At 37.4% G+C, this 72,089-nt stretch overlaps 1 protein-coding gene across 3 annotated transcripts; it reads left to right on the forward strand.

Moving 5' to 3' along the window:
- The first annotated feature begins 2,133 nt into the window (after positions 1-2,133).
- On the forward strand, positions 2,134-41,915 carry LOC146000073 (guanine nucleotide exchange protein smcr8a-like). Of its 3 annotated transcripts, none has more exons than XM_083137401.1 (11): positions 2,134-2,199; positions 3,867-3,992; positions 5,982-6,151; positions 8,875-9,073; positions 10,069-10,176; positions 16,972-17,097; positions 19,218-19,730; positions 23,749-24,022; positions 32,123-32,309; positions 35,035-35,143; positions 41,513-41,915. In XM_083137401.1, exons 2-11 carry the CDS (start codon positions 3,867-3,869, stop codon positions 41,843-41,845), a joined length of 2,145 nt encoding a protein of 714 aa, XP_082993527.1. In that variant the 5' UTR covers positions 2,134-2,199; the 3' UTR covers positions 41,846-41,915. The 3 variants fall into 3 exon arrangements, with proteins under 3 accessions (XP_082993527.1, XP_082993528.1, XP_082993529.1); XM_083137402.1 differs by lacking the exon at positions 2,134-2,199 and adding an exon at positions 2,248-2,271; XM_083137403.1 differs by lacking the exon at positions 2,134-2,199 and adding an exon at positions 2,344-2,401.
- The last annotated feature ends 30,174 nt before the right edge of the window (positions 41,916-72,089 follow it).

Here is a 72,089-nt window from a genome sequence, read left to right on the forward strand (position 1 = left end):
TGATTTTTAAAAAATGTAACCAACAACCAAACCAGTCAAAATTGTGCAGTCAAATATTTACCGGATTTCTATAAAATTAAACATTTATTCAAATTACACACGGGAATTAAGTTTCCAAAGCTGTTTATCTTGCATACATAACTTGGACCGTAAGTTTTTATTCCACAGCAATTCAATAGTAATTTTATACTAACGATGATAATTCTTCACGAACTTACAGTAGTTCCAAATGTAGTTTAAACTTTTATCTCTATCGCCTTTTTTCCATTGCTAAAGATTGGATTTTACTTTTATCAATATTATTTACGCGTTATCTAAAGTGGCGGCCATTGGGTTCCACAACTAGGGCGGCAAGGTGGCAAAACGGGGGGGAATGGCAAGGACAGTTTACTTTCCCTTGGTAGATAAGGTTTAGCATAGTGCAGGGGGTAAAGTGGCAAAAAATGAGGGGTAACTGCCCCCTCGCCTCTCCGCCACTGCTGCAGTGGCGGAGATTGACTTCGAAGACTGCGGAAGGGCAAGGTGCCAAAACTAGGGACAGTTACTTTCCCTTGGTGATAAGGTTTTGCATAATGCGGAGGGCAACTGCCCCCCCCCACCCTAATCTCCGCCACTGGGTGAAGGCAACGTTCTGAACGAATAAGAGAGGACGATTCAGTCAGAAAACTAAATATTATACTCTTCTAATGTATTTTGTAAAGCCCGCATCACACGGAACTGGGTTTCCAGTAGGTATGCCCTAGTTGGTGCTGGACTGGCTACCAATTTGCTAGTTTTCGCCTCACACGATACTTATCGGCGTACTTGTCGATAGACTTTTGTTCCCATACGAGGGAAGTTGTAATGGCGGCCGCGTGAGATGCAAACAATGTATCACTTCACATTTTTAAAAGCCGATAACTATTCAACCGAGAGGAATAACATTTCGTATAAAACGTTATTATGTAGTTCAGCGCCAACTAGGGCATTCCTACTAGAAATCCAGTTCCGTGTGATAGGGGCTCTAAATGTTATAAAATGGACACTACTTCACTAATCCTGTGACGTAAGGAAGCTGGTGTGAGGCACCAAGTACAATGGGTTCCATGAGTATTAAGCCCCTATCACACGGAACTGGATTTCTAGTTGGAATGCTCTAGTTGACGCTGGACTGGCTACCCATTTGCTAGTTTTCGCCTCACACGGTACTTGTTATACCTTACTTGTCGATGTCTTTCCTTCCCATAATGGCGGCCGCGCGAGATGTAAACAACGTATCACTTCACACTTTTAAAATACGATAACTATCCAACCGAGAAAAATATCGCATCGCATTAAATGGTTTTAGGTAGAGAAGAACGGCGCTGATAAAATACATACTTTACAACGTTTACTATACACGTATGGGAAAATATTTTAGCTTTTTCAATTGTACACATGCCGTTCGTGTTGTATGCACTCGGAAGCCACAGACAAAAAAGGCTACTTTACAAACTCACAGATTATCTTCACATGGCCAAACTTTGCTCTGATTGGCTGTTCCACAGAATCTAGTCGAAAAAGTTAGTAGCAATTAGAACATGTCCTATTCCTCAAAACCAGTCAAGCAGTCAGCCAGGCGGCCATGATTACTACCCAGAAAGTCAGTTCATCGCCAACTAGGGCATTCCAACTAGAAATCCAGTTCCGTGTGATAGGGGCTTTATTGTGCAAATTGTCTGTGACTATTTTCATTAATTTTTTTCTTACATCCTACGTGTTTTTAAGCGATTGATTTGTATGTATGCTGGTGCAGAAGTTGTCAACAGCTTTTTTTGAGTTTGCTGTTAATTCTCGAAGCTCTTATTGGATCACGAACATGGGGATGGACAATTTGCTCGGTAATACTCATGGATCCCACTGTACACCCACCCACCTTACAACAAACACCAAAATTATAGGTCTTCCTAACCTAATAATTCCTGGCCTACAATTCCGCTTACGTTTAATAATGCATATGGGGTTACGTTTAGGAGGACCAGCTTTGAGATCTAGCATTTAATTTTAGCGTTTGTTGCAAGCTGCGTGTGTCCCGCACCAGATTCCTGAACGTGTAGCCACGCAGTGGAATCGAAATCACAACAAACGATTGTCGATAGGATATCTCGACTTTCTATTTCCTCCATCTGTATTTTGTAAACAAAATATGTAAACATTGATGCAAGGATCCTTGCAAATAAGGTTAGTACTACGATAAGTCCAATAGGTTAGAAAGCAGTGGATAGAATGTTCTGTTTTGCATGCAGTTATGGGGTAATGGAAGTACAAATAGATGTGAAAACATCTTGGCATCAGATGAGCGCACTTTGTACACTGAAATGCATCTACGTGAAACATATAAATCCCTCTATGCGCGAATCACTTGTCTGTGCGTGAACTCTATGTGCGTTACATTAAAAAAACCACCTTGGTAAATGTCTGTTATATCGGAGACACATTTCTTCACTTTTACAAAAGAAACTACTTACGGAAATGAGTTTCTGTAGTATTTTCAAAGTTCATGGAGGTATTTTCTCACCTTAGAATGCTGCACAACAAGAAATAAGCACTTTTGTTATAATAAATTTGCATTTTGTGCAAAGCGACAACATTATGCCATTGTTTCCATTATGTACCTGCAGATGGCGCGAGCATCGAAAGTCACGCGGTCTCACCAGTGTTTCCAAACGTGCCTTTGGTATAGGTACTTATTTACTATCCTTCGGACACATTTATTTATTTTTACGGAAGAAACAACTTACCGTGATAAGTTACTGTAGGATTGTCGAACATCGGGAAGGTGTTTTGTGTGATGTGGGAATGTTTCATAGCTGAAATTCATGTTGTTCGTTGAAAATTAATTCTCGGACGGAGAATAGCGTTTGGCGCGTACACCTTCATACGCCATCACCTTCGTACACCGTCGTGACTATCATGACGCGTCGTGATTGTGTTTTGTTCATGTTCATTGGGTATCCAGTGTTTCGAACTGTCTGCGTTTGCAACGAGAGTTAGAAGCATGATGTGTCCTGGATGCGAGGTGAAGTTTGTACCAGGTGTGGAGGATCCAGTGGGTTTTCTAATTGAACACGGGGTCGTGAAGAAAGGAAAGGAATGTCGTGTTAGTATCAGGATCTAGAAATTGGAAATAATTGCGAACCATTGACGCTAGCCCCACAAACCATTGGCACTAGCCCCACGAACCATTGGCGCATGGTTAGGTTAGGATACATAGTTAAAATTTGGTGTCGTGTTAGTATCAGGATCTAGAAATTGGAAATAATTGCGAACCATTGGCGCTAGCCCCACGCATACCCACTTTATATCAACAAAACACAAGCACGACGCGCGATATTGTATGTTCCGTAACGGAAGAAAGGGCCCAAAAGAATTACTCGTAATGTGAAAAATCGAAGTTTTTTCTCGTGCAAAAAGCATAATGGCACCTTCAACTATGTTCCGCAATACACAATTGGTAAGTACGAACCATTTAAAACTGAAAATATCCGATAGAAATGTGTCTCCGATATAACAGACATTTACCACAACCTTTAACAGGCATCTGAGTAGAAGAAAGACTTAAGGACGTTGCTGATAAAGCTTCAAATAAACACAGTACTTTCCACCTGTGTGCCGATAAATCTGACTGAAACGTGTGAAACTTAGCTAATGTAAATCGGGGGTAGATGTGTTATGGTACCAAGATCTTATAAATAAAATATTAAAACATGAATTAAGGAATGCAGTCATTATTCACGGTTCATTCTTGCTATTTTAAAACTATTAAGTCTTGTGCAGTGCACTATATTAATGTAGATACTTGAATCTGTTGACTTTGAATGGAACTAAATTGCAATTTTGAATTTCAGATGTCTACTGCATATGCCGATGCTGTTGCCTTTGGCTGCTCTTATGCTACACAAGAGGCAGAAGTACAGAAACAAATGTCACTCCTATCTATACAAGAAACTGCTGCTAGTGGAAGTGAACGAATGGTATGTACTTTACCAATGATGATTCGTTAAATTTTAAGGATTGGTTAATAAATTGGTAAATGTTCGATCTAGAACAAACAGATGATAAATTTCCCGTATCGGACAAACAGCTGAAATTTGCTACTTCATTTAATTTGAATATTTGTACTTACATATTCTGCATTGAGAAACATTGCTGAAGGTGGCATTTTGATTATTTCATGGAAATAAGCTCTATTTTAGACATATCGAGTAAGTTTTCTTTGTTTCTTTTCGCCTTCGGTAACACGCAAAATGGCGGTAACAGTTTCACTATCGTACTCGGCATGTAGTGTTTCCATGCACCCAAAAATACCTAACTAGTCCCACAAACCATTGACGCATAGCCACACAAACCATTCATACATAGCCCCACGAACCATTTCTGGTGAGGTTAGGTTAGGTAGTGTCACGTATAGGTTACAATAGTGAAAAATTGATTTAAAAAAAAATATGCGTAGCCCCACGGACCATTACACATAGCCCCACGAACCATTGACACATAGCCCCACAAACCATTTGCGGAAACGTACCTTCTTCAGTTACAAAAACATGTGTTTGGAAACACTGTCCGGGATTACGTCATCACACACAGGCTACATTCACCTGGAAGTAAATGGATGCAAGAGCTTTCGTGCATCGGTCACACATTTATATCGAAAAATAGATTATTTACCAGCCAAATTCAATGAATCATGCGAGAAAACACTTCCCTGAACTTCCACAAGTATAAAGAAACTGCATTCGGTAAGTAATTTCTTCTGTAAGTTTGAAGAAATTCGTTTGTCCGATACGAGAAATTTACCCAGATTTCTTCATTTGTACACAATAAACTACTAATGGAAATGACTTTATAGCCTATAGCATTGTACAAGTTCCTGAAGGTATTTTCTTTCATCGGGAAGCTATTTTAGCGGAAAATATTTATTTTTACTATGTTTGCCTAACCTAACCTAACACTACGTGAATGGTTTGTGGGGCTATCATGAATGGTCATTTTTTTTTTACTACGTTTTCCGAAACTAACCTAACACTACGTGAATGGTTTGTACATTATACACTTCCATAATGTCCCGCAATGCTATAGAATGCCCCACAAACCATTCTCGTAGTGTTAGGTTAGGCAAACATAGCAAAAAGAAATATTTTCCGCTAAAATAGCTTCCCGATGAAAGAAAATACCTTCAGGAACTTGTACAATGCTATATAAAGTCATTTCCGTTAGTAGTTTCTTGTGTACAAATGAAGAAATCTGTTTGTGCTAGATCGAACATTTACCAATTAAATTAAAATTTCATTTTGTGGAGTTTGACGAAAGTTGACTTACCTCGTTTTTTCCCCCTGACCCTACATTTGTTCTCATCACATGATTAGCAGATTAGATTAGAAAAGTGTTCATTGAGCAGACATGTTTTGGCCCCTCATACAACAAACTATTTTATCATGTACATGAAAATTAATAATTATAATACTGGTAATACAGTGAAAATATTCAATAAAGATATTAATAGAAAATCTAAAAGTGTATCTTAAAACAAAAAATAATTGTAAGCGTGAACTATTACACAAATTAAGGCATTCTTACATTAATATTTATCAAAATTGATAAAAGAAATTGGCAGTTAGTCATAGTAAAAATAATAGTTATAGTTACAGTTATGAACTATATGTCTCGAATAACTTTTACATTTTGCGACATCAAGTCTTATCATTGCTGTTATCTGACTTAGAAGACCAGAAGATGCTCCAATTGGGAATCAAATGTGCGACTGCTCATATTAAAGGTGCTAGCACAAGGGAGCATGATCTATCTATTACATTGATTTTAACAAATTACAAGACTGATGCATGATAAATTGTTGGCAGTTGGTCATCTATTTTATGCACTTACCAATTCTTTAAGAATTTAATGTGTAAATGTTGATTTAATTGTTTCAGAAGTTCATTTGTTATTCTCTTTCCTCCTTGCAGGAACCATGCTCATGCGAGGAAAGTGATTTCATAATTTTTTCTGAATTCTCCGAGGTGAAAGGTCCGATGACAATTTTTACAATTCCTCTGAATATAGAAGCTGTTGCTGGTATGGACATCAATGCTTTCATCATGAAGATTATGTCTGTTGATTACCAGGCAAATCCAAGGTAGTTTTGCTGAGGAAATTTCATTACTCTTATAAATGTTTTTTTTTGTAGCTCATCCTAGATTTTGATACAGGATTAATTTTTTAAAATAGAAAAACAACCGGAAATTTTTAAATATACAAACTTCACATATTGCAATAAATATCATGGTTGTGTTACCAGTGTAAATTTTTGACCCATACTTGTAATTACCAATGTAAAAGTTACACATACAAATGACCAATACTGCAGTACTGTATTTACTCACGTATAATGCACACTTTTTTCAAAATTTTTGTTTCCAATAAGTGTAGAATAATTCAGACCGCCAACATGAAAGTGAAATGGCAGTTTCCCATGATTTTTCACTTTGTTTTGGATCGTTTTGAGGCATCGAAAAAAAGTGGCACCATTCTTGTAGAATTTGAGCATGCACTCCCCATCACATGGGATGCGTATCAGTGGTATTTGTTGAGCAAGAGATAATATAAAATAAATTTCTGAGCTCTGCAAATCTATAACATAATTTTGATCTCTCTTTCTTCTAGTACAGAATAAATAAGGTGGTTATAGAAGTGAAAGGTTCGGGAAGCTAAACACAGTGGAGGGAGAGGGGGGAGGTGGCATGGGTTGCTGACTCATTGTATACACAAGACAATCTCCTTTTAATCCACATAGCAAAAGGTAACTCATCGAATAGGTATGATATTATTCACTCGTGACCAGCATAGCAACAGCTTTACTACCTGCAACTAAGATAGCCATTTCTTGAACCTGTATTATACTGCGCATTATATACAAGATGTACAGTAGAATAGGCAAGACAAGAAACTCACGCCCAAGCCATACGTAGGGGAGGAATGCACGGAAGCAGGGTTGGCAGTGCATACAGGCCAAACTGTTGTGCATTATGGTATGAGGCATTGTCAATAACCACCACACTGTTTGGTGTCAAATTTTGGATCAACTTCTCTCGTAGCCACTTCTAAAAATTTTGGGCATTAATATCATGGTGGTAATCGCCAGAAGATTTTCCAGTGCACCTGGAACAATACCCTCTTTGCCGCCAGCATGTACAACAATTACACGTTGCCATTTAGGCACCGGTGCTTTGATGCCAGCCGAGGTTCCATCCACCCAAGCTTCTTTCTTTGTTGTCGAGCTGTGAAAATAAGTCTCGTCAACGTAAACAATGGGTCGCCCTTGTGGACGAAAGATTTTTATGGCTTTGAGGTACGATGAATGTAAACTTCTTATTTCGTCCTTTTCTATAAGCAATTGTCTATCATTTTCTGCTTTTTTCCACTTAAACTCTAGGTCACGTATTATTACACCAGACACTGCCTTGGGACTCTTATTCTTTGATTCAAAACCCTTCGGATACCACGTTGGGCTTTCCCCATCCATAAGGTTAAATTCTTGCACAAAACGCCTAACAACACACGTGTCGAACTCGTCTATATCACTCTTGATTTTTTGGCGAGGTTGTATTTTATGGGGCGTATGAAAGTGTTTCTTCAATGTAGTGCATGCTTTACTTTCTCTTACAATTCTCCTCACACTCCTGAATGAAACACCACATGCGCGAGCCCCTCCTTTGCAGCTGTTTTTCGGACATACGAACTCCCACCTCATCTTTCATAAATGCATATACATTATATACAATTTCTTGCCCTTGGCTGTGGATTACTTTCCGTCAAACGAGTTTACTTGCTTTCTCTGAACTGCAAGCTTCCATGCTAGCAAGTACACTGCACACAAAATCACACACAAAACAAAAACACACTTTAAATGAAGACAAGGAAGTCTATCACGTTGTTTCTCGGTGCTCACACAACATTTCTGACATTCGGCAACCCTGCCTGTGTGCATGATAAGGGAAGTTCGCGCATGCGCTTGCCGCGTTTCCGACCCAGCACACTGGTGAGAGAGTTTCTTGTCTCACCTCTTGTACTGTACTTCTTCGTCTCTTTTGGTGACTCATTGGTCCACATAGAAACAGGTAACTCATCGAATAGGTATGATGTCATTCACTCGTGATCAGCATAGCAACACAACAGCTTTACTACCTACAACTAAGATAGCCATTTCTTGAACCTGTATTGTGCTGCGCATTATATACAAGATGTACTTGTTCGTCTTTTTTCCCCATCAAAAACCAGGGTGTGCATTATACATGCGTAAATATTGTATATACTTACATAAAAATGACAAATATTTTGCCAAGAAACGGAGTCATTCATTCATCATTTAAAATAATGTATACAAACACGATAGAAACTCTGTAATTAAAAATGTACATTGTGAAAAAAGGCTCCATGAGTTATGCATTTGCACTCATGAGAATAATAACAAAATGGAAGAATTCTATACACATTTACTGACTATTGGAATAATTATGAGAGTAGCAAAATTATCAACAAAGTTGCTATTAAAACCTAAACTCCTTGTTGCAACAATCCTCTGGGGACTAAGACCAACTGATAGCTTTCATTGAGTGATGTGTAGTCAGCACTTCATTTCTTGTTGCCTCCATTTTCCAGCTACAGTAAATATTACTGTTAAAGTGACATTTTCTCATGATGACATTTCATCCTGGTTCACCATATCTTTTTCAAGCTTATTTTACCAAATGTTTGTATATATGTATATGTATATATCTCTGCGTGCGTGCGTGGTTCTACGGCTTGTGATTAATGTGAGTGGATTAATAATTAATGGTTGTGTACTCTCTTTCATTGCAGCGGTCAGTTTACTATTTGTGAAGATGCACAGGTTTTGCAAACAGACATAATCAGAGGAATACATGCATATATTCATTATTTTACATTGAATGATGTATTTGCTCGTGGATTTGTGAGACCACTGTGTGTGTCTTACATAAGCAAGGATAAGTACAAGATCGAAAGGCTGTTCCCTGTTCTAAGGGAGCAATTCTCAAAGGTATGTACGCACATATTAATGAAAATGTTAGCTACAAATTGTTAAAGTTTCTTGACCAGTGTAATTTGCTTTGAATTTTTCGTGATGTAGTTTATAGTTTTGTTATTTTAGTAGATTTCTTTAGTAGTTGTAATTTAAAAAACACTATAAATGCAAAATGGCTATTTTCCATGATTTTTCACTTTGTAACAGAACGTTTTGCAACACGAAGAAATGCGGCACTGTTCTGGCAGAATTCGAGCATGCACCTCCCGTTACACGGAATGTGTATTAGTGTTATTTGTTGGGCATATTATTAATAGAAATAATAGAATATAACTTCCCAAGTGCTACAAATCCATAACATAATTTAGATCTCGCTTTCTTCTACTATTGAATAAAGAAGGTAGTTACAGAAGTGAAAGCTTTGGGATGCTAAACATAGTGGAGGGAGAGGGGTGAGGTAGCATGTTTGGTGAGTCATTGAATAGGTATGAAGTCATTCACGCTTGATCGGCATAGGACCTATAACTAAGAAAACCATTTTTTGTACCTGAATTGTAGTGTGCATTGTATGTGAGCTATAATTGTTTGTCACTTTTCCCCAACAAAAAACGTGCGCATTATACACGCACGCACATTATACACTCGTAAATACAGTATTTACCTCCTGACAGCAGAGGATTATATGAGTAAAAGACACTGCTGGTTAAAAGTTGAACACATTATTTCTTATCACAAATGGTGATATGTCACACATTTGTTGTTTGTATTTTAAGAACCAAATTACAAAATGGGCAGTTCATAGTACTGGTTTCTGCTTTCAATTCCACTGGAACTTATGATGCAAATGAGAAGTTTGTGAAAAATTACTACATTAGTGTTGTTTATGGTATTAAATAGAGAAGAAAGTGCATGTTCCAGCCCAAGGTCTTAAGACAGTGTCATATTTGCTAATGTTTATCTGTTCGAGAACAAGTTATAATTGTATAAATATTGCATTATTGTTTTTTTAGGCAACACGAATGATGAAGTACAGTAACAGGCTCTTGTTCTGTGATGAAGTGTCTCAAGTCCTTGCAGCCATTAAAGAAGCTCAATGCAAATATTTTTCTTTTATAAAGGTAACTTTACATGCATATGTTTAAATGTTTAAATTTAATGGTATTTGTATCACTTCACTAATGATTAATATCTTGCTTTTCTTTGTTCAGACAAAATTTGATGTTACTTGTTTTAAGTGAAGTTAAATTTTTCATGAATCATGTGATAAAATGTTCACTGAGGTATGCTTTTTTATAAACTTAAAATAGCCATGCAGTAACATTGTAATTTCTATTGTTTTAGTGTAATAGTTATTTTGAAATGATGATTTATGGAATGAAATATGGAGATAATCACAGTATTTCATTCATAACTACAGATCTAATTTTTTTAATGTAATTATTTTCTATAATGAATATTATCTTTCAGGTTTGTAGTGTTATAGCTAGGCACACATATGTATGGTGAATATAAAGATTTTGGTGTAAAAACTGGGCACATTTCAGGATCAGAATTAGTATATAAAATGGCATTTTCATGTTAAAATGGTGAATATAATCCTAAATTTGATTTCAAAACTACATTTACTACACAAAATAAGCATTTTTCTTCTAATAGCACATATATGTAGTTATTAGAGTATTAAGTTTATTCCTTTGTAAAGGAGTGCATTTTTGCTTTTCAAATTTATCCAGTAGAATTACTGTATATCTCTGAATGCAAGATGACTCCGAATCCAAGATGACCCCCTATTTTTCAACAAGGGATTACAGAAGAACTATTTTCAAAACTTGCAAATGGTTACCTTATTACAAGTAACTGAAGGAGACAATAAAAGTACCGGTACACAAAAAATAAAATCAGATCCAGACATCCCTTAGTCAGATAAGGATCTCACTTAGTCCTCCTCACTGGAATGGTTCACAGAATCTGCAGTGTCACTATCATTGTGATCTTGCTTTTCTTCCTATAGTAGATCGTCTTCACTCCCATCTAATGCATTTGTTACACAGCACTTCTTAAAGCCGTTCACAATTGATGCACTGGATATGCGTGTCCAAGCAGTCTGGATCCATTCCGCAATTAGAGATACTGAAGGCTTCTTCAACTTCCCGGTAGGGGTCAGGGCTTGACCACCTTGAAGCAACCGATTGCTGTACAGCTGCTTCAGATGGTATTTAAATGGCTTATTCACCACCACATCTAACACTTGTAGTTGCGAAGACATGACGACAAGATCTGTCTTTAATTTCAGGATTTCTTCCTTCACTGCTGGTGTCAGATGCCCCTTGAAAGCATCAAGGATCAACATCCCACCTTTCTTTAGAAGAGCACCTGGCCTCCTGTTTCAGACTGTGTGGAGTCAATTTATAACCAGTTCATTGGTCATCCACCCTTTTCCATTGCAACGAAATATGACACCAGGTGGCAGCTTTTCCTTTGGCATAGTTTTACGATTGAGGAAGATGTAGGGTCACACTTTGTTCCATCGCCAAGCACACACAACATCATGGTGATTCCCAATTTCTCGTTGCCTGTTGTGCAAACCAATGCACTTTTGGCGCCTTTCTCTTCAACTGTTGTACTGGATGGCATGTCAAAGTAAACAGGAGTCTCGTCAGCATTTCCGATTTGCCGTAAGAGGTAATCATGTTCCTTTCTCAGTCTTATAACGTGTCGCTGATACTCAATCAACTTCTCCGCATATGATGCTGGAAGACGCTTAGCAAGAGATGTTCGATGTCACAGCACAAGTCCAGTGCATTGCATCATCCTTGTACACCACCCAGAGCTGGCTTTAAATTGGACACAGTGTTCCTGTGCCAATTCACGTGCTCTAATTCGTATTACATTGCGGAAAACTGCCAGTCTTTCTTTACGTTTCTCACGCACAAATGCCACTACTTCCATTTCAATATTTTCGAAACATCCACTCTGTGGGCTACTGAAAGATTTTCTAGTCGACTGAGCATTTTTCAGACGTTCTTTCTCCTTTCGTCAGCTCCGAACATTACCTTCTCTGACTCCATACTTTCTCGATGCAACACAATTGTTTGTTGCTTCTGCATGTCGAACAACCATGATTTTGAAATTTGCATCATAGTAATGCATGCACCCTGTTGCAAAGTTCGATGTTGAACCACGTTGTTCAACACTACAACCCATTACAGATGGGTGTTATCGTAAAATAAAGTCAAGAAGATAGCGTATATGTACCACCTTTGTTTAGTACGGTATATCACACTTTACTACGAAGTTTAAAAGTGGAATCTACGTCTCACAACAATTGATAAAAAAATGTTTACCACAACATTACTATGTGCTATCTCACAACAATGCTCAAAGTGTATGCGTACGTTCTAGGCTAAAGCGGTAGGCATGGCAGAGGGTAGAGTTAGAGCCTAATGAAAGCTCGTGATTCTGTTCAGTAAAGAAAAAAAAACCTCCACATCATATGCCGTGAAAGCAAGATGACCCCATACTTCTGGGCACGAAATTACGGCAAAAAACCTCATCTTGGATTCTGAAATATACGGTAATTATATTTTCCGTCATTTGCATAACTGACAGGATAATAAAGACTTCAGAAAATGTTGTGTCAGTTAATAAACTCTATATTTCATGTTTGAGGGTTTATTTTGCATTTTGCAGTTCATTTTGCATCTTTTCATTAAAAAACATGTTAGGAAGATGCACCTCACACCATTAAAAAACATGAAAAATTACATTACAGTGCATTATCTCACATTTTTTCATGTTTCTGTCAAAAGTTAAATATGCATGCTATACGGCACTTGACTTGCTAGCATATTGACAAACTTTATAATGTCAGTATATTACAGTTAACAAAAAATTACAACAAAAAACAGTGTAAAAAATTTGAAAATTCTTACATCTCTTAATTAAATATAACTAAGCAATTTAAATAAATGATTTATTTTTCATCATGAAATGAACATAAGTTTCCATGCTGTGGTATTTAAAATTAATTACATAATTACTCTAGTCAATACTTTTTAATAGGATGGATGGTCGTTGCCAACTTTATCATTAGGAACGAAAATTTATGGTAAATGGAAGTCCACAAAAGTGGAAAAAATGCTAGATTAGCAATGTACAGGGTGATTCAAGAAGAATATACATATTTCAAACCAGTATGCTGTCGAAACTACTGATCACTGAACAGCACGGTGCTCCTTGGCGGAAGATAACATTGTCTAGTTTCAATCAATTGCCGCTAGATCGCTCATGCAGTGCTGTTTGTCTTTACGATCCCACTACTTCAGTCAGATTGAAAATGGTGACTCGGCAGCAGAAGGCGTTTTGTGTCCTCGAGTTTGCTAAGTGTAACTTGGTGATTGCAATGCAAAATCGTTTCCGTGTGAAATACCAAATCGATCCTCCTAACGAATGGAACATTGGCAGATGGTATAGACAGTTCGTAGACATGGGTTGTTTATGTATATGAAAAAGCCCTGGGAGGCCACATGTGTGTGAAAAAAAATGTTGCAAGATTCCAAGCTGCCAGAGTTTGGAATGAATTTGAGTACCGCTGCAATGTTGTTCGTGCCGCTGGTAGAGGACACATTGAACATTTTTAGATATTCGTAAGTAAGTGTCAAAACTTTCAGAGTTGTACTACTTCTATTTTTTCAAATATATATGTTTGAAATACGTATATTCTTTTTGAATCACCCTGTATAATGGTGATGAAAAAATATCTTATTCTTCTGCATGATAAATGGTAACAACATACAAAAACAGCTATAAATTGGTAAACTTCTTGAATTGTGTGTCAAGGGCATTCTGGGAAAGGGGAAGTTCAAATTCCCAATCAAGTTTTTGCACATTATTAAATAATCTCATTTTGGACAATTTTCAATTCACTCACACTCAATAATTCTTAGAATCTCAGCTTCTATGGAAATTCAGTGAGAAATAGTATCAAGATTAGAACTGTTCTGTAGAGGAAATATTTTTTTGTTCAATCATCCAACATGCTACATCACACTACATGGTATGTTTCAGAACACACAGAAATGTTATTTCATCCACTCTTAATCCCATTCCGCTCACCCTGTGTTTTTTCATATGATGACGTATAAGGTATTTTGAAAATAGCTTGTATGGAGTTGGGGACTCACTCGAACCATGGAATAGTTTGCGGGTGCTGATTCAAAAATAATGACCACAAAAAAGTTTCCTACAAAAGTTTGGGATTAAAGAGATCCATGAAATGAGGTGCCACTTGGTCCCTTCACCGATTGTGCGAATTAAACTTTTTTGCTTTTGGGGGGATGCCCACTCCAAGCCCCAGGATTTTTTCTCAGGTGGGGCAAGTAAGATTTCATATCTTGCCCTTCAGTCATAGAAACTTGCATTGTTATTGTTATTATTATTGCTATTACTACTACTATTACTACTTTACAAATCATAAATTTCAAATTGAATTTAAAATACTTTGAAGCTATATACAAGTTCAGACTCCAGTCTGCTAACTAGGTAGAAACTGGATTCGCTTTACTTCCTTTCCATAAACATCTATCACTTTGTTGATGGACAGTTCTTTGTCTTTTCGTACTTTTTCACAAAAGATAGACATCAATCAGATGTCACTTAATCTACTGTCCTTCATGGTATGTACCTCTGATCCATGTTTTTACATGCCGAAGGGTAGTGTAAAAAAAGAAGTAATAATTGAAAATTACGGGGTGTGAATTTTCGAGGTCAGATCCAGACTTTTCGTAATCCAGAACACCTGAGAAAATCCAAAGGATCTTATTTAAAAGAGGCTAATTCTTGATATATTCTGCACTACAAGTGTCTGAAATTTCTTCAAATTAACAGTTTTTATACCAGAAGTGCATAAACAATCACTTGAAGAGGAAATAGTGTGTACACTCCGAGATGTAAACCGCATAGGGAAATTTCAAAAATTTTCCGTCCTGATCGGGAAATGGAGAATTGTTTCAGTCCCGAACGTCAGAATTATTAATATTTCCTTCTCAATCCCATCCCACCGAAAATTTTTCCATCCTGCACACCCCTAGCTACAGCAGTCAACACAATTCTAATGTCTTTTGTGTCAACGTTCTCTCATTATTTTGTTGGACATGGCAGTTAATTGCTGTAACTGACAGCCTGTAAATAGCAGAAAGCAATATTCTTAGTAATAAAATATCACTACAATTTAACCATTAGAATTACATGAACTTTTTCCAGATATCTCACTTGTTGGCACCATTGGCCCACTCAAAGGCTTATTTGCGATTTTGGGAAGTAGGTTTTTTGGGTGTGCAAATTTGTATATATGTTACCACTCAGCAAACTAAACAATTCCCTTGTGGTCCTAAGTACTTTAGCACATTGGTTCTAACCTAGGTCATTAAATCTTACTTAATACATTTATGACGTAATTTAGAAACCAGTGTATTTACATTCTAAGAAAACCCAAACGCATACACAAAAAGAGCTATCGAACTAGTAACACCGAAAACTTATCCAAATTTCCATTACCAGGTTCAAACGTAATGTCCATTTAAGCACCTACATGTTTCTTGTGATCACCTTAATACATATTCAATGAGGTAGCTCAGTTGCAGAATGGTCCTCCTTTAAACCACAAGGTTGCATCTTTCCGCCCTGAAAATCTTTGATGTCTTGACAATTAATGGACACAAATGAATTTTCAGTTGTTTGTTACAGTTAAGAAATGCTTTTAATGTATGCTTTCATATCTTGTGGGTGTGTGAATTACTCACAATTACAGAATAATAAGCATTCTTAAAAAATATTAAAAAAAATATATATATTTAAAAACTACTAAACTTATTTTACTTACGATTAGTGAGTATGTACTATTTCCAAACAACGTTTTAGAAATCAACTGTTTCCTTCATCAGGTTCTTTCTTGACTAGCGAGATCGCTCCATAGCCACGTCAAATTGTATATACTCACTAATCGTAAGTAAAATAAGTTTAGTATTTTTAAAAATATTTTTAAGAATGCTTATTATCTTTAGGCTTTCAATTCCATTTTCTTTGAGGGGGATGAAAACATCCCTGACAGGGATAAAAATCATTTTCTTTTACCGGGGATAAAATGTTTTGTGGGGGGAGAACCCTGGCATCCCCCCCCCCCCCCCCCCCGTTATTCGCACACTGCCTTTACCTCATACCTAGAAGCATGCATATTTCGTTTTTGGCGAAAACACAAAATGTGAAATAACATGCTGTAATGTTAATTTTTCATGTTTCTGAAAGGTGTGCGATGCATTTTCCTAACCTGTTTTGTCACGAAATGAACTGCAAAATGTAAAATACTCTTAAACACGAAATTTAGAGTTTATTTACCGATGCAACACTTTCTGAAGTTTGAATTATCCTGAGAGTTATGCAATTCACGGAAAATTGATTAACTCTGCTGTAAATATTTGAGAAGCAAAAATGGTCCACTTTATACTGGAATAAACTTAACACTCTGGTAAGTCCCAGCGTAGAGAATTTACATTTACAACCAGGCAACTCTGACATCTACAGTGTTTCATAGTCAACAGATTCCATTGTGATAGTACTGACAGAGACGATTCCATACAGGTAAAACAGCGAAAAATCAGGCGAAGCCACACCGGCTTGGTAGCTCAGCGGTAGAGAAATGGCACAGTATGCCTGAGACCTGGGTTATAGTCCTCGTCAAGTCTGTATTTTTCGCTGAAAATTCTACGTAACAAGATTCATGTATGTCAACAATTGCAACTAAGGTACATGAAATTAATAGTAAATTAAATAATACAACATCCAAATTAACGGTCAACTATACATTTCAGCATGTTATTTTTTGTATTACTTTTATTTGTTTAATTTTTTCCCCACAGAAGGAAGAATGCAGAGATACTTCATTTGAGAAGGAGAAAAGGCCATCAGAGAATGTAGACATAAACCAACTGGTACATCAATTTGGGGAGTATAACAACATGTATCACACTACAGAACAGTTTCTCGTAAGTGTCTTATTCTTTAACTTGTACTTTGTATGAGTTTAAGTGACATAAGACAACAGTTTAGCCTTTTTGTTTGAATTTATGCAGAGAAAAAGAAATTGCAAATTGTAATGAAAACTTATGTTTTTAAAATTATATAGGATGGTGAAATTATATCTTACAAGTTAATAGCTGACCGAATCTTAGTGGGAAACAAAAACAAGCAGTAAGTTACATAAAATAGAATTTTAGATGCACTCTTACTACGATTTATAAATATTTTTTATTACATCTATAATGGAACCCTAAATGTATGTTTCTGGACTTTATATTTTCCCATTCACATTCAGTCTTCTTGGTTTCAATTAAGCAAAATATAATAATTTTTCCACAGATTTAAAGTTTTCCTACACTTTAATATTTTTTTAAAACTTGGTCTTCCAAAAAACATAAAATTGAGGTTCCACTGTAATCTGAATATCCACATTTTTTTAAATGCATCTAACTATCATCTGTATTATTCACATATTCCGGTTACATATTGCTTTCAAACTACGAGGGACATCTGGAAAGTAGTACCAGTTCACAGCATGTGGTTCGCTAGTGACATGAGTAGCCGCCACTCAAGTTCAAAAGAACTTCAGTTGACTGTCTGCTCAGTGTGTGCAGAGTTTCGTAGTGCTGTCATTGTAGTTATTGTTTCTGTGTGTGTTTACAACTCTCAAAAATATTGAAAATGCCACCACTTGCGAAGTTAGGGCTGTGATCAGATTTCTCAATGCCAGAAATGTGCGACCATGTGATATTCACCGTCAATTAAAGGAGGTTTCATATTGTGATGCATTGAAGAAATTATGGCGGGCAATTCAATATTGACGGCGAGGTCTGTTGTCTACCGGCGGTATTCTCCTCCACAACAATGCCACGCCTCATACTGACAACACAGCAACTTCTCCAACAATTCAAGTGGGAAATTTTCAACCATCCACCCTACATCCTGGACCTGGCTCCTTCAGATTTCCATCTTTTCACAAAAATAAAGGACATTTTGGGAGGAAAGAAATTTCACAGTGATGAGGAACTGAGAGAAGGGGTGACTGACTACTTTTCTCAATGGACTGGCGGCAGAGGAATATGAAGCTGGGTTACAAAAACTAGTCACATGTTATGACAAATGGTTAAATGTACATGGTGACTATGTAGAGAAGTAGTTTAAAGTTTGTGGTTAACAATTACAAAGTTTTGTCAAAAAATATTTGTTAGTTTTTTTTTTAAATTCAAAAACCGGTACTATTTTCCGGATGGCCCTCATACATATTGGATGAATGCATAGCACAAGTGTGGTAACAGAATCACATCTTACAAAAAATCATTAGTATCATTCAACTCATTACACAGTATTATTGTATATTTATGTAAGTGGAAATTGGAAATTCAGATATCTACCATCCAAATTTCCTGGTTCAGTTGAAACTCATCATGGAAGCTGTAGTGGACAAGCAGGGAAATATACATGTTGATACTGGTTCAGTAAAATTTTAAAAAATGGCTCTGAATATTTTGTTATATTAATACATTTCTGTAATGTACTTATTAGGGATTGGGCAGCTTAATCAGTTCTCTATCAGTATCAGTGTATTGGTTTATTGGTAAAATTACCAACAATTTTACTGATCTCATATATCTATAAATATCTCAAAATTTATAGTAATATTGTGCCATTTTGTTATAATTTTTATGGACATAAACATATACATTGAAACCCCGATTTTAAGTTCCCAGGTTTTACATTTTTCCACACTATACACTCAATCGTGATCGTTTCAACATAGCAAAATGTTATAAAACTTTCCTCAATTTTACATTTTCCCGTATTTTAGTTTCCTGAGCTTGCTCCCCTAAAAAAACGTAAAATCGAGGTTCCGCTGTAATTTCCATTTTGTTCTCTCTTTTTTTAAAGTTAATATCTAAATATGCAGCTTCTCTTGCATTGGAAAAGCTTGGTTCATCTGGAAGTACTATACATTTATTAATGAGGTCAAGGAACCATTTGGAATTTTATATCAGATCGGTACGGTAAATTTTATCGGTATCAGTCAGAATTTCATATCCTAGTACTTATATAATATTTTGTTTTGCAGGTTGATGAATTCTGCGAAGAAGTAACAAACATCTGGAGAAATGCTTTCCACTTACATGAGGAAATGGAGGCTATCAGTTGTGTTGCAGAGGCAAAAAGCACTAAGGAAGATTTAATAGCATTAGTGTGTACTAACTTTAGCTCCTCAAAGAGGGAGCCAGAATCTTTGCGCCCCATTTTGACGCTTTGTTCATGGGGAATCGTTAGCAGTTTATGGAAACTTTGCAAAATACAAAAGAGACATAATATATGCAGGCTCAAGATTCGATTGGGCAACTTCCCTTTTGGAAAATATGAAAATAATATGCCTAGTAGTGTCTATGATGTAGCTCCTATGGTTGATTTAGATAAAAAGCTTGAATCAAGTGAAGAGCTTGAAGTTGTGGAGGGGACTTCGTGTCGCACATATCTGCAGCTTCTGAAGTGCATCGATCATGTATCATTCGAAGAAGATGGGCAGTCGGATGAACATACGCTAGTAGGAAGCAGATCTGAATATGTGGATTCTTATTTTGTAAGTGATACATTGATGAAGTTTGTAACTATATTTTTATTTAAATACAGAGTATCTATAAAATAACTCTGGGGTTTTGAAGCTAAATATTTTATTAAAAACTGACACTCAGGAAAAAGTAAATACATATTTTTGAAGGTATTGTTATCAAGTTTTGTTTACAATTTAGTAAATTCAAATGTGTACCCCGTTTGTAGCATGGCACACATCCAAACGATAATCAACTTCTTGCCACGTCCTGGCCAGCATGTCTGGGGTGATGGTTGCCACAGATGCGATAATTCTTTGCCTTAGATGGTTGACATCTTGAATTTTCTCTGCATAAACCATGTTCTTCACATGTCCCCATAAGCAAAAGTCTAAGAGAGTAAAGTCTGGACTTCTTGGAGGCCAAGGAATAGGCCCTTTCCTTCCACTCCACACTTCCAGTCCCTTTAAACGCCTTAAGCCATTGACAAATGGTTTTGTCTGAAGGCTAAACACCACCATACTCGCGTCGAAAGTTCCACTGTACAGTAATAACAGATCCAGTTTCTACAAGCTATATCACACACTGCGCCTTCTGTTGTGGCGTTGCCGTTGAACTTAACTGCACTGACTTTTGTTCGGCTCGACTCGGCCACTTCAAGGTCAACGCTGCACAGCATTGCCAACCTTTGTTGGAATAAACTCCAAAGGGCATGAATAAAATTTGATGATCTACTGATTTCAAAGTAATTAACTAACCCGAGTTACATAATACTGTTTGCACGCTATCATGGTTTAAAACCCTGTAGTTCTTTTATAGACACCCTGTATTTTGCCCTATTATTAGGAACATATTTTTGGTAAATAAAAAAGCAAAATTTTGGTTAAAAATCTGAGTCAGTTGCAGGTTCAAATGTGGTAAATAAAATAAAACTTTGCTGTCATAGCGGTGAAAAAGCTGTATATAAAATGACATTTTGGTTTTAAAAATGGGAATATAATCCCAAATTTGATTTAGAAACTGCACTTGCTACACAAAAGAAACATATCACTTGTAATAACACATTTATGTCAGTACCAGAATATTAAGTTTATTCCTGTATAAAGGGGTCCATTTTTGTTTCTCAAATATTTACGTCAGAATTGATCAATCCTTCGTGAATTCATAACTCAAATGATAATTTGACTTCAGAAAGTGTCGCGTCGGTAAATAAACTGTAAATTCCGTGTTTAAGAATCTTTTTCGCATTTTGCAGTTCATTTCGCATCATTTTGTGACAAAACGGGGTAGGAAAATGCACCTCACACCTATCAGAAAGATGAAAAATTAACATTACAATGTGTTATTTCACATTTCGTCAAAAACGAAATATGCATGCCTCTACCTATTCAAGGGAAGTTATATATAAAGAAATTTTGTAATCAAGGTGTCCCGAGTTCGATACCCGGTGGAGGCACAAGTGGTTCGGATTCCAATTTAAACTGTAGGCCCAGTCCCGATTAGCCTTACTGTGCATAAAGTGGACTTAAAACACCAATTCAACATTCCATATTGTATCAGTTTATTGGCAAAATTATTGGTAATTTTACCGATTCGATATAACTACAAATATCTTACAATTTTGTGAACTATTGTGCCATTTTGTTATAAGTTTTATAGACATAAACATATAGTATCCATTGTAAACGTATTGTATCCATTGTGTTCCTTTTTTTAACGTAATTGTTTTAATGTGCAGCTTCTTGTGCATTGCAAAAGCTTGGTTGACAGGAAAAGAACTTTGACGAAGTTCCAAAAATCGATGTTTTCACAATATTACGAGGGACACTGGCAACACTGTTGCTGTCACGTGCCACTAGCAGACGTGTTTCACCTCAGGCTATCACACTAAGGCACTTTTAACAACAAAGGAGAAAGTTGGTTATTCTCGAACATATGCAATAAATTACATACACCTTCCAACACTGAAATGTGGGTACAGAAGAACGTGTATCAATTGTTATATTTTCTGTGCCTTAGGTGGTTGCTGTTTGCCGCGAACGGCATTTGCAGATTGTGTCTACTTATGCTGATGTCATGTGTGTGTTTTCAAAATGCCATATTCTACACAGGAAAGAGTGTTAATTGTTGAAGAATATATCCGAACAACGTCATATTCTGGCGTAAAAGAAGTATTTAGTGCCAAGTTTCCGACTAGTCCCTCTCCAGATAACTCGTCAATTTTTCGTCTTGTGCAAAGGTTTCGCCAAACTGGGTCAGTACATGGCAGGCAACGTTCAGGGCTCCCTTCTGTGTTAGGACCTGATGTTCTGCAGCGTGTTGAACAAAGAATGGTGAAGTAGCCACAAAAGTCTGTTCGGAAGCTCGCCTCAGAATTGGACTTAGGCAAGTCAACTGCTCACAAGGCTATACGGAAATTGAAATTTTACCCGTATAGAGTTCGTGTTGTTCATGAATTGAAAGCGGTGGATGTCCCGGCACGGTTGCGTTACTGTCATTGGTTTCAATCATTCGTGGTATGAATGTACTGAATAACGTTTCTTTTTAGCGACGAAGCCTGGTTTCAATTGAATGGGTACGTCAACAGCCAAAATTCCAGGCGTTGGGCGACAGAAAACCCACATCAGTTGCATGAACTACCCTTGCACTCCCTGAAAACCGGTGTATGGTGTGGAATATCGCGACGTTGTATTATGGGACCGTTATTCTTTGAGACAACAGTGGATACCGCTGTGTACGGGGATCTCATGATGCAATTCGTTGCTCTCCTGGAAGAAGACGAATGTGATGCTTGGCTACAACAAGATGGAGCCACTTGACATACATCTAATGAATTTCTTCGTATGCTGGGGGATTTTTTTGGTGATCGTCTAATATCCAAGGATTTATGGCCCAGTCGCTCGCCCGATTTAACATCTGCAGATTTTTTTCTGTGGGTTTACTTAAAAGGGAAAGTATACCAACCGAGACCCAGAACATTGGAGGAGCTGAAATGAAACATTACAAAGGAAATTGATAATATCGGTGCTGCAACCCTCAGGAAGGTATCTGAGAACATGATCAAGCGAACCAACATATGTATCCAAGAAAATGGTGGACACTTCTAACATTTGCTTTAATTTGTAGGGATACCCACATTTCAGGGTTGCAAGGTGTATGTCATTTATTGCATATGTTCGAGAATAATCAACTTTCTCCTTTGTTGTTAAAAGTGCCTTAGTGTGATAGCCTGAGGTGAAACACGTCTGTTCACGTGACAGCAACAGTGTTGCCAGTGTCCCTCGTAATACTGTGAAAACATCGATTTTTGGAACAGCCCATTTATTCCCTTGTGCAATGTTTTTGAAACTTCGTCAAAGTTCTTTTTCTGTCAACTTCAATAGATGGCCATCCAAATTGTTCGTTGGTATTGTGAAATGTTGCAATAATTTACCTCAGTGAGTTCAGTGCATCAATACACACGATTTGCAAAACATTATTTTTTTCCGCCTTTGGCAACACTTTGCTTATTTGTTATTAAAACATGCATGTTCTTACATATGTTTGTCTCTCTAAATTTTCCCAATATACAGGGCATTCTCTTGGCAGAAAGCGTTTCTTCTCATCCCGTTTCGCTATTCCGTTATACGGTCGTAAACACAGGATTGCGTGACTTTTCGGACACTCTGTATATGAAGGGTCATGCCCAGTAACATTTTGCAATTAATATTTCATTTTTCTTGAATTTGACGAGCATTGACTTTCCTTATTTTTTCCTTTAACCCTTCATTCATACATACATACATATGTGTACAGTGGCTTTTTTCTGGGAATAAAGGTTTTGGTACTCATAAATTGGTTTGTGTTCATCATAAGAACTACTCAAAAAGTTATGGTACAATCATAAATAATCACCTGTAAAAGGGTGCAGGCATGGTGTACCATTGTGTACCACCAGAAAAAAAAAGTATATGTATAATTCTCAATGTTTTCTTAAAATGATTAACTCTGGTGAACAACTGCCATCAGTATTGGATATATTTTGTGCTCTAATAATAATATTTTTTACAGACCGCTACTGATATTGAAGGAGACGACTATTATTCTGCTACGGAGAATATCAGTGAGCTCTCAATAGATAAAAGATCTCTCCTAACTTTGACAAACATTCAACATGATTCAATCACAAACCACTCCTCAGCCAGCAGTGAGAGTTTTTTGGAAATTCACTCATCCACTGATGATAGCTCAAGTATCGACAGCAATGAAGACTTCGGGAGCCTTGAGTTAAGTTCATGGGAGAGCTGTGTTTGGAGATGGTGTCCCAGAATGAACAATTGGATGGGTATGTTTGTGTAATAATTTATATGAAAGTTACTGTGATGTGGATTTCATAATTTACTAACTCTTCTACAGGTCCACAGTTCCCATATTCTTAACCCAGATATGTCTCAGTTTTTTAAAATTTTTATGAGGATTGGTCTGAAAATAAGTTTCCTTTAATTTGCAAAGAAGTGTTTGTAGGATATCAGCCAGGTTATGGTTTGGGTGGAATTTTGGCCAATGTTAGTCAAGCCATTTCAATTTTTTCTCTCCATTCGAAAACTGCTATGATATGATATGAAAAATTACAGCATTCATGTGAATCTTTTGGTTTTCTCTGTTGCCTAGATATTCTCAATAGCTTCAAGGATACGTAAGCCTATTAAAAAGGTGAGGTAAAGTTCCCCATGCACTTTGCACCATGCCATCAGGCATACATATGGTGATGTGGAGGTAGGGTCCCACACATTCTATCTATATCAGCCATGTTGGAGGTGATGTGGTCAGCACCATGCTCCAGCTGCCTTTACTCCCCAGGGTTGCTCCAAGGTACCCATTTGGTTGAGGGTGGGTGAGTTCCATAGATGCTTTATGCAAGGACAAGGCCAGAAAAAGTCCTACCTTAGATCGCCCAACCGAAGAATCCACATAGCAGGCAGATGCCGTACCGACTAGAGCACTGTGGTTCCGCTCCGTAAGCCTATTAAACTCTTGTGTAAAGCTAGACAATAGTGAAAGCAAACTATACAAAGATTCACATGAATGCTCTAGGGGGAATTCTAAGCATATGTAATTTTTCATATTTTGGAATATCAGCAGTCTTTTGAAGAAAATTCAAAAACGGCTGCGCTGGCACTGGCCAAAGGTTCAGCCGAGCCTTAAGTCAACCTTTACTTCCAGCATTTTGAATGCATACATTGCTTGTTGGGTCATTCCATGTCAAATCATCCACAATTTTGTGAAAATGTCACCCACCATCCCCGATTTTGATGAAATTCGGTATGCTTATAGAACATTTGATGCTGATTACAAAAATGAGAACTTTTTTTAAAATTGGTCAAAGGATTCAGAAGTTATGCACTTTTTAAGATCTCCGTGTACGCCACATGCGGCTCCACTTTGAATGTCACGCACTAGGTTATAAACGATTTTATCTTCCCTCGGGTTTGCCGTAGAAACTTCAAGTTTGTTTTCTTTTGTTCAGAATAGTATAAGCTTTCATTTAAATAACGTTTCAGATGAATGCATCAATAAACATGTATTTTTATATATAGTTTTATGTATTTTTTTAGAAAAATAAATGACTAACTTCAAGAGCGAATTTCATGCAATGCCCCCCCTTCAATTTCCCCCCAATTTTATATGTAGGTAGCTCAGAGTATGTACTAATGCCTGATGAAAAAATTGGGATGGGCGGTTCAGAGACAGGGTGATTAAAAAATCATTTGCATAAAATGACATTAAAAGTAAATCTTCTTAAAAATTAGCACAAAACCTGAAGTACAATATGTTTCAAGCTACAATATTCAAAATTTATGTTCACTATGTGTGAATGTAAGCATAGGCGTAACCTGGCGGGGGTAAAGGGAAGCTCTTGCCCTCTCCCAAATTTATGGATTTATTTAAAATTTGCAAGTAATAATTACAGTTGAACTCATATTGAAGTTCCTCGATTTTACATTTTCCTTCATTTTGCATTCAATCTTGGTGGTCCCAACATAGTAAATTGTTTAGAAATTTTCTAAGATTTTACATTTTCCCGCATATTATTTTTTTTCAGCTTGGTCTCCTTGATAACGTAAAATCGAGGTTCCACTGTATCTAAGTTAGTTTCAACAGTCTTAATTTTTTTAAAAAAAAATATATTTTATGCCTTCATGGCGTGGTGCTATGCACAGGGGAGCACTTTACTTTTACTTTTATATATATATATAATCATTAATAACATTCTCAAATTTAGAAAATTTATTTTCGAGAACATTCTTTTTGTGCATTTTATCTCAATATGGAAGTTCTTTTTTTGGCTACTCTTCATGGGGATACGTAATATGAAGTAAGAATTAATACTACACATTTGTGCTGATTGAAGTTTTTTTTCAAATTGAGCTTTTTCGCCACATACCACAGAAAATATCCTTGTGACGGGATAGTTGGAACAGAAAAAAAATACTTGTATAGACTTCTATAGTATAAAGCAACCAGTATGGCAATTATGTACCAATTCCGTAGAAACAGTATTCAAGGCATAAATTTCTTAGTAATCACCTAGGGTGAAATGACAACCCACAGTACAATGTGTCAGCGATTGCAAAGTATTACAACAGTACCAGGAAGTATTCACTATTTTGAACTTACAGGTTCCGTAAGTTACTTTTTACAAGTAACTGGGTTTCTTTTACAGTTGCTGTAACAGTAACGTACTGTTAATGATCATTGATTTGTGTAAAAGTTACACAAAATTATGGATGTCCCGAAGCCGATTACAGATGTATGAAAATCGGCAGAAATTGACATATCGGCATCGGTATCGGAATCGGCAAAAATCCGATATTTAAACTGGTACAGATTATACTAGACTTTTACCTTCTAATAAGTTTTATATTCTAGTTTTGTAAGATTTATTGAAAATTTGGTTATGATTTGTCATTATTGTAGAGTTTTTGTAATAAAGTTATTGCAAACTTTCATTCAGAGGATCAACCTAACTATAAATCGGAAATAAAACAGTACATTGCTGTTGTATTGGAAATTCAAAAATGAGTATTTAAACCTGAAGTAAGTGCTGAGAAAATACTTGAGCATACCTGCTGCATCAGTATTGAGTGTTCAGTGTTGCTGAACAGATTTGCGATAAGAGAAGAAGTAGGTTACTTCCAGAAGTGCTTCCAAATCTCGTATTTCTGAAGTTGAATCTGGCAGAACAGGAATTCGTTTTGCATTTCAAAGAACTGCTTGTGTACTAATGTTAAATCTCTAGGTTCACATAACCTTTTGTACATAGATGCAAATGTACATTCACATCTCTTGAGAATATATATGATATGCAATAGAAATGTACATAGCAAATTTATTTTTGTCATGCAGAAAATAACATCTCATTTCTGTTTAATAATCTTATGTATCGGAATCGGTTAAATATCGGAATCGGTATCTGTTCCAAAAATTAGCGGTGAGTACATCGGCATCGGTAAATTTTCAGCTTCGTCACATCCCTACACAAAATCAATGATCATGAAGACTTCCGTGTTTTACTTATGTTTCTAGTACATAATATGTATTCATATATTTACATTATTACTGGTAATAAATGATGGAAAACACAGTCAGCTTTGCTTGAACGATTATAATTAAAAAATCATTTGTATGCTGACCATGGTGTTTTGAATATGGTGTCATTGATTCCACTTGCACCTATTTCTTTCTCCCCCATTCCAAGTTCAACAAGATCCAAAGACCCACTCCCTCGACAATGACTTTTTCCTAGCTGGACAACAACATTCCAAACGAACACAGCAGTCTACCAAAAACAATGGAGCTTTCACATGCAATTAGAAATGAATTACAGTAAAGCGTGGATGTTCTAAATTTAGCATGCAACAAAGCATAGCTTCTTTGCCAGCAATTCCAAGAAAATCCTTTCACGTAGCATCCGGAGAAGGTACATATTTTATTTTTATAGTCTTGAACAGAATTGTCCAATTTAGCTATTTCCCTACTGCAAAAAGTAACTCTGTTACCGTTGTTAACATTACAGGTACTTACTTTTAAGAGTAGCTAGTTACAGTTAGAATTCCTAAATAAAAAGTAACTGTACTTGTAACTTTGTAACTATTTACTTCGAAACACTAGTTGTTTAACAGTCAGAGCAAAATAATATGTGCTGATGTAATATGTTTTGTATAACTGTATGGTTTGACTTTTGTGAAGAAGTGGCTTTCCGAATTCCAACTGTAAACAGTTATGTAGTAGCATGTGTGTGCGTGACTCAAACTTGTTTGTGGGATTGCTTCAAAAGTCCACGTGAAAATGGAGATGCAGCTATTAAATTCTCGCATCCACTTGATCCATCAACTTCCTACTACTGGCCACAAAATATTCTGTGTCCAGTGGACATTAACAATACAAATGTATAGACATATGTACTTATTGATAAGTCAAATACTTTAGTGTGCTTGGAATGGTCAAAATATCCATGTAAAATGTGAACGGCACAATTTATAGTACATGAAATTTTTGCAATGCATAGAGTACAATTTTTAGGTACTATCTTAATGGGTGTCACTTGGAGACTATCTTCGGGTTGAGATAATCACAAAGTTTTCCATCGCATAAAAATAGTGTCCAGGATTATTTGATAAATACATTTGAAAAACCACAATTATTACTCTTTATTCGTTTGTTCCTCAAGTGCCAGGAGGATCACAAAATATATTTAACTTGTAAATTTTAATTAATATATAAATTCGGTAGTGGCAAATATTTCCCTTTGCCCCCGCCAGGTTACGCCTATGCTTACATTCACACATAGTGAACATAAATTTTGAATATTGTAGCTTGAAACATATTGTACTTCAGGTTTTGTGCTAATTTTTAAGAAGATTTACTTTTAATGTCATTTTATGCAAATGATTTTTTAATCACCCTGTCTCTGAACCGCCCATTCCAATTTTTTCATCAGGCATTAGTACATACTCTGAGCTACCTACATATAAAATTGGAGGGAAATTGAAGGGGGGGGCATTGCATGAAATTCGCTCTTGAAGTTAGTCATTTATTTTTCTAAAAAAATACATAAAACTATATATAAAAATACATGTTTATTGATGCATTCATCTGACACGTTATTTAAATGAAAGCTTATACTATTCTGAACAAAAGAAAACAAACTTGAAGTTTCTACGGCAAACCCGAGGGAAGATACAATCGTTTATAACATTCAAAGTGGAGCCGCATGTGGCGTACACGGAGATCTTAAAAAGCGCGTAACTTCTGAACCCTTTGACCAATTTTTAAAAAAGTTCTCATTTTTGTAATCAGCATCAAAAGTTCTATAAGCATACCAAATTTCATCAAAATCGGGGATGGTGGGTGACATGGCCTGGATGAATTGACGTGGAATGACCTTGTTGTGTTCCCGTTTTATACTCAGTGGATCTACTTATGATTAATCCACTGCGGCGAACATGAGATGTATATGCTTACTATGAAGCCCTCAGGATGTGGGAAATAAGTATGGGTATGTTTACGTAAAATTTACTAATATCACAGAAATTTAAATGTATTGTCTAGACATGTACCTCAGTCACATAAATTTTTGAAATCACTCAGATTGACATTGGCATAGTAAATTGCAATAAAAATGAAAATCAATATAGTAATGGAAAGATTACCATGACAATGGCAGAAACTAAGTACAGATTATGATTTTATAATTTAATATTACATGTGTATGCTTACTTGTGATTAATGAAAAATTTGTTCACACAAGCTTGTAATGCAACATGAAGAGAGAGAGAGAGAGAGAGAATTTATCTTATTTTATGTATTATTTTTAATGCAAATTTTACTATTTCTTTTTAAAAGTTGTGATTTATGAGTGAGTTTTTTGTGTTTGTTTGGAAGATGAATTTACTATGCACGTAAATATATTGCTAAAAGTATGTTTTTAAAGATATGCTTGACAACCAATGACATGTGATATTTTGAATTAAGTTAATTAACTAATTAATATTTATTTCGTATGGATTTTTTTATAACAAATCAGTCAGCTGTTAACTCGTGACCTCTCAGACTTCAACCCTTTTTGGTGAGCGGTTACGAATTATATTTCTATTAACCTGTTACAATTATTACAGAAGTTAGAAAAACACATTTTTGCTTCAAAATAATGTTTTGGTCATTTGTAACTAGAGACATTGAAATATTATCTAAATGGAGACAGTCTATCTCATCCTCCTACAAATAACACTTGATTATACAGTGCCTTTCACGGTCAAATCATCCACGCAGCGGCAGCAAGCGCACCTGGCAGCGAGAGTTTGTCTACCAGCAAACTTGATGCAACATCCGTGTAACTGGAAACACTAGCAATGTAATGAAATAAGATCGTACAATTACATGGACAGTTACAATTAGAATAAGCATGTATGTTACAAGATGTGTTGGAAATGTTCTCATTTAGCAAATTTTCACTAACTCGTATCAGTTTCTCTTCCAAAATTGCTTCAATTTATCTCCTGATATTTTCTTTCAATTGTTCTAATGTATGGCTTCAGGTTTAAAATCTTGGGAGCTTGCCACACAGATGACTTAAAAATGTCTGTTTTGTGTGCAAGGTGCCGGTGGATTTTTTTAGGATTATGTTCCAATCATGCTCTAACATCGTCTACTTTCTCCTCAGTAAACACACGTTGTTTCACCCTTCGCTTCTTATCAATGGCAACCCCTGTTTCCCTAAATTTGTTCACAAGTTTTAGAACACTGTCTCTGGGAATGCTGCTGTGAAATGCCTTATAACTTCCTTCCCTACAAGAATTCATAATGACTTAAGAGTACATAAAAATTTGTTGTTTTAAATTGTACAGATAGCATGGCATTATTAGACTGCAGAAAAGCACCAGTATCTAATACGTAAAGTAAAACAAAACAATCTCAAACACTTGTAAACACCTTAATACTTCACAGAGATGTGCAAACTGGACACCAGCTATCTGGATAATGAAGCACTGGCGCGCCCAGTGCCAATGTCAGCGTACAGCTGTGGATCTAAATGTTGGCAGACGTGCTTCAACCTGCCCAGCAAGCTGGCCGCTGCTACGCAGGTGACTCAACCATGAAAGGCACTGTATATGCATGGATTTATTTTAAAAGTCCTGAACTGTGGCCATGCGGTCTAAAGCATCATCCTTTTGGCTCCAGCCATGGGATGAGCAAGTACAAGTCTCCTGGGGAAGCGTAACAACTTTTCTCCTGAGATTTCGGCCTTTGTATGGGACTGGTGGCCACCCACCATTGTGAGGAAATTGGGGAGCTATGTATGAGTAGTGTAACCCAGACGTGGAAACCTACAACAACAACCGGAGGTGGAAGTGAACTTTTTTATTATTATTATTATTATTATTATTATTATTATTTTGGAAAATTCATTAATACTAAATTGATTTCTATTCAAAACTCTTGAAAGAGGTTTTGTGCAGATAGGATCTACTGTTAAACCTAAGTTATACATTTGTCAAGGAAAAGAGAAAATAATTAGTGTAACTGGGAATTACTTACAAATCAGATTTAGATACTATGTCATACCATTCTTAAAATACTGTAATTGTATCTACTTTTATTTTGACACGTAATACAGGTTATTTCTGTCATAAATATCTGTTATGATATCTTCTCTTAATGAGTCTAAAAGTTTGATTCTTAAATACACTACATTTGCCACTTTATTAGCGAACACTTTGATACTGAAGTACTACAGTAGACACTATAGTCTTGTAGTTTTACTACCCAATTTTAAAATAATCGTCTAAAATAGGGTTTATTTTACTAATGACTGTGCAAAGTGTGGTATAAGCTATGCCTAAATCTGCAGCTATTTCATTTTAATTGTATGTGGATTAGCATTCACTTCCTGCATGATTTTTACTTTCTGCTCAAGCATGTGACTTTTCCTCTTTCCGTTGTCCATGGTCCACCAGTAGCAATTGAAAACTGTCACGTCTGTGACATCGTTGTGGCTTTGTTATGTACAAATCAACTGAATTTTATAAAAGTTAGTATGTATAACACCAAATTATGTATAGATGCATTAAATACAAATATCGTTTAACATGTTTTAAAATTATATTTTTGCTGGAACCTACAGTAATTTACGTATAAATAAGAATTACACAGGACTGATTTATGTATAATGCAGTCCCAACTGTATATCCATTGAGCTAGAAAAAATTTAAATTAGCATCAAGCCTAGAGCAAACAGTCTCTTCCCATCCATGTAACAGATACAAGAAGTCATAGAGTTCAGGGTCAACACCTGTTGGATTTGATATGAAATCACCAAGGTTCAGTTTGCCTGTCTTGAACTTATTTTGTTAATAGAGAAATAATATTTGATTTTTATTTACAGGATACAGACTTCACAAATTTCTGAAATCATTTCCAAACATAGCTCATCATATAATATATTCACTATTGATTGGCAGAACTGTGGTGTTGTGTGGCCCAGATTCCAGAAAGAGGAAAGTGTCAAAGATTATATCATGTCTTATTCCTGTAGTGCCGAATCATTTGCAAGAGCCAGTAAAGTTTTTAAGGTAAGTGCAATTTTCAAAACAAAGAACTACTGATATGAACTACACTGGTCAAAATAATTAAGGAATCAAGACAGATGGAGCAAAACTGACCCAGAAATTTGTGCAACAGTGATTTATTTGCATGTGTTTGGCTTTCCCTCAACAGATATGATTACTTAAGCACTCTGCGACCAGACCATTACTTGAAAGACGAGATGTAATAGTAGTTGCTTCTGTTTCCTGATTTCTTTGCATGTGTTTGGCTTTCCCTCGACAGATACGGTTACATTACGAACAGTTATGGCTAAGGCAGAACCCAAGAGGGTGTTTATACAAGTGACACATGATAGGACACACTGCAGGTGAGTATACAACAGTGCAATAAGTTGATTCAAACAGTGATGTTGACCACAGAAACCGACCTCTAGTAAAGTGTGTGATCTTCATGAAATGCTAACACTGCTGTACACCTGTTTGGCATGGAATGAAAAAGATTATCGATAAATTCTGGGGGGAACCTTTGCCATTCGTCGAGGACATCCATTTCCAACTGTTAAAAAGTTGCAGGAGAACGCGGTCTAGGTGGTATGCATCTTCCCGAGGAGTCCGAGACATGCTCTATTGAATTAAGGTCTGGGGAATGTGCAGGCCTAACATCCTCTCGATGCCCTCATCCTGAAGCATGTCATTTACTATCTGTGCTCGATGAGGGCAAACATTATCATCCATAAAAATGAATGATTCACCGATTTCTGCAGCCAGAGGTGGAACATAAAGCCTAACTATCTTGCCTCGATACCGCTGGACTGTCAAGGTACCATTCCAGATGACATGGCAGTCAGTATATCAGTCATTGGCAATTCCTGCCCACATCATAATTCCACCGATGCCATACTGGGATACTTCATGCATATCAGCTGGACAATGATGAGTGCCACGTTCCCTCCAGATCAGCATGCGCCTATTGTCTGCAGCCGGCCCCCGTGGGGGAGTGGTTAGCACATCATGCTGCAACGCCAGGGGTTCCGGGTTTGAATCCTGGCTTAAGCATGGACGTTTGTGATGTCTATTCATTAATTTCATCATATCATCACTCATCCCCATCTTCGCAAATTAGCCACAAGTGGCACAAGAAGCGAAGTAAAGTAAATCAATCAAATCAAAGTCTAACTGCAGACTAAAGAGCAACTCTCTGTCAAGAGAACTGGACTCCACTCGGCATGCCCCCAATCACGGTGCTCCGGGGTCCAGTTTCAACTGGTCCGAAGATATTGTGCGTAGGGGGCACCTTGCTGTAGTCAGTTGCACATGGTTTGGGTTGATACTCTCAGCCTTTGCATCTGTTCTTCTTCCATCCTTCCAATGGCTCTCCATGTGATAGATTATTTTAAATCGCTCTGTGGCAGCATTGTTCATATTGAGTACTCCACTACACAACCCCACATACACTCTCTCAGTCAATATCACACTTCTGGGATGTCAGTGTGGCTGCTTCATTTCACGTCTTATCACTGTTCCTGAGTCATACCTCCTGATGCTGCTGTGCCTACACTCCAGTGTGGAATGTTACAGCCAGGGTTATCAAGGCCAAAAAAATCATAGTTTCACAGTTTTCTGGGTCGCGTATGCAGTTTCTGACTTGCTCCCCTATTTTTTTTTACCAGTGTATCAGCTAATAACTTCTCTCTTGAAAACTGAAATAGACAATATGATAAACCCTTTGTTCATCCTATATTAAGAATATTTCATCCTGAAATAGAATTATTATGTGTAAATATTTTCTCCCATTTGTGTGCATGCTGAAAAGTAAAAGTTTCAGACTGACAAAAGTGCAGAATGTTTATTAAAACTGTTATTTCTGTTTCATTCCTTACATAGATATGATCTTTACAAGGAAAGCATGTTTTGGTTTAGTCTCTTACTGAACATCCAGTTAAAGTAGTACCCCTTTTTTCCAAGATGATACATTCCAAGACCTGTCACAAATACTCAGACCCACTGTAACAAACCCTACACGTAAATTACACACGTTTACTTGCATACGTACTTGTCATGAAGTTCATTTTATAAATTAGATGGAGTAAGGCTATACCAACTTTAAACTAGAGATGGATATAACCAATCCTAATAACCAATAGTTCACCAATCTGATACAAATATTCCTTTTTTTTAATTCTTTAATTAATTAAGTACCCAGGTGATCACAGTGGGTTTTGTCATGAAAAACAAACTGTGTATTTAGACACTGTACAAAACTAGTATATACTAATTGTTCCTTTAAATCCATAAAAAATACTAGCAAAATGGCAGAATTTTACACTAAGTTACAAGCTTTTGGTGGATATATTGGAAATTTTTAGTTATTTTACAGATATACTGATATGCCTATTACGTCTATTATAATAATAATAATAATAATAATAATAATAATAATAATCGAGTGATAGAGAACCAATTATTCTGTTCCTTTCCTGCATGAACCGATTATTAAATATATTATTATACTGAACAGTGAAAAATATTGTTTATACAAGAACAATACATTGTTGAATTAATTGTTGACAGTTGCTGAAACCAAGGATAACTGAAACCATGGCAATCAAATCTATTGGCATGAATAACTACTATCATTTCGTATGGTTTTAGGTGAATAATTTGCATTTAACATTTTATTTTGAAAACAAAGGAAATTGTGTGTCTACTATAATAATTATTTACGAGTAATTTATGTTCATATACATTTTAGATGGCATAAAGGCATTCTGATTTCAACTCACATTGAAACATATAAGGTAATTGGATTGTGTGTTCCCGAAAGGCTCTCAGTTCATGACATGCTCAGCACTCAAGACAAGGTATGAAATTTTGTTTTTATTTGAGGTGTATATTTTTAGATAAAAGTAAAATTATCTGTAAACATTTCAGCCAAACCTAAACAAATTTATGTAATTCTCATTCACTAATGAATCAGTAGCCTCAGTTTACTGCACATTTTGACTCTAGGTGTACTGCAGGTGTATTCTGGTGTCAGGCTGATGCAAGGAAATAATGTTCAACAAAGTAGACGGATATCTGTGTTCAAGTTCAGAAGATTCAATAAATGCCTGTCTGCTGCTTTAAATGTTCATTTGATTAGTTAGCATGCACCATGTGAGCACACACCAGGGTTGTTAGAGATCCAGGAATTTTAACCCTTAGATGCCAAGACTGTTTACAGGTATTTGCACTAACGCCAAGCATGTTTTCAGCAGGAAATTTGAAATTCTGCATGCTTCTAAATGAAATTTTATATTTTTGGAACTAAGAACGTTAGAGGTACAAATGATAATTCGTTTTGTTCAGTTTACTTTGGGCTAAAATCGTGATTGAAAAAAAAAAAAAGATTTCGTAATCAGTTAGAAGAAGAAAAGAAAAAGGTAAAGATAAAGGTAATTTTTTTTTACACAAAATTTGAAATTCATCGGACCTCCACGCAGGCTATGCCAGGACGTGAATTTCCAAAAGGTACCCACATAATGCCTGGTATGTTTGCCATTGACATAGAAAAATTTACGCACTTATTTGTAATACTTTCGGGGAAAGAGAATATGTTTCAATATAGAGCAAAGAAATTCGAAGCTCCACAAAATAATTTGTTATCTTACCTTGACCCCACCTGGCTGCCATGTACCTCCTACCGGGCATGTGCTTTTGGAAGCATAAGGTGCAGAGAGGAACATTGCATTCTGGGCACTGGAAATTTGTTTTCTTCTCTTTGCCCTCCTCTGCACAAAACTTGCAACTTTTCCCCCTTTGCCTCCACATGCATGTGTAGGGTCTGCCTGGATGTTATTGATGGACGTGGGGTATCTTGAGAGGTCCTGGCAGAGATGCCCCCCTTCCCCTCCTCCAAGAGGAGGCTTATAAGCTGAAGTCTGAAGTCCCAGTGTGTCACAGTCCCAGTGTGTCATGTAATTATGGTAGAGTCGATATTTTAGGTACGCATTCAGAACTGTCTTGTTAAGTAAATGCATAGAAAGTTTGGTCATCTATTTCCGAGTCAGTCTGTGCTGGAAGTGCATTCCTTATTTGGTCTGTTTGTCAACATACACCATGGACTTGTTATAGTCGACAATTGAAATTTCCATCTACTGGTGGTGGGTGCATGTTTGTCAGAATGTAAACTTCTTGTCCTTCCAACAGGTCACTGTGAAACCTCCACACGCAAAAGAAACAAATATCTCCTTTTGAGAGATGTAAATGCTTTCATGTGAAGAGGGGGACATACCTTGTTGACTTGGATTCACAGTACCACAGCTCTGGATTCCAAGAGTCGCTAGTTTGTCGTACAATGCAGGTGATGGGAAATAGTTGTCCATAAACAATTTATGGCCAACGTTTCTCACCTTCTGTGTCAAGTCAGCTACTAGCTGATGTGTCGCTGTCCTTGTCTGTGTGGCTGGCTCACTGTTTTTTCCCAGGTATGTTGTCATGTTGTAAGTATATGCCTATATGTCACTGATTTGTAATATCTACATTCCAAACCTTTTTTGTGCTTATACTGTTTGAAGATCACTCTACCTTTGAATAGAACCATGACCTTATCGACAGATATATGTTTGGTAGGAGCAAAGTGTCTGCTGTATTGGTCATTGTTTCCATTAAATAAATGTCTGATCTTCCACAATCTATTGTAGATTTGGGTTTCGGTGCTGGGAATTGTCCTTGAAATGAAAAAAAAACCTGAAGATATGTAAAAATCGGTATCTGCAGATAGCTTGTCTGTACCAGGGAATTGAAAACAGTTTCTCACATGCCCAATAGTCTTTGATTCTGTCTACTCTGTGATGCCCCATTGCCAGAAGAATGGGAAGGAAGTTGAAGTCGTGGATCGTAAAAGGAGTCGCTTGTCTTGTTGACACATGTTTCGCAACATGCTGGTCGTAGTATCTTTGGGGTTCCACAACTAGTAGACAGAAAAGTGCATCTGTGAACAGTAGTCAGAAGAAGTCAAGAGGAGATGAATTTGCATCCATGGGGGCAGTCGCACCATGGTTACCTGTAAATGGTAGGGGAGTAAACTGTTGGTGCCATCCAGTTGGTTTTTACCAGGTCGAGTCACTTTCGTTGTCTGAAGATCCACCCTGAGTCACCTCGTCCTCACTGGAGTCACTCCCCAAAGTCATCAGGTGGGCGATGTCTTCGTCTCCCCCTTCCTAATCCATACCTAATAACTCATTGTCAATTTCACTCAGTGACAAGCCTGGTCTTCTTGTCATCTTATACGCCCTTTACTCTTGTTGGAGGAGAAAAAAGTCTCAATGCCACAGCTCACTGCTGGTCACACACCACAAGCTGGGGAATACACACACTGAATGAAAGTTCAAACTCGAATAATTTCAATTCATCCAACCTGCTATGTTAGTCTGTCATACCCTCCGTGGCAACTTACCTAAGTAAACAAGGGGCTAAAAATATCATGACCAACAGAAAGAAGGCAAATAATTCAACAATACTTCCTTTGTAATCCTACAGTGTAGTTTTGTGAAACAGCAAAGAGCAGTCAGCTGTTTTTCAACCCTTTGTTGTCAGCTGGAGGCTTCTGACTTTCTTTCCCTTCCACCTCCCCCTTCCCTCCTCCGGCTGCCTCGACCTGTGTTTTTGGCACCAGGCTGTGTTTTCGGCACCAGGAATGTCGGAAGGCCATACTTCTAATGCCAAAAGTATGTTTTGAAACACAAAAATTGAGAAATAAGCGATGTTTTAGAAACCAATGAATAAAACAAAACAATTTTTCGAACATCACCCCCCCCCCACCTCCCGGAATAGTGACAATGAAATTAAACTTTACTAATTGTTAATTACATACCTCTAGACTCGTGCACATCTCAAAACATGTATATCCGATCATTATCCAAGTTACAGTATGTTAAAAAAAAAAGTAACATACTAGGAGAAAAAGCTGCTTGTGACACCGGTGTCACAAGCCGTTCGGAAACGAAATACCTTCTGTGACACCCGTGTCACGGCCCATCCTTTAAGGTTTAAATTCCGGTCCAGGAAAGGAAATCAGTAAGCGTAATGTGTTCTGGACCGTAAAGAACCTTTTTATCTGTAAAGTATTTCAATTCGGTCCAGAAATATTTTTTTTCCAGATCAATTTAAATATAGTCCAGGAACCTTTTTTCCGGATCAGTTTAAATAGGGTCTACGTTCTGTATTGAAATGAAACAATAAGTAATGTGCACCAAAATTAAATTGGGCAAGGAAAAAAAATATTCAGTCCTGTTACGGGACTCAATAGAACTCATTAGAATGTATGGGTTCCTGATCTTTAACAATCCCAGGGTTGGGGGGGGGGGGGGGGTTAGAGGTCCAGGAATTTTAAATAAATTCAGTTCCCATCAGCAAGTGCAAATAGGTTCTAGACCATAAAGAAACTTTTTACGTTTAAAGTATTTCATTTCGGTCCAGGAACATTTTTTCCAGATGAATTTAAATACGGTCCAGGAATCTTTTTTCTGTATCAATTTAAATGTAATAATAATAATAATATCAATATCGTCTTTATTGAGAGGCATTCATACTTATAATGTAAACAATTAATGTACTGAAGGTGCAGAGTTAAATCTAAAACCACAATTAGAATACAATTATTACAGCTAAAACTAAATCCAATACCTCATTCCCATTCATTACAGAAAAGACAAATCCAAACACTATTGTTTGGACAGTAGATGCTGCTTTAGGTTTTGGTCCAGAAACCTTTTTTTCCAGATCCATGTAACCCTTATGTGAGCAAGCTATTTTTGTAAAGTGTCTGATCAAGCAGTGTCTGTCGGACACTGCATCATTTTAAATGAATTTTGCCCTTCTAATGCAAGATTTTTATGTTCCATTGCATTGGAAACGAGCAAGTGACATGATATTATTGAACCTAATCATTATTGTTATGTCCATAATTCTTGTATTCATCATCATCATCATCATTGTAATGGCATGTTGTTGTATTTTTTGCAGCATAGTATATGAAACATGTTAGGCCGGAAGGTAGTGTGAGAAAATAGTTTTATTTGTTCACATACTTTTCATTTTTTCTATTTTAGCGTTAATAATATTTTTATGTGATGTCTTATTAAATACTTTATTTTTTATTAAACATTTGTTAATACATATTCCAGTAGACTTCTTTACATATCAATTGCACACTGTGTCCGACAGACACTGCTTGCCCATTTATATGAGTGAAATGGAGAATATTTTTTTTACACCTGACCTTCTTTATCAAACAAAGTCAAATATTGTGAAATGAGAAAAAAAGAGAAACAAACAAAGTCATAAAATATCATGTTATAGAGTCTCTGAATTAAAGATGGTATATAGTCTTACCATAAATACTGTCACAAAGTTTTCAGTAAATTGACACAAAATGCTGAGAGATATTTTAATATCCTAATAACATTACTGAAAGGGATGCACGACAAATCAAAATCGCAAATCGTTATTCAAAATGGCCACCCTTATCACGCACACATTCCGTAAGTCTTTGTGGCCACGCATCAATTGAATTACGTAACATACCGACTGGAAAATGAGCAACTGCTTTCAGAAGAGACCGCTTTAAACTTTCAATATTGGGATGTCTCTTCTTGCAAGCCATCTCCTGAAGCTTGGACCACAATTTGTAGTCCAAAAGGTATAGGTATGGACTTGCAGAAGGCCAATCCGAAGTGGAAATGAAGTCTGGAACATTTGCCTTGAGCCACTGCTGTGTTGTTCGGGCCTTATGTGCTGGGGCTGAATCCTGCTGGAAGCTCCGGTTCTGCCCATGGAAGAGGGTGTTGTTGAGATTCGTGACTAGTCTCGCAAGCACTGTCTTCTGGTACACTTTGGCTGATGTTTTGACCCCTTTTTCACAGAAATGGAGCATGCCCTCATAGCAAATGTTCCAGACTTCATTTCCACTTCAGATTGGCCTTCTGCAAGTCCGGACCTATACCCTTTGGACTACAAATTGTGATCCAAGCTTCAGGAGATGGCTTGCAAGAAGAGACATCCCAATATTGAAAGTTTAAAGCGGTCTCTTCTGAAAGCAGTTTCTCATTTTCCAGTCAGTATGTTACGTAATTCAATTGATGCGTGGCCACAAAGACTTACGGAATGTGTGCGTGCTAAGGGTGGCCATTTTGAATAACGATTTGCGATTTTGATTAGTCATTCATCCATTTGAGTAATGTTATTAGGATATTAAAATATCTCTCAGCATTTTGTGTCAATTTACTTAAAACTTTGTGACAGTATTTATGGTAAGACTAGGTATTTCTCAACCTGAGATGCATACAGTGTGTCTCAAATTAGGGTTTACAGTCTTTGAACATTAATAATGGAACACTAATAACAGGAATGAACTGTTTTGCATGTCACATACCTTAAAGTTATATATGTTCGTTGGCAGCAAACTTTGTCTGCAATGCTATAGAACAGTTCGACAAATCAACGAACATGGTTTCCACAGGAGGGAAAGCACAGGTATTGTCAATCCCATGTTTCATGTCATCCAGTGATCATGGCTTTGTGGGGTACACATCGTTCTTCAGTTTTGTAGAGGTAGAAATCTAACGGTGTTAAATTGAGAGATCTGGGTGGTTATTTGATACTTCTTACATTGCCCAAAAGAAAAATTGCTCAGCTCTGCCACTTTGGATACACAAATGCCTAACACTTGGGTGGGCTGTGATGGAACTAAAAACAACAGAATGCCTACACATGCTCACACACACACTCACTGTAGATACAAAAAGTCCAGTCAAGTTATCTTTAATAATTTCTCTGTTATTAACATTCAAAGAGTGTAAATACTGTTTTGGGAGACACTGTAGTATGAGTGTTCTTTTCCTTGTTGGACATATTTGTGTATATTCAAATAACCACAATCAGTATTCGCAAGCAATACATGACTTGAAATTTTTCTAGAAGTGGCATATCCAATATGTGCCTATCCATGCAAATACTGTGTTGTCATTTTAAAAACTGAAATTTTGCACACTCCGAATTTATATTTTGTACTGTATATTTGACATTTAATTTTTCTTCATTCCCAGTCATTATCAAATATTCAGTAATTTCAACCGTTCTTTTTTTCATTGTTACAGATTAATAGACTGTGCAGTTAAATATTTCCTAGTACTATTTGTTGTGTGCTGACTTCATAAATTTAATCAACTGTAATTTGTTTTCTGTTACAGAATAATGTTACAATATTGGACGTAAACAGCAAGCAGTTATTTGGGCCAGCATATGCAGGAACTGTCTTAGCACCATTGGAGAAAGGCTGCCATGAATTTTTCATTGTTCGTGAAAGTATGCTCATTTTCCTTCAGAGTATACTGATGGAACTGGAAGAAAAGGTTTTTCTTTTCATTGAATGTGAGAGGGTTTGGGAAGATCCCAGTTCAAAAATAATGGGTGAAAGTGAAATATTGAAACACCAGACAGAATTGTTGAGGGACTTGGGGGTCCAAGGCTGTGATATTGAGATTATTAAGTACCTTAGAAAATTTGTGTCAAGTGTTTCTTAAGAGCAAAAGATGATAATGCCTCAGCATAAGGCTCTGTCATATATTAATTTTAAGAAATACACACCATGTAAATATATGTGATTTTCTACTTTGAAATTTATTTAATGTTCCTTCAACTGTTGTGCATTCTTTACTAACATACAAAAAAAAACTCTGAAAATAATTATAATTATTGATTTTTAATGTGTCATCATGGTTGGGCTTCACACAAATGCTATACCATCGCTGTTGAGTTTCTCACAAGTGTGTTGAACTGTCCTAGTTAGGATTCACACAAGTGTGTTGTACCATCATATTTGGGTTCATGCAAGTGAGTTGGACTTGACACAGATGTGTTTTACCATGATAGCTGGGCTTCGCAGAATTGTGTGTGGAACTATCACAGTTGAGCTTTACACAAATGTGTTGGACCATGATATTTGAGCCTCACACAAGTGTGTTATGTGATCATAGTTGTGCTTCACACAAGTGTGTAGTACCATGTGTCATGATTGGGCTTCACACAAGTGTGTGGAACCATTATAGTTGGGCTTCACACAAGTGTGTTGTACGGTCATGGACACTTCTGGTTTGTAACAATCACACTGAAAGTTACTGGGATTGTTGCAACCCAGAAGTGTTTGTGACTTTACCATATCATGATTGGGCTTCACACAAGTGTATTGTAACATTATGATTGGGCTCACACAAGTGTGTTGTGGCATCATGATTGGGCTTCACACAAATGTTGAACCATCACAGTTGGGTTGTACCATCATAGTTGGGTTTACAAAAGTTGTTTGGACCATCTTGGTTAGGCTTCACACAAATATGTTTACCATAATAGCTGGCCTTCACAGAAGTTGTGTTTTGGACCATCACAGTTAGGCTTCACACAAATGTGATGGATCATGATGCTGTAGTTAGCCTCACACAAGTGTGTTGTGACATCATAGTTGGGCTTCACACAAGTATTGTACCATATCATGGTTGGGCATCACACAAGTGTATTGTACCATATCATAGTTGGGGTTCACGCAAGTGTGTTGCATCACATCATGGTTGGGCTTCACAGAAGTGTGTTGTACAGAGGAATTCGAAAGAAACGCCTCCCTTACGGTTATGCAACCCGGAATTTTATATCGTCTAGTTTCGCCTGGTAGAGTAGTTCCCGAGAGGAGCAGTGTTTCCAAACCTATAACCGTAGTGTTTCCAACCCCGTATTGGTTGGTTGGCTGTTGATTTGGTGTTTTAAGTCCACAATGAACAGTATGACTAATCGGGACTGGACCTACAGTTTAAAGTGGGATCCGAACCACTTTGTGCCTCCACCGGGACCCCTTGATTACAAGGCGACGACGCTACCACTACGCCATCCAAGCCTGTATTGCTTCGTGGAAGACGAAACCTTCACGTAACTTCTTCATTCGTGATTTACATTTGGTTTACAGACTCACATTACAGGACACTCTTTTCCTGTATTGCATGTTTTCTGGAGCATTTATTTTTCCTTCTGTGGAGAAAAGTCTGTTATTATTTTACATCTTATTTTTCGCAGCTTCTCTACCATTTATTGGCTAATCGCAACAATGAGGATGAATGATGACTCGATGGAATTGATAAAAGGACAGTCATAAAGGAACCATGGGGAGCTAGATTCATATTTTTATTATTACTAATATATTTCTCTTTTTTTACTTTACTTTTGGCTAGTCGCAACGATGAGGATTAGTGTATGATAAAATTCATGAAGGAACACTCATAAACAATCATACCCAGGCCGGGACTCGAACCCGGGGATTTCGGCAGCGAGATCAAAAGCCGACGGCTTACCACGCTCGGGCACAGCGGCGGCCAATTATTATTAGTGATATTGTCTCAAGTAGTGTATTTTTCCACCATATTCTTTCACACAATCATGAAACGGATGAAAATTAAAATGTTAAAATACCTGCCTACGTTGTTTTTTTTAGCTTGCAATATAAAGCCCTACCGCACGAAGCTAAATTGTGGGAATACGAAACAGAACCAAGTTAACATATCTTGGCCGTGGAAAGTGTTAATAGAAAATCTAGAAAAGAGCCATTTAACAGTTGCCTGATTGCTTTTCCATTTGTTGTATGGGAAGAATTGTCTGAAATGTGTGTGTAGTGGCAGGCAAAAGAGAATACAAAGATCGAATAGAGAGGCAACACTGTCATTGTTCTGCACTGCACAGACCACGCGTCTCGTCGAGTGGGCGGGGCACTGTGGGTGCGAGCGAGCTGCTGTTGCTTCTGCAAAAAGAACACTCACAAACAACTGAATGACGCTCCGCTTAAAATCTAGTCAATCGAGAAAGGATTTGTTGAGGAAGTGAATTGAAATATAAACGCCAGAATTTGGTCTAAGCCTATAATGGTTACTAGCAATAAGAGCTGATCAATTTTTACATGTGGAATTCCGTAATGAACGAGGCAACAGGCCGCACTCCACACCTTTAGTCTGGTAACACTAATAAATCATCTCATTATATGCGTTCGGTTATGCTGATAGTCATGTTTAATATATTACCTTCAAACATAAACAATATCATGGACTCACTCAGAGGCAGAATTCAATTTTACGCTTTACTTTCCTGAAGATATTGTAGCAATATAATCATTCCGCTCTATTTTCGTATTCTCAATTGAACTCGCACTATTTTCCCCCCTCCCTTCTCCCACCTTAAAAATTTTTGGGTGAGAGGCTACAAACTATACTAAAACTGAATTACAGACAATACTTTACGACTCAAAGTGACGTGACCTAGAACGTAGTGAAAAATCACTGGTGCAAAATTCAACGTAATGATGATAAAATGAAGGTAGGAAAATGGATGTGCTAGAAAGTTTTACATACATACACACAGTTAGCTCCGTGTAGAAGATATTTCTTAACATTTTTCTCACCTTGGCTTCCTTGAATTCACGAAACTGTAAAGCCATGAACGCGTTAACCCCCTATAATCACGGAGTCCCAGGTTCGATTCCTGGTGGAGACACAACTGCCTAGTGGTTCGGATCCCACTTTCAACTGTAGGTCCCACTTCGGGTAGCCTTTTTGAGCATGAAATGGAATTAAAACAAAATTGGAACACGGTAACCCATCACAACACACGCGCAGAGAGCGTTGAACTTAATGACTGACAACTACATCGAACTTTCAGCGAAGCTGGAATAAGGTCTATTTGCCATGCCAAATAGTGTGAATTTTCAGTCTCGTGGTGCTTTCTATACAAAGTGCAAGCAAGTTATCTAAAAAAATTCAAATGTGAGGGTGAGTCGAGCTATGTTTCATTCAATAAGACTCTTCACTTCAAACATATTTTGCTCTATAGCTGTCGATTTCGAATGGGCATCTAAGACTGGTTGCTTAGCGGACCGGATTTGGAAAAATCACGGACTGTCATTGTTCCAATCACACTACAGACATAGCAAAAATTGATCGCCTGAAGATGAGAGAAGAGGTGATCTCTTGATATGTCTCGAAATATATAGATAGAATATATAGTCAATCAAAAAGAAAAACAATGGATAATGTCCAATTAAGTATAGAAACGCTGTTGGAACCGGTGTTCATTCACAGAGCAGAAGGGTTATTTTGACAAAATTCTGTTTCCCGGCTGGCTGCTTCGGAGAAGAGGGCTTTGTGAAGTTGCCACTTCTTGCCCAAGCGGTAGACCTAATTCGTTGTTTGGCCACGAGTTCCTTCGTAGGTAAACGCGGCAACAGAGGATCACTGCCATAAAGGTGGTTCCCGCGCCGGCTGAAAGAGCGACGGAAAATTAAAGAACCATTGTCACTAACTTCAGACAGACACCTAATCATTTCCTTAGGTTTCGAAGCTGATCCGAAGGGACAACAAATACCAAAAAAACGTCATGAATTAAATGATCGATTGGTCCGTCCTTCTGTTGATGGATGGCAATCCATATTAACAATAATAATCGTAAGCTTATCATTAAAGAGTCAACAATCAAAGCTAATACGCATCTATTGATCAGAAATTACTAGAGGGTTAAAGTTGTTTTTGTACCTCTTTGTTATTTTAAGTCGCTCTTCTGCCACTTTCGGCTAATGAGAATGAGTGACGATTAGATTAAATTGACAGCATGATACCAATACTGAAGCCGTGACTCAAACCCGGAAATTTCGTGGTATCGGAAGTGGACCATTTAACGCGCTTGGCCACCAAAGAGAACCTTCTCTGCGGCCAAGCGCAGTTAGTGATGGACTAACGATCCAGGCACCGAATGTTCCGGGTTCGAGTCACGGCTTCAGTATTGGTATCATGCTGTCAATTTAATCTAATCGTCACTCATTCTCATTAGCCGAAAGTGGCAGAAGAGCGACTTAAAATAACAAAGAGGTACAAAAACAACTTTAACCCTCTAGTAATTTCTGATCAATAGATGCGTATTAGCTTTGATTGTTGACTCTTTAATGATAAGCTTACGATTATTATTGTTAATATGGATTCACAATCTAAGACATAACACTTTATCAAAACTTTATTCACCTCTCCTCCACCTCAAATTTAATACTCAATCTTCCCAACCAAATTTCCAAGCCAATTTTAGACTTCCTGTTGATATTGCTCCCTCCAAAAAAGCAATCTAAGACGTAATAGTAATACACAAGAGTTGGGATTCCCTGCCCCCAAAATAATTATCAATCCAGCTACCTGAAAATCCCACTAACTTCATTAATCGCCCACCATAATTTCCCTATCAATCTAAGGCCTAATATGTAAGAGTTGGATATCGCCCCCCCCCCCCCCACCAATATTACTTATTACCCGTAACAATTCCCCTGACAATCTACAAATTACTATTTGTATAACAGCAATGGCTAATTGATAACGTAATTAAACTTGTTCCCTGTTTACTCAGTCAAATTTCCATCACAGTCTGCGCCATAATGCCCCTCCCCCTGGGTACCACTGATTTAGAACTGTGACAACGTGATAGGTGTAATGTAACTAATAGTTAAGTGTTAGGGATGGGTGCATGTGTGCTGCGCATTTGAATTTTATGTGAATCATATCTGTCAATAATGTGAATATTAATATTATAGAATATAATATAATGGTGCAGGTGTGTGAAAAAGTAACCATGAGCACCAAGGCATCAATAAAAAAGAATTGGAAACATAAGTTGCATATGGAGATGTGTGTAATTAGTTTTGTTCTGGGATGTAGCAAAGAACATCGGTTAAACCGTGCGGGGTTTCAATACTGTGTCCACCCGCCGTTGGATTCAAGCACTGCATCTAGTCGACGAGGCAAGGATTCGACGAGCAGATGTTTGGTCTTCTCCTTAAACTCTCCCAAACATCAAACACGTAAAAATGTTTTCGATTGGGAGACTTCGCTGGCCAATCTACTCTTGAAATTCCTGGGTGCTGATTAAACCAGGTGGTGTTCGCTTTCGATGTATGGACGCTGCTGTTGTCTTGATCGAAAGTCACGTGCGAAATCTCATCTTCAAGGTGTCTCTCTCGCACGCTGGGAAGCGTGTGGTTTTCCAGCACTGTGATGTATTCCTGCGAATTCATTCTCGAGAACACTTCCACCAATCCACCTACTCCAGACGAACTGATCCATCCCCACACCGCCACGGATATCCTGCCACTCCTAGCATGGGTAGAAATGTTCTCGGGGCCGTAGCGAGTGTTGTTGCACCTCCAAACATAAACCTGACCATTTTCGTCAGACGAAAATACTTTTTTGTCGCTCAAAATTACGTTCTGCCAAAATTCTTGAGGAACTGGTAAATATTGTAAACAAAACTGATCCGTGCTTCGTGATGGAAATGCGTCATTCCTTCATTCTTTGCCGCTCGACGGTGCCGAACTGTTGCAGCATGGCACTCCAGTTTCAACTCTTGGCGAATCTTCGTTGTAGCCATGAAGGGATTGCCCTCGCTCATCTCAATGATGCCTGCATCTTCTTCCCTGGTTGCCTTCCACGGCCGGCCTTTGTTGGGTCTTCACTTCATTCCTTGGTCCCCTTTTTCCTCGTAACACCGAATCCAACGCCTGACGCATGAATCGTCCACACCAAGGGTCGTAGCAATCTGTAGTGCAGCAGATCCGCCGCACAAGAACATGCGGACTATCTTCTCTCTTGTAAATTCCGAAAGTAAGGCATGATGAAATGATATCGTAAAGGAACATTCGGACCGAAGGGACATGCTGCACGTGGCACATGCCTCTTGAAAACACCTTATCATTGGTGCATGTAGAGTTTCATGCCCATTCCGGTGCAGAAAGTTTCATTTTATTGGTTCCGTTGCAAGTGGCATGCTCAAGGCATAGATGCGAGTAAAACTGCTGCAGGATCTCGAACGAAGCACCCACCCGGGCTCGAATTAAAGCCAAAGCGTGGTGGCAAAAGGCAACCGTGAAGTTACTGCATCTGAGATTTACGTCAAGCAGGGCCTGCGTGGTGTGTGCAAAGAAACTCACGCTTGCTTTAGGAAATAAGGATACTATTGAATCAATGCAATATAAAAAAGTATATACCGTAAAATATACATTATTATTGACTCATGCATTCCCTGAAAAAAATGCATTGTTTTCTCGCACATTTCTGCCCGCAATGAATATAAATGTATAATCTATTAAATTAAGCAGGTGCATGCAGATTTAAAAATATTGATAAGATAATTCAATTGAATTGAATTGTTGTTTTTTTAAGTCCACTTTATGCACAGAAAGGCTAATTGGGACTGGACCTACAGTTTATAGTGGGTTCCGAACCACTATGTTCCTCCACCGGGTATCGAACCCGGGACCCCTTGATTACAGGTGACGACTCTACGATTGCACCATAGGGGAGGCCCTAATCCTCTTACGGAGATAATTCGTTCGGAGCAATAGAAATGCCCTATCAAAACAATTGGGGAATATTATTTTCAATGTGGATATTCTTCGGAAAATATGTTTCTAACAACAGTTTACCTAAATAGTGGGGACTTGGGGTGAGAGAGAGGGACGGAGTTGGAAGAGAGAGAGTGAGAGAGAGAGAGAGAGAGAGAGAGAGAGAGGAAAAGCACACAATTTTCTGTTCAGTGCGAACCTTTGGGATTGCTTTTTCCTAGCGCACCAAAAACACAATACGTATAACCCAAATGCAACCCAAACCTTCAATGGCAAAATTGTGAGTCAATCACTCAACTGGAATAAAAAGTACGGATTTAAATCTAGGAGGCCAGAAGATAGTTATTGCGCTACCATGTGCCAAAAAAATCCACTTTGCCCGCGATAATTGTCATGCCTGAGTGATATGTAGTTTACGTTAGTTGTGAGAGTTGCTTCAATTCCATTGCCTGCCAAGAATAATGATAGCGCTGAAAGCATAAAATACAGAAATGTGCATGTTTGGCGAGCTATGAGAAAAGCAGATCCTTGTGTTTTCTTTTCAAAATTTACTAATTTTATGTCAATTTTTACATATAGCCAATGGCGACAGAGGATGAATGATGCTTCAGGGAAATTGATGAAGATTGAAGAAAGAACGAAAAAGAAAAACTCATTATCAGAGGCTAGGACCCAAGAACCCTGGCTACGGAGCATGTTATGATATTTAAATATATCACGGATTGCTGCTAAATCCATTCCTAGATATTTGTAATGAATGAACCCCCGCCCCCGCTACGAGAAAAAGACAGACTATAGGATGTGAAACATTCACAATGTAATTGCATTGCTTTACATCGCTCTTGGCTGTATTCCAAATGTAGTAAGAGATCAGCGATAAGTTAGATTTTTTTTTTTGTGGCAAGGTATAAGTGTATTTGAGCGCAAGGGCTACCTATTGCATCATTTATAAAGAGTTAACTTCGTCGTTACACTAGCACCAGGCACAAATGCATCAATTTCTATTTCGGTTATTTTACATCACTCTTCTGCCTCTTGAGTTAATCGCGATAATACGGATGAATTATCAATTTATAAAATTGTGACGGGACAAACTCAGTGATACATTCATGCCTGACCAGAGTTCGAATCTGGAACATATGACCTCGCTTCGCTAGAAAGGCTGGCAGAAATGTATCGGAAAAGTGTAGGAGCACCAAGAACCGGTTTCACCCAGCACAGACAATGAAATCATTTACAGCGACTCGCTGTGGCAGTGTTGCTCGTCACCCCCTCCCCCTCACTCGCAGATAGCATAGCCTTCTCAGCACGCACCTGCTGATGGAAGAGTGGAACCACAAGCAAAACAACCTGCGCAGACCCACGACTCCTGTGCACCGTACTCCCGCGAGGAGGGGCGGGGGAGAGTGGACCATGCTTCCTTATGGCCCGAACTGAAGGGAAGAAGGGAGATCTGCGCGGGTACTTTTCGTCCCAATGATTTTTTTCGTTTTGGTCGATCTATACTTTTCGTTTCAGGCATATTCCGACTGGAAGGTTTCTGGCACCCCTCCGCCCGCCCCCCTTCCCACCATGATTAATAAATGAGACCCTTGCACTTTCAAAACCCTTATCGCAAGAAAAAGCTGGCTTCAATTTTACACCACCATACAATAAGATTTACACGGGAAACATTTCCCAACATATTTTCTTGATTCGGACTAAGGGCAAATTAAAAATAGTCAAAGAATTAAATTACTGAAAATATGGAAAAGCGCGATACCAAAAATCTGTAATGAGTGCGAAGGGAAAATCGAGAAAAGGAAAAAGAAATAAGTATAAAAGTATTCGAATAACCAGATTAAGAGAGAAAGTTATCACGGCTCGAACAATGCAAATGAAAAAAAAAGGGGAATACGAATTGAAATATACGACAATCGGAAGTAGGCTGAAGGAAGCAAATTTTAATAAACGTGGAAAGAAAACATAATGAAAGGAGCGCTGGTTCGATTCGCGACGGAAGCTCATATTTGTTGTTCGAATCCCACTCTACACTGTATGTCCAGATGCATTTACACTTAAAACAAACTTCGTGGAACTTTTTCCAAATCAGATGTCGCCAAAAATTTAAAAACAAAAAGAATAACTCTGAAGGAAAAATGACGAAAGCGTTATTGCAAAATGAAAAAAAAAATCTTCACATATTCGTTCGGAAGTGGTAAAAGAATAATAAAAAACTCAAGCATAAATGTTAATAACACTTGTTATTATTACCAGAGACATTCTCAAAATAAACTTCTTGTCCGTTAAAATCAAATCAAGAGGAAAGCAAGATCTCCACCCGGTCACGTGAATCTGTGGCTAGATTCAAGAGTTGGAAACACTACGCTTCTCGCGAGCTGCTATTCCTGGCGAAACTAGATGATATAAAATTCCGGGTTGCATAACCGTAAAGGGGGGGCGTTTCATTCGTTTTCGAGTGTACCATATCGGTTGGGGTTAACAGAAGTGTGTTGTACCATCACAGTTGAGTTTCACACAATAATGTTGTACCATTGTAGCTGGGTTTACAAAAGTTGTTTGGATCATCTTAGTAAGGCTTCACACAACCATGTCGAACTATTATTTGAGCTTCACCCAAGTGTGTTGGATCATCATAGTTGGCTTCTGACAAGTGTGTTGTATCATTGTAGTTTGGCTGCACAGAAGTGTCTGGTATAGTGGAACCACAGGCAAAAGAGCTTGCTCAGACCCGTGACTCCTGTGCATCATACTCCTGCATGGAGGGGAGGGGCAGAGTGGGCCATGTTTCCTTACGACCCCAGTTGAACTGATGGAAGGGAAGTTGCGCAAATGTTTTTGTCCAAAAGTTATTTTCCTTGTGGTCTCTCTATACCATCTCAGTTGAGTTTCACCCAACCATGTCATCGTGGTTGGGCTTCACACAAGTGTTTTGTATCATACAGGTTGGACTTCACAGAAGTGTGTTGTACCATATCGGTTGGGCTTCACACAAATGTTGTACCATCACAGTTGAGTTTCATACATTAATGCTGTACCACTATAGTTGGGTTTACAAAAGTTGTTTGGATCATCGTAGTAAGGCTTCACACAACCGTGTTGAACTATTATATTTATTTGAGCTTCACACAAGTGTGCTGGATCATCATAGTTGGCTTCTGACAAGTGTGTTGTATCATTGTAGTTTGGCTACACAGAAGTGTCTGGTATAGTGGAACCACAGGCAAAAGAGCTTGCTCAGACCCGTGACTCCTGTGCATCATACTCCTGCATGGAAGGGAGGGGCAGAGTGGGCCATGTTTCCTTAAGACCCCAGTTGAACTGATGGAAGGGAAGTTGGGCGAATGTTTTTGTCCAAAAGTTATTTTCCTTGTGGTTGCTCTATACCATCGCAGTTAAGTTTCACCCAACCATGTCATCGTGTGAGAACTAGGGGGACGTAACTCCAATTTATCAAATTTACAGGAGAGAGGAAGTAATGTATTCTTAGGAATGTGTCTGAAAAAAAAAAAAAGTTCAGTAAAATGGAGATATTTGATTCCCGCTTTATTGCTAAGGATTAGAAGTGGAGATGCATCAATATTACTCCAAATTGAACTCTTCAGAGGAGTTTAATTAATCAAAAGTGAAAGCCACATTTTTGAAGTTACATTCCTCTGTTTCTTGTAAGACGATGTAAACAATTGCATTTGGGTTGAGCATATTTTTTAACTGGTCATGGTGAGCTTTATCGAGCGATGTTTTTAGTCACACTAGATGCGATGATGGTTCTGAATTGGCCAAACTGTGCTTCGTGTCATAAGATTCGAAGCCCAACAGGAGGTTAAAACATCTCTGAACGGTGGGACAGGGAGTGTTCTGTGGATTTTTTCCAAACTGCTTTTGAGGCCTGAGTAAAACGACTAAAATGCATCGAACGTGATGGCAATTGTGAGGAAGGGTAACTCTGAGTAGAGGACACTACAGGCAAACTATATGTATGTTCATTGTTTTAATCTTTCCATTATTAAACAAATTATACCTCAACAGGCAAAACTTTTTGATACCCCCTCGTATAAGTACCTGCTCATGGCAATTGATAGAGCCACGGCGGTCTAGTCAGTAGGACATCTGACTGCCATGCTGGAGACCCTGCTTCCATTCCCCGTGGGTGATCCACGGTTTTCCTTGTTCCTGCATAAAGCAGCTCTGGGGCTCACCCAGTCTCAAATCAATGGGTACCTGGGGGCAACCCTGTGGATAAAAACAGTTGGAACATGGTGTTGATCACATCACCTCCAAAATGGGCAAGATCGAGAATGTGTGAGGCCCTACACCCACATCCCCTAAATGTGCTTTCATTGCATAGTGCTATATGCATGGAGAACTTTACCTTACCATGGCAATTGACACTTTTAGCATATTGGCGCAGGCTGCTGGTACTTGGATAGTTGAAGCTTTCAAACACATTTTCAAGCAAGGTGGAATTTCACGCTATCTGCAAAAGGAGAGAAGAAAATAGTTTTTCAATTCCTAATTTCAACATTTGAAGCATCAAGTTAACTTTCATCATCTTTTCAATTTGCAGTGAGCTGGAAGCCAATGTAAATTGCATTGTGGCATGTTTTAACCAGACACTAAGATAATCCTTTCTCTCTTCTCTTTTCTCTCTCTCTCTCTCTCTCTGAGAAGAAAAGAGAACGAAGAAGGGAAAAGATAATCTCACATGGAAAGATTTTACGCCGTGAGACAATTAGAAGTGGGTTGGTGATTTCATAGATTCCTACATCACTGTTCACAGGACATTACATATGGAGTCTTTAATCATGAACAAATCAAATGAGCAGTGATTATTCACCACTGAGTAGTGATATCAAGCAACATCCAAGAAGCCAAAATTTAAAATACTTGATCAGGAAAGAATCAGCAAATTTAAATGCAAGTTTGAAAAACTGTTCAACCAAACTTGGAGCACTGAACTTTTTACCATAGGTGATGTTCATATCTGGCGACAGGGACATGTATTTAATAGACAATCGAGACAAATTGCTGAAGCCAGCTTCTAGGAACAATTCAATAAAAACATCCAGACACATATCTCATTGAAAAAATTATCATTTGCTATTGAAGTGGCTTTTGAACAGTTAAATATAATAAACTATGTGAATTCATTTATCAAATTTCATGGTACACTTCTGCTCACGTAAAGTGGCACATCTTATAAGCTTGGACAATTGAAGTATGTGTTACTTTATCTGAACAGTAGTGTACAAGGTGTGATATCTATCATCATGTAAAATTTTACTTTTTTTTTTTTTTTTTTTTTTGGTTTTAAGTCTATTTTGTGTATTGGTTGGTTCATCAGGATTAGACCTACAGTTTAGAGTGGAATCCGAACCATTATGTGCCTCCACTGGGTATTGAACTGGTGATCCCTTGATTACAAGATGACGAATTTACCACTATGCCATCATGGAGGTGCCAGTAATCATTATTTAGAGTTCCCAATACTTTTATAATTAATCCTTTAACTTAAGTAGATGTCATTTTTTACATACACTGCATACTTGTGTATCTTGAGGATGTCCATATCCATTTATAAATTGGGTCCACAGACATAAAAATATGATTACGGTTAAGAAATGTTACTTGCCTCAAGAACAATTTTATATTTGCAAATGTAGTGGAAATATGTGTTACAATAAATGTTTTCATTACATTCTTATGGACAGATAAAATCATCTCTTAGGGTCTACATCTTGCCAGAGGCACTAGGAACTATACTCTGTACTGGCTACCTCTGAAGCAAGCGAAGGAAAACAAGTCTCTGCACAGGTAGTGATGCGAAATGGCTCTACCAATGAACACATGAGAGGGAACGGGATTGCATAGAGGAAAAATGTGACTGCAGTTACCAGCCTTCACAGCAACATGCACTGCTTCGTTCTGCCCACTTGATTCCCTCCCTTTTCTGCTGCTATGCACGCCCTTCCTCCACAAATAGCTGGGACAGAATATAATGGAGAGAATTCCTTGCATCCACCTCATTAATTTTCATCATGAACTTTTAAACATGAATGTAACCTACGCCATGTCTGCAACACATAACTTACCATTTCCAGTCTCATATCTGTGTCAATTCTTGTAAATGCTTGTTCAAACATTATGCCATATAATAGTTGAATAATTAAAGCCAGTTTCTTTGTGGCGAAGTACACGCTATATGACATGGTAAAGAACATATATTCTTTCGCTGGAACTTGCTATTTCTTTGGTTACTAGGTATTGGTTAAGAATTGTCAGTCTGTTTGTTGCCTGACAATGATGTCATTGTCTCTCTTCAGACCTGATAATGTTTTAGCTGTTCCTAAATAATAGTGTAATAAGTCTAATTAATTAAATATTTGACAAATATTTAATGTCATTTATGTGATCTTATTTACATATGTATTTTAATTTTTTTTATAAGGTAAATCTGTTCTTTGTTCCACAGCACTATCTATCCAGTTGGTTTACTGAGAGTAAGTTTGAGCTTGATACCTGTGTGTATATTTGTACCTTGTACCAATAGTACTCTGTTAAAATGAATTTTAATAGCACAGAAATAGAGGAGTTGTGAAATTCCACGTTGTCCATGTCACAGCAAACTTAAACCAGCCAGAAAAATATCCCGAATAGTTGATTCTTGTTATTTTTTTTCCCTTGAGTCCTATTTCTACCACTTTTGGTAAATCATGATGATGAGGATAATGATTAGATGAAATTGAATTGATGAAAGGATACTCATGAAGACACACCATGCAGTGCAGAACTTGAACCTGACAGCATCGATGTAGTGAGTTAACCTCTCTACACGTTCATCTACTGAGGCGACTCTCATTAATTTTTATATCCAGTAAAGATATAGATATCCTGTGTCTGTGCACACATGCAATGAAGGCATATGGGGTGATGTGGAGGTAGAGCTCCACATATTCTTGATCTTGGCCGTAGTTGGGATGATGTGATCAGCATCATTTGAAAAGTATCTACATTTTGTCTAATGAATGAATATCAATTGATTCAAACAGTGTTTGTTTAGCATGCAGGACAGTGTGAAATTGGTCTGTCTCATTTCTTTGTTGAATATTTTTTTATGCATTTGAGAGACTGATGAAATGCTTGCCAATCTATCCGAAGTGACATATACATATATTTGATGCATTAAAGTAATTTCAACCCCAGGGTTTCTTTTCTCAGAACTATCATCCTTTTTATTAGGAACGCTTGAGGAAAATTCTTAGAATCTCAAAACATTTAAGTGAAGTCTAAATTCATAACAAAATTAATTTCAAAGTATTTCTGAATTGAATTATATAGGTATAAAATACTTATTATTTCTTGACCAAAAATATTATCCTCTCCCATCTATAGGTAGAAAATATAAGCTTGAGAGATGATCACTAGAGATTGCATCAGTACAATGTATTTCAGAGTACACGCATAGGCTTCTTTTCATATTTTCTGCTCATTTTCTCACACAATAACACAAGAGAGTGTGCATTAAACAAAAAATATGCACCTGTGTGGTGTCTGAGTGGTTTGAATAGCTCAGGGTCGGTTTTAATTCTCCGGTAGGTATCTCCTTTAATGTGCGAGTTGAAGCTCTTAGAATCGAATCTCTCCTTTGATTTCTTTTTTAACTCAACTTGCCAAATTCGGTCTGTACTCCGTCGAACCAGGCACTGACGACCGTTCATAAAACTAATTTTGATCACAATTCCAGGATTATCATGCTTGTAGCAAAGAATTAATAAGTCAGTAGTGTAATGTTCAAAATTCTTGTATGATAAGGCAACCCAGAAAGCACCATAAGCTTGCTTCATATTTGAAAGAAGTTTTGATGTAAATTGAACAAGCTTCCTGCAAACATAAAATAGCAAACTAAGTTTGAATCAACCCAACTGGTTATCACATCTCAAAATTACAGCAAATCGCATCCATCCAACTTTGGGGGGGATTTCCATGATGGAAATTTGACATGAACAATATAGTATTGGACACAAGTTGCATTACGTTATCAATTAACCATTGCTTCTAAATAAATAGCAATTTGTACACTTCCAAGGCAATTGTAACGGGTAATATGTATTATCACGAAGGAGGGGGCCAATATCCAACTATGACATAAGCCTTACTTAAATTGACACATGGATTCTAGGGGGAATTGAGCATTAATTAAACTGACTGAGTATTCAATTCTTGTGTATTACTATTGTCTTAGACTGTTGTGGAAATTCTGGTGTGGGGACTGAGAATTATTTGTTTTGGAGGAGGCAATATCCACTCTTCAATATAAACATAGGGGAGATATGAAGCTGTTGATAAAATGTTAAATCTTAGATTGTCAGGGGATTTCTGTAGTGGTGGAAGAGTTCTAGTATTATATTTTGGGGACTATATTTAGACATTTTCCACGCCAAAAGTGCGAGAAGAGAAGCTGGAAAAGAGTAAAAATCGCGGGATTCTAAGAAAGTATTGAAACCCCATTAAATTAATATTCTTGAAAGCCAGCAGGCACGTATCTAGAAATATGTTTCGGGAGGAGGGTCAGAACCAAGTGTCTCAAAATAATAATAATAATAATAATGTTTAAACAAAAATAATTATTATACATTAATTAAAATGTACTAATTAAATATCCAAATTAATTAATATTATATTTTGATTACATGAATAGGTAAATGAACGTTATAAGAATAGTGTTACAACAGCACGTATTTATTATCTAGCTTAAGTGTAGTTAAGGTCGGCAAAAATTGTACAAGAAAAAACTGCCCTGGCAAGGAAATTAGTGACAAATAGATGCAGAATTGAATATTTATGAAATATGAAATCCAGTTGACGAAAAGTAAAGTTCCTGGTGATATTTTATGAATGTTAGATTGTAATTAGTAATAAATCTTGTATAGGGTAAATCTACTTTGTATGATACAAAATAATCCTTGCCTTCCAATAAGTTTGGCAAGCATATTTTCATTATTTAATTTTAGTTATTTTATTATTTCATTATTTTCATTATTTAATTTCTGTAATTAGTAAGTCATTGGGGGGGGGGAGGGTGTACGGATCCCCTGAACATCCCTTAAATAATTCCTTGCTGCAAGGAAATGGATATATAAAAATTTCCTTGGCTCGCATCGCTCGTAATAATGTTACAAAAATGCTTGTTGTCGTCTTACTGAGATGAAAGTGACGTTAGAAAACATGAACGATATTCTCGATATTCATTAGTAACATCACCTCTTAAAATATAATGCTTAGTGTTGGTATACTGCTTAAGGTAAAGCAGATGCATTATTTGGGTTCTATACTTATATTCCCAAGCAGAGGGGTAGAGTTATTTGAAGGAAGTACCGTATTATATTTTTGCCCTGAGCTTAGGAATTTCTAGCTAGGTTTCTGTAATGTCTTGCGAAGCAATAATTGAATCGGTCATATGGCTGCAATATGTTATTTGGTTTGCCCACGTTGAATTTTCTATCTTAAGTTGTGTAACAATATGTGTTAAATACTCAAATTGTGGTTTTATAAATCTTATTCTCCACTCACAAACACAGTTTATTTATATAATTTATTACATTTAACCAATCAATGTGCTCGCTTTCCGTTATTTCGAAAATTGAACAATTGAGGACTAAAAGTGTTGGGAAATCGCATCGTTCCGCACATCAGCCCATAAGAACGTTCACACTAGTGACCTCTGTACATGCCCTTTGAACTACTTAGAGCGCTACCAGCCACATTTCACATTTACCACATTATAAAGCATGGCACATTTCACAGTTTAACGTGGAAAATGGTGTTTGAATTATTGTGGCACTTACAGCGTTTGCCAATTTTAGTCTTCAATTATTAAAATTTGGACAGTTTAACATGGTATTGTATTCAAATAAACATAATTTATTTATTACATATATGTCCAGACTATTTTGGGGAATGGTAATGAACGATTTTGATATTGAGATGGGGTAATGGGCATCCCTGTTTAGGGAGGATTGGCAGACCAAGTATAGTGTTCAGTAAAGCTAAGGAAAAAGTTACTGTAGACACGCTGTCGTAATTAAGTAATGAGTATTATGGCATGATTGGGGCGGACGTATGTCATGATTTTGTGGGATGTGCCATTGACTTTGGGGGATGGGCACCCCTGGAAAGCTGGATGTTTGATACAAGTTTCCCATACAGCACAAATCTCCAAATGATATCCATTGGATATTCACAATGTCCAGATCAGATGCATGGATATTATGGATATCCATTAGATATCCAGAACCTTTTTACATCCCAATTACATCCAGAAAATGTTAAAAACTGGTCCGAAAAAAATGATCTTTTCACATCTAAATTATATCCATATAAGATCCAAATGTGATCTAAGATATGTCCATACAATATCCAAAGTATGTACAAAAAACATCCCAATTACATCCAAAAAAAAGTTTAAAACTGATCCAAACATCTTTTAACATCTAAATAATGTCCAGATAAGATCCAAATGTAGTTCAACATATGTCCATACAATATCCAAAGTATATACAAAAAATGTCTAAATCAAAACATAATGTCCATGTTACGTCCCACTTGATGTCCAAAACATGTCCAAAAGTGATCCGAAAATGTCCAAAACATATCCATTTCTGGATATCCCGTATGCGGACAAATGGATATCCAGGGGATATCCAATGGATGTCTATTGGATATTCCTGGATATCCAGAACTTCCGACACAAATATCCAAAAGATATCCAATGGATATCTTTTGGGCATTTGTGTGCTGTGTGGGTTATAAAACACTACATTCAAGATACTTATTTTACAAAGCAGCTCCTTTTGTTCACAAAGTCTTCACAGCGCTTCAAATTTCCACCGACTATTGGCAAGAAAAGCTCACCAGAAGAACCCGGCTCACATGTGGCGTGCGAACTTCTTCTGGCGCTCTAGCTACACCGAAGAAGCCGAACAAAACCGTCGGAACTAGCGGACAAATCGGAGCACGTGAACCTCGCGAGTCTCTTCTTCGCTGGAAGTTACAGTACTGTCAACAGATGGCAGCATCTGTTAAAGGGTCGGAGAATGTGCAGACTGCAGGTGCGGCGGAGGTATTGTTGGCTTCTTTTTTTTTGTTATTCCCGAGTATTTTATTTTTCGTTTCGTTTGGCTTCTGTATAGGGGGAAAGTAAGCAGTAGTTAAGATATAATGCAAGTACTTCTTGCATTGTTATAGTAATTCCTAAGATCTTCGATGTTTTTGCCTAATCTCTTCGTTCTGCAATACATTTCGCCAAAAAATTAAGGCTGCAAACTCCCTTAATAACTCCATTGTAGTCGCTTACCCAAAGAGTTGCATGGTGAAGGTTTTATGTTTTCAACTACTATTTCACTAAAATTAACAGATTTATACTTTCATCGATGGTTAAAATGAGTTACTTAAACCTTGAGATAATGTAGATGAGCCAAATAGAAAGAAGACGAAGATACTGTTGGCAGAAAGTAATATTTATCTTGGTACACATGTAAAGGAATATGGATAATTACAATTACATTTCTATTTAAAATAAATTATAATTGTTATAAACTCCTACAGATAAACTTTAAAACAATATTTTTTAAGTTTCGCGAGAAATAAATCTCCTCATAAAATTTGAGCATTGCCAAAGACTTACGAATGAAATACTACAGGGAAGCTGTTGTGAAATTACAAATTGCTATTGAAATTGGAAAAAAATCACATATTCGAAGGTATCATCGTTAGCGAAAATGGGGCGGGGATTTAATTCTTAGGAGCAAGACCACGAATTTCCAACACTAAAAATGAGGAGAAAAGTAATTGTTCATTGGTTTTGTTTATTTTACTTCGCTTTGTTTCCGCTTTTAGCTAATCGCGAAAATGAGAATGAGTGATGTTATGATGAAACTAATGAAGGGACATTGACAAAGAACATCCATGCCCTGGCCGGGATTCGAACCCGGGACCCCTTGCGCCGTAGGCAGGGCCGGCGGACTGGCACTTCAAGAGCGCGATGGCAGTTTTCCTCAACAGGGCGCCGATTATGAGAAGTTGGAAGGGAAAAAGGCATCGAATGTGTGTTTTTCAGAAGGCCACTGAGAGGTCGTACCGGGATTTTGCCCGGTGTTCCAGCCCGTCCCTGGCTGTAGGTAAACACCTGTTTTGGGGGGATATGTCTACGGCCTTGGGGGGAAGGGGGAGAGATGAACACCCCTGCTCGGTCTCATCTCGATGAATCTGTAAGATGCTTGGTCTCGTCGTCTCGTGCTGGTACAATCTCTACCCCTTACAGTCATACACCCCTGCAAAAATTCTACGTAGCCTACGCCACTGACGAAGAGAAATAATCAATATTTATTTTTGTTCAACAGCTATTTCCGGTATATCCCATGCTAAATGGTAGCTCATATACCTTAGAAACTATGAGTTTACTGAGCAACAGAAGTTATTATTTACTCACGTTGAACACACATGAAATCACTTTGAGTTACATTAGTATGTAAATCACTAAGTGCAAGTTACACACCACATATATATAATACACTCATGTTGTTAAACATTCAGTAATGTCAAGCCGTGTGTCAATCATTTGACGTATTTTTAACTTATTCTGTTTTGTAAACATATAACTCCATGAATAATTAACCTGTACTGAAACCTAAACAAACCACAAGCACAGGAGTTAAACAAGGAACTATTACAATACTGCATACAGCAATGCATACACAAGTAAAATGTTTGTAGAAATGGTTACGTGCAGTCAGAAATACATACTAGACAACGAACTATCTTTGTAGAGGCGTGTTAAATTGCATGGACATGTTTGCTCTATTTGAATAATTTATACCTTTCCCAGGAATTCCTACTCCAAATGTATTTTAATCTTTAGTTTCAAGGATAGCAAGTAAATCCAACTGAAGCAGCGAGGGAACTCTTGAAATTTATTGACAGTAAGTTCAAAACAATGGAACATTAAATATAAGATCTCGCATTGTGTTCAATATATTTTAGATAAAGAAAGTTTATAACTAATTAGCTATTTTAAAGTTGTAATTAATGTACTAATTTTTTAATTAACTGTCTTCTCAGCCACACTTTGAAGTAACTGCTATGCAGTCATGTCATGGTTATGATTGATTATTGATGAAGTTATGGGCATGTCAGCACATAGGCTATTTATGCTCGTCACGTAATACGGGAATATGCCCCTTAACTAACCCTTGGAAGACTGGAACCTAAATACTAGCTCCCTCAATCAATTGAGGGCCGTTAAGGGGCAATCCTCTCCGAGGCCACGAAAATATCAAGCTCACTTCCACGTAGTGCATCCTGGACTGCCTTTTGCAGACTTACCGAGGTTCCGGCGTCTGGACATGAGGCCAGCATAATCCTCTGTATGCATTGTGTTGTGATTGTCCCTTCCTCCATCTCATTATATCACCAGTCATCCCCATCGTTGCAATTATCCAAAAGTGGCAGAAAAGCGACGAAAATAATCTAATTCAACCTATAAAACAAATACTGTCGTAGACTATTGCCAACAACTAAAACCATGCTGAAGAAGTTTTAGGTGATTTCCGGATAGGATATCTGATATCCAGAGAAAAATTCTTCATCATTCGCCGCCAGGAAGCTTCAAGAATTACTTGAAACCATATCCTGCCTCTGCAGTTAAAATATCCTTACCCAGGTTAAAAGCTAAGACTGTAAAAGGGGGTTTCAATACACTTAACAAACGCTAACTAACTAACTAACTCTCTAGCCTTCTTAAACCCGAAGGTTCATGGTTGCAGCAACACAGGACTTCCATCTGTCCCTATCCTGACCAAGATCTATATACTCTTTTCAATCCCTACCGATTTCCTTTAGGTCCATCTCAACGTTAAGTCTCCATCTTCGTCTTGGACTTCCTACAGATCTCTTACCATCAGGTTTCCCGACAAGAATCCTGTAAACTCCTCTTTCCTCTTCCATTCGTGCCACATGACCTGCCCACCTAAGTCTTCTTGATTTAATTATTCTAATAATATCTGGACATGAATACAAATTATGTACTTCTAAATTATGTAACCTTCTCCACTCACCTGTCTCCTCATCCCTTTTATGTCCAAATATTTTCCTAAGGATCTTATTTTCAATTTATGTTCATCTTTCAATGTAAGGGATCAAGTTTCGCATCCATATAATAGTACAGGCAATATTACTGTTTTGTATATTTTAACTTTTAGTTTCTTAGATATTAAACGAGAAGACAAGAGTTTATGAAAAGGAAAGTAACATCCATTTCCTGAATTATGCCTGCTCTTTATTTCCTCCTTAATATCATTTTCATCTGTTAGTATTACTCCAAAGTACTTGAATTTGGAAACTGGTTTAAACGAGTTGTTATCAATAATTATATTTTGATTATTACCTAACACTTGGTTTCGACCTGTAAGCATATATTTAGTTTTCTCTTTGCTAACTTCCAAACCTATTTCTTTAGCTGCTTTGAAATATGTTTTAGCATTCTTCTTAATTGTATTTACATCATCCCCCAGTAAGTCTATATCATCTGCATATGCTAACAGCTGAGTTTGATTTTATTCCTTCGTTTGTTTCTTTTATCTTCCTAACAGCGTATTCTAAGGCAAAATTAAAGAGCAATGGAGATAATGTATCTCCTTGTTTTAACCCATCATGAATTGTAAATTTGTCAGAATCCACACGAATTTTACTTTCCGTTTCACTGGTGCACACTTCTATCATATTAACAAGCTTCTTAGGTATTCCAAACTCTACTAATATATTATATAATTTATCTCTTTTGACTGAATCAATGAATAGCTGATGGACATTTTTATTATATTCCCACTTCTTCTCAAGTGTCTGTCTAATGTAAAAAAATTGACCTGTTGTTGATCTGTTACGTTTAAATCCACATTGATAATCACCTATAATTTCATTAGCATATGGGGTTAGTTGCTTAAAGAATGTTACATAATATTTTATATGTTGTTGAGAGTAGAGAAATTGCACTGTAATTGTTGCAGTTCATTTTATCACCTTTTTTAAACACAGGAACAATTAGGGATTCTTTCCACTGTTGAGGGATTTCTTCTTTATTCCATATTAATTACAGAGTTATTTAACCACCTATGTCTAGCCTGATTTCTTATTTCTATTAGGTTATGACATTCATTATCAAACCATGGCTTACTTTTTCTTGGTTTATGGTATCTTATACTTTCTTTAGCTGCTGATTCTATTGCATTACGTATGTGCTCCCATAGAACAAACGCAACAATCATAATTATCAGATTTTTCAATCAATAAAAACAATTTCTCCTTAATCATATATGCAGCTGTGTATAAAAAGGAGTTACAGTTGAATATCTAAAGACACGGCCATGACACGGCCAGGTTCGTGCGTTTAGTATGTTTCGCTCCTCAATTCTGATTGGTAGTTTAATTAAATTTAGGGTGGTTTTAAAGGACGATTTCTACTTCCACTCGTTCAAGGGAGAATTTCATACCTAATTTGGGTCTGAAAGTAGGCTAATGGCATGATCCTGAAATAAGGAAGTCCGAGTTTTATCCTAAAATCAGGACTAAATTCAATAGGTGTCAAACTGGCTTAAAAGTTATTGATACATCATTATTAGAAAGTTAGCAGTTGTATACAGAGTGTTTCAAAACTCGAGCAACACTAACTCCGATGGATCGCTTCTAATATGAACACCATTATGAGAGATTCGTATTGGATTTTCTGCATTGTGAAGCCTCGTCTGTCTGTAAGAGCCTGGTTTCGTTGAGATATTATTAAAAATACAGAGTCAGTTCATTCTTACAGAAAATCCTAGAGATTAATTACACTCGGATCAGGGTCATTTTTTCCCACAGGGGAATTGCAGGGGAGGGTTGATTAGTGATTGACACCATGCTAATCAGCTGTCAATCTCTGTGGCCGAGTGGCTAGTACACTGCTCTAGACGCCACGAGTCCCGGGTTCGAATCCAGATTTGGACATGCATGTTCTTTGTGAATGTCCCTTCATAAATTTCATCATACCATCCATCACTCATTTTCATCTTCGCGATTAGCCAAAAGTGGCAGAAACCGAGATAAAATAAACCAAACCAGCCAATCAAGCTAATCTGGAGTTTACATTAGGGTAAAGGTCATATGCAGCATTTGATGGTTTTGGAAGTAGCGATTTTATGGGTGAAGAGAAAAAGTGACATTTTCGTTGCTTATATTCTTGGTTGGCAACACTGGCTGTCCAAACATTTGCATGCCAATATTTATACAAGTACAGGCAATACAATCGTATGGACAATAATGAATCAATTCTTCACTGAAACGGCGTTTCTGAAAGAATTCTTGACCGCACTTTCTCATGCTTCATTCCAGCTGTACTCCCATCACGAGTGAACCTCGTAGACGATTTGCTCACTGAAATAATCAAAGTTGTGTTGCCATATGCAACAAAATTTACCATGAAAACTAAAATTTTATATCAAAATTATCATCAATGATTTTCCATGTGGTTGCCAGAGTCCGCTAACGAAATTCTGGATTACTAGTGTTGCAAACTAAGATTGAATATTACTAAACCGGAACTTTTTCAAATCGCCCTCAAAATCGCTATTCCCAAACCTATCACACATTGCATTTGAATAACATTGGTTGCAAACCACAGATTAGCATCAGTGGGAAACTTTCAATTACGACCCTGCGAAAGGTTTTCATATCTTTTCTCCCCGAAATTAGTTCTGGAAAAAAATGTATTTTTTTTACCTCATTAATTACTTTCTGGAGCTTACAGTGTGGAATATGTTGACAATGTTAAATAGTAGAAAATATGCAAAAAGAACAAGTCTTCAAAATGCAACATAAACTCGATGTAAATATCTGGTTTTGAAGTTATTATCGATGGAAGTTAGGGTTGCGCGTCTTTTAAAACACTCTGTATAATTATTTATTATACGTTTTATTTCTTCAAGGTCTCCATGCCCCTAACGAAGATAAATGTTCTATTATCTTCAAGTGCTTCTGGCGGTTTTATTTCTATGGACATTGACCCTAGGACGGAACATTGAGCAGTCGCCTGTCATGACTTTTCTGACAGAAGATTTCCTGGACTTCGCACTGGCTTTGAGCAAACAATGGCAGATGAAACACTTCGTCATGATATATGAACCGCCATGGAGAGAAGGTAATATACCCATTGTAGCACACAGGGTGCTTCAACAATTAACAATTATTTGTACAAATTTGAAAACTTTTCCTGATTTTATTTTGTATTGTTGTTGCTTTGCCTCTTGGGATCCTTCGGAGACAAATGGATCGCGTACAAAAAATGTAAATAAAACAAAAACACTATCACTTGAATTTGTTTCTTAATGTGAAGAAGGTCCTGATAAGGCGTCGACACGTGACGTCTATGGTGTTTATTTTACGTGAATAAAACTGCCTTAGTAAGGGGAATTAGTGTTTTTGTAACACCAAAACAAGGCTTAATTGTTTCACCATTGTAAATAAAAGCATTGATTATGAATAGTAAAAAAAAATGGTTAGTGCTCTCGCCTTTGGTACAAGATATCCCGGGCTCCAGAGATATTCGGGACAGGGTATAGGTATCAAACCCAGAGGCGGAACGACGAATTTATGTCGGGGCGGGGGCAAGTACAAGGACGATAAACTTGCAAATAATAATAAAAAAATAATCAGGAATAATAATAATGATAATGGCATTATTATTATTAATTTTATTATTGGCATTTTTTCTTGTATTTTTTCAACATGTTCAATTTCACATAAGCTAACAATGGAAAACAAGAACACAAAATGTATTTTTCAAAGACAAAAATGACGAATATAATTCTTTTTGTACATATGACGTATATGTAACTTTCATATAGAACATTTGTTTTATATATATGCAACATGGAGCGACGTAAAATAAGAAAATACATATATGCGACATGTTAACACAAAATTGTGCACGTATTCAATGTTTCCTTACTACATATATATTATTTAAATACATTACATAATCAATTCATCCACCTCATGACAGGCCCGTAGCCAGAATTAATCTCCAGGGGGGCTCACGGGTTATCAGGGGGCTTTGTAAATCAAGTCCATTTTTCAAAAGTTTAACAGTGTTAAATGAAGGTAAATTATGTGTGTGTTTGGGGGGGAGGGGGTCAATAAGTTACATAAAGTTTAGAAATATCACACAAATACTACATTTTCTATATCATTTAAAGTATCACTTGAAGTGTTAATTGGCTGCTACTGAAATCATCCCTTATTACCCATTCCATACTACGTTTGATGATACAGATATTTATATTACACAAAAAAAGATGGACAATATTCAATCATAGGTCCTACCGTACATTCCACTCCCCGGCCGAAACAATAAAACTCCCCTTTGTTCCCAAAACTTGGGAGCTGTTAACCTTTGACGCAGATGCAGAGGGAATTTGCATAATGACGTCAAAGTCACAGATTTCTGTATAAATGGGAGGTCGCAACAGGGGCAACGAAGGTACAGATAAAGAAGCTCCCTGTGAAGGAACTTTCTGAAGTCTAGAGAAGAAAAATCTCCTAAATACTTGCCGCTACTTAAGACTTCTTCTTATAAATAAGATGAACGAATGTAATAGCTGCTGTTCATGGCTCACTGAATTTATCCTTCTTCAAAGTTGTGAGGAAAATAATATCTGCTGTCTACATTTTCACTTTTCACTGCAAACAAATTACACAAAATAGTTTTACCTAATGCCAAGGAGAGTGACCTCAGTGCCAGGGGGGTTCACCCCCCCGGCCCCTGCCTGGCTACGGGCATGCCTCATAACAAACCAACAGCAAAAATGATATTAATTGTCTCTCACATGTGTGTTCTCCTTTTCCTCAAAACGATTGTTCATACATTTAAAACTAAACTGTTCACCAACAACAGTCTGAAGAACACATTTGGTCTTACTTCTCTCTCTAGTAATTTACAATGCATTATAGAAAAGAATCACATTGCGAGCGAAGCAAGCAAGAAAATTTCTAGATCCAATTTTTGCAAACTTAAACCAATATTGCGCCACTGGCCGCAAATATTTTCACAGGGCGCCATGGCATCTTTTACAACTTTTTTCATTTACGTCGTTCGGCGCCCCCTAGCTACGGCTCGGAACTTGATAAGAGTAAGAAAAGGAAGCATTGAGAGCAAACCGAGCAAGAAAATTTTACAAAGTGTATTTTTATTTGCGTAAAATTTGAAATCGAGGGGGGGGGTAATATTACCTCTGTGCCCCCCCCCCCCGAAGGTCCCCTTGGCCGCCAATGTTTGCTCCGCGTTGCCCCTCCCCCATGAATTGATTTCCTTCCAAGGTTGGTGGGCAATCCCCCCCCCCTGTGGTTGCGCCACTGATCGAACCAGGAACGGCTTGCACCAAAGTAGAGAGCTTTAACCATTCGGCGGGAGATTTTACTTTTCCACATAAGATTGTTTAATGTAATATCCCTGTCACTTTCACCTTTCCATTTGCAGAGATTCTAATTCTGAAGTGTGTGCGCGCGACACAAGAGAAGTTTCTAAGCGCTGGCCTCACGCTCACTTACAAAAACAACATGGATTTTGACATAGAAGATTTTACTTCCATCCCAAACAACGAGCTGAAAGTTATTGCCTCTTACAAAATGATTCATTTGGAAGTTTTTTTGTTGTTCCCAACGAATGACAAAACTGTCAAGTTTGTGAAAAAGGTAAGTCCAATTCTTCAAGCAGAACAATTAGACCTTTGCTCGAATTTCTGGAAGAATTACGTGCCGTACAATTTCGTCAAGAGAAAGTTACTTAATTCAACGCAATATGTATATTTTTACAATGAAATTCCAATTACATAACTACAATAGCACGTATACTAATGCTATGCTTTAATTTCACCCACTGCTCCCTCATCCACACGGAGTACCGGTCCTCGCAATAAAGGTTTATTGATTAGATTAGTTTTAATTCGCTTTTCTACCACCCTTGTCTAATCGCGAAGATAAGGATGAGAGGTAATAAGACGAAAGGAGGAAGAAAAATTGCAAACTTACAGAACAGGACACAACAGAGGCTCCACAGGGGATTATACTAACTGTGACTCCAGACGTTAGACCCTTCTATACTGCAAAATGCAGTCCAGTGTGGAACAGGGGTTGACATTTTTGTGTCTTAACAAAGCATCACTCCTTACACCACCCAAATAATAGTGAGGAGGCAATGGGAAAGAGCATTCGCATTAGTATACCACTCAAAAATGTATACTCTAGCTAAAAGACCATTTATTAATCATTTCATTTCTGGGTGTGCGGTGGGGGTATTCGTCTCATGACCCTCTCTGACGCCGTTACTGCTCACACAATATATTCGAAATATAATTACTCCCTCTGTCCCATAATTATTGTCCGGTACACTTTTGTTTGTTGTCCCATAATAATTGTACGATATTCAAACTGTGACATTGGTGTAGACAGAAGAAGTAAATGAAACACGGGAATGTGTCATACAACGTTATTACTCAAGGATCAGTACAAATTGGCCGATCAAGTATCCAAAATAACCTAAATAAAAAGTTACCATTTTGGCATACCGGACAATAATTATGGGACAGAGGGAGTAAGTAGAATGAAATGAAAATAGACGATAAATATGCAAAATGAAGAGAGAACACTTACAAACAGCTTAGAATATTAATGCCTTATAGAAACATAACCTAAGCGAACGTAAGTCCTAACTTAACCAAACCTAACCAAATAAATAATCAAACCTAACCAGATATATCTAAATATATTGAGGTCTAACTATCCATATTTATCTAAACATATTGAAGCCTAATGTAACAAAATCAGAGATAACGTAACATAATATAGTTAACAAAATGTATCCTAATCTAAGTGAAATCATTATAACCAAGCATAGCCTATATATAGCGTAAACAGTGGAACCATAATCTAAATCCAGCCATCACTATATAATGTGAACCTAAGCCCCGCGACAGGTTAAGTTTGAAGCAGGTTTAATGTATTAATCCACACGAGAATGGTGCTAAGAAGCTTCCGTACCAGTCTTGCCTCAACCGCAGAGATGTTCATATCGTAGACAGTGAGAAAATCGGCAGTATTGCAGCGGAACTATTTTCTGCGCGCACGTTTGTGTCTATACATGCGAAACGTTGCTGCAAACTTGACCTGTCGCGGGGCTTAGCTGAAGAATAATGTATTTAATGGCACGAACATAAAACTGACTACTGCACGGCGCCAAACCTCTCATATTCCTAATCTTATCGAAAACTACTACAGACAAATAAAACAAATATTCTAATCGATTTAGTATTTATGTAGATGCCTCTCCTTCCAAAATTACGGTGGCATATTCACAAGTTCCTTTATTTCAATTTTGCAGCTTCTCAATTTACACACAATTAACGTCGTGATCTGCATCAAACCGAAGAACGTGGCATTGGCTCCAAAGTTCTCTTCCGTGAAGCCTCCAATATTCAAGCAGCTGTACTTGCTGAAGGCAGACGATGAAACAGGGACCTATGAGTTTTTGGAGATCTACAAACCCGTTGGGAAGAAATACAGAAACCAGTTTTTTAATCTGGTTGGGAAAATCCAAAATAATGGACGTTGGAAGCTCTCGACAAAAAATGTTTTAGACAGAAAATCAGACTTCATGGGAAAGAAAGTAGTTGTTTCCTTAACAGCCGTAAGTTGAAGATTTATCTCTTTTTAACCCTCTACTGTATCATACGTCTAAGAGACGTCTCGTCTTTTCTCTCGCACCCACCCCTCTCTCCCCTGACGTGGTATTTCTCTCTCCCTCCCTGTACCTTCGAGTTGGATTGTTGTCTACCTGCAGTGAAAATCTTTCGCCTGTATTGTTATCTGACCTTGAGTTTCATCGTGTCAAAGTTACTGGTCCGTCTCAGAGACGTATGATACCGTTACGAAACTTATTCCTTGCGTTCGCATGTTTGTGCTTACTGCGACTATTTTCAGTAATATCGCATATCATGGCACATGATATGAATGCTTTGATATTAGAAAAACATGAATTTTTTGTGAACCAAAACTTAAAAGGAGAACAAAATACCCTTGCCAGAAGTGTAGCGGACCAATCTGCTTGCCTTGCGCCAGAAAAATCTATCAGGATTGCTTTGTGAAAATAAGTGATTAAAATTGTACCTGCAATCGTTAAAAACAGTTTTCTGTTCTTCACAGATTCTTGGGATATAAATATATATTTTACATTAATACAAACAATAATTTTCAATACAAGTTTGCATGAAAATAAAATGGTTATTAATATTACTACCTAATAGGAAAAACATTTTCTTTCGTAATTTTCATTTCTTATTTTAAATTGTGTATGTTATGAAAATTAATAAAAATAAAATGTAGAAATTATATAATAAACAGATATATATACATACACACACACCCCTGTTTTCCCACCCTCCATTAAGAGGAAGCTGGACTTTTCACGCCAAAGCGAGGAAGTTTTAAAAGTGCTCTGATTGGACTGAGATTTTTACACGTAATAGAGCTACTCCCGAGGATAGCGGGAATCTGGGTGTGGCTGCTATACACTCCATGGAAGTTGAGATATTGACAAAGAATGGGCGGACAAGCACAGCACCCCCAAGAGAGGAAGGTGCAAACTTAAGAGTATTGCGAGGAATCGTTATTCATTTGTTATTTCTTAGGTCACACACTGCGTTGACGAAACGTTATGTAAGAGGAAGCCACAAGCACCAAACCCCGAAGCGAGGAACCAACTAAACACAATAGTGTTCGTAAAACGTGAATAGAGAGGAACTACATGATGATTGGCGGTTCATTCGAAGCGCGCGCTGGTGTTTGACGGTCATAACTCGGCCCCCATTGGCTGCGCCAGCTGTCAGTAATCTGCCGTCGATCACGCCGCAACCCAAGGACCGCCCTCCATACCAAATCATATGGGAATAAATGTTGCAACAATGTGCGAGAGCGTCTCCGCGCCAAAAGGGGTGGAACAAGCTGGTTTCGGATGGCTTAGTAACGGTGCAAGCGGTACGACAGGCGAGGAACGTACAGTGGCCATTTTATACCTCGCGCAATTAGTCGACGTAAGGTGAAAGGAAATAAATGCAGGCCCGTAGCTAGAGGGGGGCAGGGGGGCAACTGCTCCCCCTGCGAAATGTACAGAACACATTCCTACCTGGTATTCTCACTAATCTTTACAATTATATCCTGTATTACTCTAGAAACATAACAAAGACACTTATTGATTTTGTGATTTAATGAGGTGTGTGGGAAATAAA

Source organism: Lepisma saccharinum, chromosome 16 (assembly GCF_977018435.1).
Source record: "Lepisma saccharinum chromosome 16, izLepSacc3.1, whole genome shotgun sequence".
Classification (NCBI taxonomy): domain Eukaryota; kingdom Metazoa; phylum Arthropoda; class Insecta; order Zygentoma; family Lepismatidae; genus Lepisma; species Lepisma saccharinum.

Coding starts and splice junctions, on each gene's coding strand:
- LOC146000073 (XM_083137401.1), top strand. CDS start 3,867: ATGTCTACTGCATATGCCGATGCTGTTGCCTTTGGCTGCTCTTATGCT. Junction 6,152..8,874: donor GATTACCAGGCAAATCCAAG/GTAGTTTTGCTG, acceptor CTTTCATTGCAG/CGGTCAGTTTACTATTTGTG. Junction 17,098..19,217: donor ACACTACAGAACAGTTTCTC/GTAAGTGTCTTA, acceptor TTTGTTTTGCAG/GTTGATGAATTCTGCGAAGA.